This window comes from Bactrocera oleae, chromosome 4 (assembly GCF_042242935.1).
Source record: "Bactrocera oleae isolate idBacOlea1 chromosome 4, idBacOlea1, whole genome shotgun sequence".
NCBI classification, from domain to species: Eukaryota; Metazoa; Arthropoda; class Insecta; order Diptera; family Tephritidae; genus Bactrocera; species Bactrocera oleae.
In genome coordinates this window covers 39,680,873-39,752,961 of record NC_091538.1, presented here as the reverse complement: position 1 = coordinate 39,752,961, position 72,089 = coordinate 39,680,873, and the positions used below count along the sequence as shown (strand labels likewise).

Here is a 72,089-nt window from a genome sequence, read left to right as displayed (position 1 = left end):
TCACCTAACAGTCTATAAATCAACTGTTAATGAAGATAAAGAAACAAAAAAAATGCTTTAAATTGATGCCATGCTCTCGTCCAAAAATAGTCGTAATCGGACAATAACTCTTCAAGCCCCCAGATACCTAATATGTGGACCTCAGTAACTATGGCCGATTTTTTCCGTAAAGAGTGAGAAAAGAGTTCAATCTGTGCGACATATTGTTGAAATTGAGATAGAATATTTTTCCAATTGTAATGTGCCGTTGTCTCGAAAACCGGTATAGTCGGTTCTACTCTTCCCAAATCCCCCATTCATCTACATCATTATGACTTTCCAGTTTACTTTAAACCATATGTTTAATATTTTAATAAAATTAGGGGTTTTCTTAAACATATCATGACGTTTGACGTTATATTAACCAAGTGTAGACCTTGGTCTAAACCTTATAACCCTAATAAAATGCTATCCGCTCCTCCAGTTACTTTTATTTCATATACCCAATGTTTTAAATTTCAATAGAAGATATCTCTATTTATTATTTTATTTTAATTTGCAGTAACCCATTCCGTAATTAAAGTTATGGATATGGGCATGTACCTTCCCACAGCTCTAATGTCGCTCATATGTAAATATAAAGATTTGTTTTGGTTAAATTGATTTTAATATTAGGACAAGTAAAAAGTTCGTTCGGTTATTATCTAAGAGATGGCGTTATTGTCCATAGTACTACAAGTAGTGTTAGGTGTCGCATCATGTCATACTATACGGCGCTGAAAACGTGTTTATTCGCGCTAAAAGTTGGTAGTACGTTGTAAGCGCTCGTCAAAGATGAACACCAGCAAAGAGAAAATTCGCTATATTTTACAATTTTTCTTCGATCAAGGCGAAAAAGCAGCAAAGCGGCTGAAAACATTAATTTAGTTTATGGGCCCGATACTGTAAACGGACGTGTAGCACAAAAGTGATTTGCTAGGTTCCGTTCCGGTAATTTCGATGTCAAAGATGCAGCACGCGTCGGAGGCCTGTCGTCGAAAATTGTGATAAAATCATGGAAATAGTGGAAACAGACCGTCACGTGAGCACTTATTTAATTGCTGAGGAACTAAAGATTAGCCAGAAAACCGTTTGGAACCATTTGCATCACCTTGGATTCAAAAAGAAGCTCGATGTTTGGGTGCCACACGAACTAACGCAAAAAAACATGATGGACCGAATTTCCATCTGCGAATCGCTGATGAATCGCAACAAAATCGACCCGTTTCTGAAGCTGATTGTTACTGGCGATGAAAAACGGGTCACTTACGACAACATCGAGCGCAAACGGTCGTGGTCAAAGCTCGGGGAAGCGCAACGCCAGGCCACACACGTCTTTGGTGACGCGCCAGAAGCTCCGGGATCTCGGATGGGAGGTCCTAATGCACCCACCTTATAGTCCGGACCTGGCACCAAGTGATTACCATCTTTGCCTGTCCATGGCGAACGCGCTTAATGGTGAGAAGTTGGCCTCAAGAGAGGCCTGTGAAAATTGGCTCCCCGAGTTTTTTGCCAATAGGTACGCAGCCTTCTCCAAAAGGCGTATACTGAAGTTGGCATTTCGTTGACAACAAGTTTACGAACAAAACGGCGCATATTTGACTTAAATCGGACAAATGTACACAAAGTTATCTTTTGAAAATCAATTAAAAACCGAACGAACTTCTTACTCAGATATGAACCTCAGATATGAAATTATGTGATTATATGACCAAGATAAGATACAAAATATGATTTTAGTCCATTCACAGTTTCGTCGAATAACGAATGATGAATTTTTTCGCAACATTTTTATACTCTCGCAACATGTTGCACCAAATTAGAATAGTTTTCTTCACCTAACTTTTGCTTGTAACAAGTACAACTAATCGAGAGATATAGTGTTATATGTTAAAATATAAATGATCAGGATGATAAGACGAATTGATTTCTGAGTGACTGCCTGTCAGTCCGTGCAAGCGATAACTTGAGTAAAAGTTAAGATATCTTGATGAATCTTGACACATATGTATATTTCTCCACACTATTAAAAATTTGGTACTCCCACAAATTAGCTTTAATTGAAAACCTATCCATTGCTATATCAAAGCGACAAATGCAGAGGAGCATCTATGAGTGAAATCGGAGGATTACAGCGCCCATTTCCCAAATAACATATTGAAATCTACTAAAACTGAATAATACGTCAAAAAAAGTAAATTTCCCATCCAAAATGGTAAGCAAAGGCTTCATAGTAATCGGTGTACAAATTTAACAATGGGCAAGGAATCGTCCAATTTTAGGAGGAATGCTATACATCAGAAACTACTTCACTAATTTCAAATTGTCACATTATCCTGACATTCTTGGGTTACTGTTTAAAAATGACCAAAATCGGACTTCAACCACGCCTACTTCTTATATGTTACAGTTTAAAATTTCATATGAGTCTTTCACCTTATAGTAAAGATATCGTAGTAAAACTTTCTACAAGGAGTGTCTTTGGAGCGTGAAATATAAAAATTGCGGAAATCGGACCATTTCTTTTCATGCCCCCAGCTACCAAATATTACCACTTCAGTGCCTACGGCTGATTTTTTAGCAATAATATTGGCCAATGTATGATATATATAATATAATATTATTGAAATTCAGAGAGAATCTGTTCCCGTGCGCTCGAGAAAAAATTGATAAAAACGGGTCAATACTTCCACTAGCCCCCATATATCCAACATAGCGATTCTGACTTTCCAGATGACTTTGAATCGTTTATAGTATACGTATATATATTTATTCTAACCAGAACAGCAAAATTTTACAATTTACAACTGAGAGTTGCCCAGGTGATGATTTTTCATTTTTTCTTTTTGGAACCAAGTTTTTCTACTAATTACTATAAATTAGTTAATCTTGTTAAGCTCAATAATGGATATTGCGAATGAGTTGGTTGCCATTTTATTGTTCTTTTTCCATGTAAAGAATTTAAGCATTTTACAAGGTGTAATGGAGCATTTATAAAATGTTGCCATATAATAAGACAACATTTTCATCGAGAAAAGAAAACCTATTAGTAGTTGGATACTTTCGTCATTAAGCAAAGGTGAAATCCGGGTGACTGTTTGTCCATCCAATCGAGTATAAATTGGTATTGTAGATGGTCGGAATCTGACAATTGCCACGGCCACAAAACCTATGTACTTGTAGTGTTATAACTAAACCGAAATTGAGATACAAAACTATAGTTTGGCGTAAATGATCGCTGTAGACAGAAGCGATGAAAATGTTTAAAAAATGGTCACTTTTGGATGAAATGCTGTATCTGGACTTGCCCTACCAATTTTAATCAAATTTGGTATATGACATTACTTCGAAATTTTTATGTCACGTTGTGAAAATAGGTCTAATCTGACTTCATCCACAATTTTTTCATTTTACAGTTTATAAATCACGCACCAGTGAATTTATTGGAATGAAACCTTACAAAAATAGTACCTCTATAGTATGCTATCTTCCACCTTAAAAAAGTTGAAATCGGACAATAACTTTTCAAGTCACCATATACCGATAATGTTTACATTTACCTAACATAAAAATTTCAAACTTTATATTGAAATATGTTTATCTTATATATTGGTCATTGTGTGAATGTTCCTTAGCAAAATTAAGTAAATGAAATATCGAATATATTATACTTTATTTCCGAAAATGTGTGAAATCAGTTGACGAATTATCCTAGGTCAGTGTGTGAGTTATATGTATTCATAAAATTACATCAAAATATGTTCTCGAGTATAATTAAGTAATCCCAAGAGTTAATGCAAACAGTCTAAGCCATTAAATAGCCCCGACATACCCTATATAGTGGTTTTTGACTTTCTATCTGACTTTAAACCGTTAATGTTGGTCAAAATGTGTGATATTTTAGTGAAATTGGCTGAAAAGATGAGTATGAATGAAATTGGTTTTGATTAAGTTTTTTCTCATATCTCCAATAGAAAATCACATATACATTAAATTTGCATCACATATACATTAATTAGGTTAATGTTAGTATAAATATCGCAGAAAGGAAGCAAAATCTAGTAACGAAACTAAGTGAGTGTATGACCAATAAAATTAGTTGATAAGATGCCGAACATGATTGTAATCCATTACCGGTTTCGTCGAATAATGAATATATTTCAATATACCTAAGGTTTTGCCAACACCTAAAAATATTTCCCCGCTTTTGGACCGCAGAAATTGCAAGGGTTCGTTTCCACGCGAGCTCTTTCTTACTTGTTAATATAAAGTGTTTGACAAAAAACTATTGTCAGATGGTAATATCTCTTTATAAAGCAGGAACTTCAAACAGCGATGTCAACATTAAGAAAAACGATATGCCACTCTAGTCAGCTATCCACAGCTATTCGAATATTAATTAAATAATTTAATTTACTGATTGTATTGTGCCGTAATATTTCTTCAGCCTACTCCAATATTCTTAAGAGCTAACATGAAATGGTCGATTAATCTTTCAAGTCCCTCAAGAGCACCTCTATAGGTTAAATCCTCAGACCCATTCCGTGTGGGGTGAAAACTCACTTATAAGACTTTTATTATTGTTATTTTTAAAAGAAAACTTTTGTAATATTTAAGATGGAGGTTATCATATTAAGATTTATAATATACCAGCAACAAACTTTCGTTATTTCGTTTAGGGATTTGATCGGAACTTCGTCAATATAGAGCTCTTGCATGTTTATCTCCCCGTCAGTAGGAAATTTACCACACATACCTATATAAATGGGAAAGTATATTTAGTATTTACATGGATCCGACAATTTTTCCCACGTTCATATTTCTACGCATACATATGTATATATGCATATTTATGTTTAGCAAGTTTTTACTTCCACCTAAACAGCTACCAACATTGTCGGTTGTGTGTCGGATATTCAATTGCGTTATCCTTCGTTTGCATCTTCTTTTCCGATCAGCGTCAACACTTCCTTTTAATTAATGGAAGAGAAATGAAGGATTTAACGAAGATTGGTTATTAAATTGATTTGAAATGTGGGCGCCAATAATTAAAAACTTTGTATATCAATTTTTCTTATACATATATTGTGTATATTGCATATTTTGACATCTTTCCTTTGACTTTACTTTCGTGTTCTTTTTTTTCTTAATAGGAAATCCAATGTGATATAGTTGGGTTTCTACACAGAGGAGTTACAGGTGCATGATTATAATCGATCAAGCAAAACGTGGAGGTGTCCTGGTCCAGTTTCTAGCGCTATTAACAGTATAATAGAGAAGAAAGTAAATTAACAGTTAGAAAACTGAGCCTTCCCCACACGACGACTAGACTGGTCGACAAGGTCGGGTAATAAAGCATGACTCTCTGTCGCATAATCTCCAGGATGGAATTTACGTTTTCCGAATATGCCTGCGGACGAAATAGGTGGATTTCAGAGAGCCAGCTCAAATAAACTGGCTGATAGTTTTGTTTGAAGTAAATTAAAGCAAGAAAAAACGTTAGTAATACCCTTTACAGGTTAAATTTTTACAGCACAAAAGGGTATAAAAACAACTTTATCGCGTAGGTATAGCAGACTGTTACACAGAAGGATAGGCGGACGAACTGACAGACGGACACGGCTGAATCGACTTAGCTCGTCATGCTCATCTTATATTTGAAATAATATGTATGAAAAATAAATATTAAATTCGCGCAAAAAAGTAATACAAATTGGCTGGTTAATGCCCACAAAAACTCTGGATTAAATGTAGTACAAACACAAAACAATCCTCATCATGAAAATGTGGCGATAGGTATTATTATATTAACAACACAATTCGACAAAATCAATTTTTTCTTTTATCACAAAAGTTTTACCGTTTTCGAGTACTTTTTGAAATATTATACTTTTTTCGAAAAATCGACCTTACAGCGTCTGTTATATACACCTAAACGGAAAATGTTATACACCATTGAAATAGCTATTTATCTGTCATACTATATAAAAAAAAAGACAATTCATATTTTTACCCTCCCTTTTTCTATTAGTTATTTAGCATTAGAAGAATACAGAAAAAAAATTAAAAGTTAAGAATTTCAAAAATTAGCAACAGCTAAAGTGGGGGTCTCAAATTTGGCACTTGACCATACCGTGCTTGGAACTGCGAAAATAATTTTTTCACGAACGAACTGGCGACTGCTAAAAAATTATACCACTTTTTGGAGTGTTTCGAATTATTTAAACATAGTAAAAATTTAAATTTTAGGTGTGGCTATTCCCATACATAGACAAGTTTGAAAAGAAGACTCTCTAAGAGTTTCAAGTAAATCTGCCCATTAGAACCTGAGAATACCCACGTTTTAAAAAAACAGTTTCGTTTAAAGTTTCAGTTCCGGCCGACCCAGTTGGAATGCCGGGTCAGCAAAAGAATAGTCTTCTTCTAGACATATTCTTGAACAGCTAAATTTTGATAATATATAAAAAGGAAAAAATGTATGCTTTTTTATTTCTAGACTAGAGTACCTCTTTAAACGAATGTTCGAGTGGGAGCATATCGTGGGCAATGAAATTAGCGCTTTTGAGATTCCGTCATACTAACCTTGGCAAAAGCGGTTTCCGTCAATTTACGGCTTCGGCTGGAACAAGACATCATCCGGATCCAGGAACCGTGGCTGAACAATAACTGCATCTCTGGGTTGGGGTCGTGGAGTCATATCACAAGCACTTCCATTCCTCTGCATGCAAAGCTGCACTGGGGAAATCTTGTCCACTGAAAATATCGAAGGGCTCTGGTGGACCATGGAACTGTCAGAAATCAGGACATCTTGCAGGCGATTATTCAACAAGCCGCCGGAGTGGATTAACTGACGATTGGGCGTTATATATAGTCGTTCTGTCAATATACAAGTCCTAGATAGGGAAGGCCAAGAACATTTCATGGAAAAGCTTCTGCGAAAAAGTAGGGGACTGTCAAGAAACTTTTAGGTACAGGTGTATTCTCGTAAAGAACCGCATCCCTGTGGGTTATTTTAAATATGCAAATGAGTAGAGAAGATACACTTAAGACGCTTCTAGATGCTCACTTTCCGGTCAACATATACGGCATGAACAGCACTTTACTTGGGTGATCAACTCATCTAAATCATGCAAATTTCCAAGTCCAAGTGCGATCCTCATCTTGAGGAACCTTACCTAACCTAGGGCTCAATCTCATCATTGTCTTGGTTCAATATATCCACCAGTCGAGTGTTGCACAGTATAGTGAATAAATAAATTTTTTGTTACAATTTAAGGAACTCGTCAAAGCTTATAATGGATCTATAGACATTCTAATGACAAGCCTCCTTTGCTGGAGGTGTTCACGTATTTTAAATTAAATAAACATTTTCATTTTATTTATTATTATATGTTCAATAAGCCACAATTTTACACTGAGATCGGTCCATACCTACCCACAGAAATAATACGATGAATATGATAACATCTGTTTGTCAGGTTATTATCAAAGAAACTTAAAACAATCGTTGAATTCCTGTATTTTATAATAAAAAATCGTAGACGTTAGGTCTCATTTGATACACATTTAATCCTTGCGAATTGTAAGAGTGATATTCCATACTTACAATACTTTTATAATGCCTTTATTCAAACATATCGACGAAAAAACCGAAGATGCTGCATTTCTGCAGTTTTCGCGATATCGAAGCTGGTGTCTCGTTTTGCGAATCGCATTTTAACGATGATGTTGTATGTATGATTTGTAATTGAATTTTTCCTCAACTGTGCTGTGTTAAAAAATTCATCGTTAAACATTCCAGTCTCAGTATTAGTTTCCTTAAATATATACTAAAAGAATTATAATCCAAAGTGATTCTAAAATCTAAATTTAATTATTAACAGTCAAGACATTTTAAAATTAATAAAGAGTCCCATACAGTATTTATTCAAATTTGTTAAAACTACCTACACCATTATCATAAGGTTAGACATTTTTTTATCTCTCTTTTGTAGAGGAGAATACTTTTCCTCATATAAGGAGATCTAACGGTAATCAAACATAAATATTGGTTACTTTGAGGTTCAAATTTGGTCCATATTGTTTAGCATTTGACATCTTATTTTCTTAATCCGCTGATGGAGAGATGATCGAAATACTTCAACCAAAGGCATAGCAAGAGTGATTGAAATGTATTATATCCCCTTGATTAGAGTGTGGGTATCTAACCTGTTAGTGCAGCAATTAAATAATAAAATATTCGACTACAATAAGCTCAGATTCCAATTGTCATGCAATCAATATTAATTATCACTTTGTCATTGCTGCTCATACAAACATGCATCCAAACGAATATATGTATACAAGTATACGTCATAAATAATATAAACATTCATTAAACAAAGGCGATTGGAGAAGTCCTCACCTAATCTACAAAGTGTTCAGAGGCGCTATTCTTGATTGCTTGATTGCACATTCATATACATATATATTTATGTACTAAAAAGTAAATAGTTAGTTATTGCTTGTAATGCCTTAATAGGCGTCACATGAAACATGCGGCGCAGTGGTGATTAATCAAAAATACGCAACTGACTTTGGCTGCCACTACCAAGCACCGCTTTGATGCCGGTTATGTATGAACCTATGGTATGTGTGGGGCTGGTGCTACAGCAAAGGCACTGTGGCTAATAGCAGTTGCATTCCCTATAGCAAATCGCATCTGACCATATTAGTTCATTACTAGACATTTTTAGAACGCGACAAAAAGGCGGTAATTTATTCATAAATAAATGTACGAAGGAATCATTGCTAAAAAATATTAAATACCGTTGTTTTTTTATATTTGTGTAGGGACAAAAATGGCCTTCTTTTATTATTAAATCATTGACATTGTCCATAATACTTAAATATGGATATTTTCACATACTTCAGAACCTTACATGGCTTGCTTGCAAGAAATATGTTTAGAATAATTACTAAAATTAAATTTTAGTTGTTGAAATATAAATAGTACTCTCAAATAAAGATCGTTATGATATAATCATGTTTTACTCTTTAAGTCTTTTGTTCATAAGCCTTTGTCCAATTTGTAGATTTATCACGTAATGTTTTGTAGCTTATCATACAGGAAGCTTACTCACCTAATTTCACTAAGACACCCTGCTTCAAATACGTGATAACTTATTTAAAGTCATTCATCATATGGGAGCTAGAAGAGATTAAAAGTCAATTTTATCCCTTTTTGATTGTACCACTATACACAAAAGGTAAAAAATTTATGCAAAGGACAACAAATCTTAGGTTTGGTTTTTGTGAGCTAAGAGAAGAGTAGATGTAGACTAATGTAGACACCTACTTTTAAAAGCGGGTTTCGAAATATCATTTATATTTACTTACTGTTAAGAAAAGTAAGCTATTGGCGTTATATCGAAAGTAGGCGTGGCTGTGAATCAATTTTTTCGATTTTAATATTATTTCAAATCATCCAAGTAGTTTGTGGGATATGAAATGTCGCCTAAAGTTGGGTGGAGCAACACCGGTTCCCCAATTTTCGAACAGATGCATATGCAAAGCCACAATAACCATATTTTCTCCAGTGTTTACAATTTAGGCGTTATTATTAAAGAGTTATCGCATAGCACATGGTAGTTTTGAACATTCGTTAACTGGAATTTCCGATAATACCCACTTTTTTTCATTTTCATGTTATGGTATAAACTGATAAAATGTTCTTCTCACCTATTTTGGTTGATATATCAAAACTAGGTTGCGAAAATTGGAGACCTTAATTTTAATGAAACGAAATCTAACTTTTTTGGTCAATGTACCTCATATTGTAACCGAGTTAGACGAAAACCCTCTTGTCACTCTGTTCACTTTATTGTATATCTATCTCGACTATGAGCAATCAAATATGAAAATATTTCATAATCGAAGGAAAACAATTAAGGTAGAATTAACTTCAAAAAATTTAAGAATTTTGTGATTTGGTTACAGAATTTTGCAATTCATTAAAATACTGTGATTTGGTGGGGTGATAGTATTGATTTCTATTATTTATAAAAATCTTATAAGACTAATACATAACATTGTACATATTGTCCTTATAGACACTATTAAGAAATAAGGAATATTATAAAATAAATATTATACAACATAAACCATATATGTTAAATGTACATTTTAGAACGCATGAACGGATAATGATTATATTGTATGTAATGTTTGTATGTATGTATGTGCAAGAACTTCTTTGTTGGGAATATTTAGATTTTCCTGCCGGGTAAGTATCTAATCGTAGTATCGGTTTGGTGGCACGAACTGCGCTCTACAAGAATGTTGTGAAAAGTAAATCTAATTACGCGAAAACCATTTCAAATGGCCAATTTTTCAAGATACTTATCTAATTAATGGTCTCTGTCTTGTCAAGTTTCTTATTGCCAAAGCCGACACCAACTCAATGCGACCTAACAGCCAAGTGAACTCACTCATTTAATAAAGTGAGCAACAAGGGGCAATCGGGGCATTCATCGCCATTAACAGTTGGTAGTTTCGTGTTCGTTGTTAATCGTTTGCCACTTCCCGCCCGTTGATTCGCTCTCCAAGTAGTAAATGAGTTATGGGAAAAACAATGAACTGCTCATCAAAGAAAAGTCCGTGAGCATTTGGAAGCACCGAAATTTCTCGTGGCAGCCAAGGTAAGCGCGATATTCTTCTGGGCGGGGCAGCTATTAATATTTAGCTGTGCATTCAGAAAATATTTTACAAATACGAGTACGAACGATTATAAACAAAGAATTGTGTAGTGAATGCAAATGCTATGTGAAGTGATGAAAACAATAAAAACAAGTAAGGAAGGGCTAAGTTCGGATGTAACCGAACATTTTATACTCTCGCAAAGTCAAATGGTATACTCGTTTGAGATTTCTTTGTGGATTGACTGATATTTTCGGTAGAAGGTCAACTATAGGCACTGGGGTCCACATATTTAGTACTTAGGGGTTTGAACAGTTTTGGTTCGATTTAGACAATTTTTGGCCGCAAGGTGGCATACTTTAATTGCATTATTCACGCAAAGTTTTACCCCGATATAATCATTGTTACCTGATTTGCATAGTGGAAAGTGAAAAAATCAGATAGAATTGAAAATGGTGTTACATGGGAAGTAAGCGTGGTTGTAGTCCGATTTCGCCCATTTTCGCACTATGACATAAAAACATGAAAAGAACGTTACGCACCGAATTTGGTTGAAATCGGTTAAGCAGATCTCAAGATATGGGTTTTCACCTAAAAGTGGGCTGTGCCACGCCCACTGTCTAATTTTGAACGCGGTTCCTATAAAGTCATCTTATACCATCTCAGAGATAAAATTTAATGTCTCTGGCGTGTTTAGTGCTTGATTTATCGCGCTTTTAGTAGTTTTTAACAGTACCGTTATATGGGGAGTGGGCGGAGTTGCCACCCGATTTCAACTATTTTCACACCGTCAATAGAAATGCTAAAAACATTTGCTTCCAGTGAATTTTGTTATTATAGCATTAGCGGTTTAGGAGATATGCACATTAAACCTATTAGAGGCGGGACCACGCCCACTTTTAAAAAAAAAATTTTAACTGCAGATGCCCCTCCTTAATGTGATCCTGTGTACCAAATAACAGTCTTGTATCTTATTGCGGAGCTTAGTTATGGCAAGTTATTTGTTTTTGATTAATGGCGTTTTGTGGGCGTGGCAGTGGTCCGATTACGCCCATCTGCAATACCAACCGTCTCACGGTACCATGAAACATGTCTACCAAGTTTCATAAAGATATCTCAATTTTTACTCAAGTTAGAGCTTGCACGGACGGACGGACAGACGGACGGACGGACAGACAGTCACCCGGATTTCAACTCGTCTCTTCATCCTGATCATTTATATATATATAACCCTATATCTAACTCGATTAATTTTAGGTGATACAAACAACCGTTAGGTGAACAAAACTATTATACTCTGTAGCAACAGGTTGCGAGAGTATAAAAAGCAGTTTAAAAGGCTATGTATATACGATACATGTGTATGTAAGAGCATGTGTGTATATTCAGCTTAAAATGACTTGACGTATAATGAATTGGTGAAATGGCACTCATTATGCTTCCTGTCCATTTGACATTATTTGACAGTACATCAACACACGACTGCGCAATCATTAGTTGATACTCGCCCAGGTGAGTTTTGCATTTTAGCCAAAAATATTAATAATTTAGATTAGGGAATATGATATACATATGTATGTATACTGCTAGTTATTTGTCTGAAAGATCGAACATTTTGAAAAAATATATTTTTTCAATAAACGGGATAAAAGAGAAATACTTAATGCCTAAGCCATCCGAAGATCATCAAGTACCTTTCGAGTGCTTTAAAGCTACACTGTTAAGGGTATAAAAAGACGAATTGGCCTTTATTTCAATAAATTTTTTAAACTGTCCCATGACACACAATATTCGGTGATTATTGCTTATACTATAAATGTACTTACATGTGTATGTACATAGAGTTACAAAATTACTCCGATATTTGTAAGCGCGCATAGACTTATATATGTATTTACGAGTGTTTAAGCAGCACCCGCAGTAATGAACATGAGAACACAATAAAATATGGGAACTCCGAATTGGTGTTAATGATTTAATTAAAACTGTGGAGCCATGTCCTTCTTTCGTTATTTTCTTTTGAAAACCTTTGCATCTGAGGATGATGAAGAACTCAACTGCTTTCTAGTAAAAAACACACAGAGCATGTTCCACGCCCAACCAAAGATGAACAACACAATGGTTTTCACGTTTTTGTCGGACTTAATTTTAAAAACATTTCGTCTTGGTGTGCAGATTTCGCGAGCTCCGATCATACAGAGGAGGCATGAAAATATTTTGAATAATGCACTGCACCCAGTAAGTGCGAGTCACGATTTCATTCCGCCTGCCAATGCATCAGCATGCTCGCAACATGCTGCACGAATCTCACAACACTCAAAGCTCATTGTCACCATAGAGAGGTCGCGGTTACCAATTGTCGTTCTCAATCTGATTAATATGCGTAACATCAACACGGTGTCCAAAGGCAGCGGACAGAGGCGTAAAAGTGCAAAGAATCGGCCTACAGAGGAGAAGGGGAGCGGAGCATTATGAAAAACTATGCTATGTTGCTGATCTCTGCCGGTGTTGCATAGCAATATCAGTGGTCGTCATGCTGACTGCGGCAAAGTATGCCACATGCCGCCAGCGGCATTCGGCATATGGTATGCGGCATCATCACAGCAGCAGACAGTATAAAAATAACCGCAACGACTACTATTTAGCCATAGAGGAGCCACCACAAAATATCATCATGTTTATACACAACAGCAAATGCTCGGATAGGAGCAACTTTGCGTCAGGCCCAGTTCTCGGCACTTCACGGTTTTCTACCCGCTTTGAGAAGCCAGCGTTAAGCTACAAAGCGAAGGGGTTATTGGTCAGCCGGCCAGTCAGTCAACAGCCAACAACCTGCAGCCAAATGGCTAGTAAGCATGACAGTGTTTTGGTGCTCTGACATTTTCATTAAAAGCGTAGCAAAAACCAGTGGCATTTTGAATTTGACGAGATGTCGCAATCAGCGTCGCTGTCACTGAATCATAACTTAACAAGTAACCATCGCTAATGGCTCGCGAACGCGTTGACTGCGCCAACTACGTCAAGTGTGGAGAACATCTCCATCTCCGTATTATTTTAAAGCATCGTTGTGCGCGGGCATTGGCCGCGACAAAGTGGTCAAATAAACCGAATCAACCGAATCGCGCAGCCGCAGACGGCATGAAACTCGAAATTATTAAATACATTTCAATATGACGCGCATTGCTGGCATATTTGCGACTTATACTGAGTGCTGCTGTCAGCGCTGCCATTATTGCAGCTAACGTTATTGTTGCTGTTTTTCTTGTTATTGTTATTCTTACAAAAAGGAAAAATTCCCGAACCTTATCACATCATATGCTGTGATCGAAACGGAAACACACATACACATCTATATGTACATAAATACAAGATAAGAGGGTTAGCGGGGAGGTACGGTTAATTGCTGACGATTGCGAGTGCACTTCATTCGTGCCTGATCATCGACGAGCGTCAATGACTGCTTATGACAATGGAATGTGGCACAAACGCAGCAGAAACTTACGTTGCGTCTCGATTATTTCGGGCAAAAAAGCTAGTAAGAGTATGCGCTATATTTGCAGGAATGTGGTGTGATCGGCATGGTGATTCTAAATATTCTCTTCCAACCGCCGCCTACAGTAACCTGCACCCTACTGAAACGCCGGCGCATTAATATTGCGCCTTGGCAAAAACTCTTATGAAGTTATTTCAAAGTAATAAAGTTTTTAAAAGACAACAGGAGATAATTAATAATTTAAATGCGATAAAACAAAATATAAGAAACCCAAGTTCTCATTTCTATGGGAGAGGGGTTTCTCTGGGGTACAATGGTTTATTCAATATTAGCGCCGCAACATCACGCATTCTACATTTAAATGCCAACATGGGTGTGGATATTATCTTTGTTTCAATGTTCCATTCTAAAAACCTATGGTTACATCAGCGAGCTGAGACTAATAGACCTCGTTGAGCTTGAATATCTTCAAATATATGACACAAATTGTTGTAAGTCAGTGGAGATTACAAGTTCGAATGGGAAAAAATCGGACACATAGCGTTATTCTTTCAAATCTGTCATACATATGTGCATACCATATATATGTATGAGGTGTGTTCAATAAATATCGGAAATTTTCGTTTTTTGAAAAAAAAAAATGTTTATTCATTCGTCTGCATTAAAACTGTCGCCTTCAAAATAGCCGCCATTCGATATTATGCAATGCAAATCAATTTTTGGGATAGCCAATAGCTCTTTAAGCGATTTTCATTTATCTTATAAAACGACGGCCCTTTAAGGTACTCTTTGTTTATAGAAATAGGAAAAAGTCACACGTAGCCATGTCTGGCGAATATGGAGGGTGGGGCATTGTTACAGTATTGTATTTGGCCAAGATTTCATGAACAGGGACATGTACCTATATCAATATAATACAAAAGAAGTAAAGAAGGCCTAAGTTCGGCTGTAATCTAATGTTTCACACTAGTGAAACTTGTAAGGATGAATGCCGGGAAAGCAGAAATATAGGCGCTCTGAATTTCATTAATAAACCTCATAGATTGTCCAATGTGTAAGGTATAAAGTCAAGCGGAACTCCCTATATTAGGTATAAGGGGACTAAAGGAAATACTGCCCTGATTTCATCCATTTAAGGCAAGATATACAGCTATTAGAAAGAGATAATTTCTGAATTTCATTAAGATTTCTTACATACTAACCGATAGATGCAGTATAAAGTCAACCGGAAGTTCGAAAATGTTTGGATTAGGTATATGGGGGCTAAGGGAAGTTTTGATCCGTTTTTACACAAAATCGGGGCATACTCTCCTCAATTTCCTGAGATAAGCATTGGGGTCCACATATTTGGTGTCTGGGTCATTGGAAACTTATAATCTGATTTCGACAATTTTTGGACGTAAAATGAAATACACTGAGGGCACTATTTGTATAAAGTTTTATCCCGATATATTCATTGATGTTTGATTGGATTTCACTGTAAAGTGAAAGAATCAGATGGTATTTAAAATCTTGTTAGAGGGAAGTAGGCGTGGTTGTCATCCGATTTCGCCAGTGAGTTATCGCAGTTTAAGCAATTTTCAGCATAACCGTTATATGTGGAGTGGGCGAGGCTATTACCTGTGGGTGTGGTTAAAAAGTATTTTTCGCAGCAAGTTTGGTTGTTTTAGGTTTGGCGGCGTGAAAGATACATATGTACATTGAACCATTTAGATGACGGTGCTTCCTCCACTTTTAAGCAATTTTTAGCTCACAAGTGTCCCTCGCTACTGCGATCACGTGTACCCAATTACAGTTATTTTGTTACTTTATAGGTTTTCGTTCAATGGCGTTTTGTGGCGTGGCAGTGGTCCCATTACGCAAATACTACATATTTCGATTTTGGAGGCTAACTTTGGTCCAATGCCTAGAAAAAAACCGATTTTGCTGTATGATGTTATTGCTTGTTACGTATAACGAATTCGGTCAAAAAGTAGGGTGCCATGGATCCGAATTCTTTTGTAGACAAAGGCAAAATTTTAATTAAAATTCTCTGTGCAACCTTTAAGCAGACATCTCACTTAATCAGACAAAAGGCGAAGAATTTGATTATATTGAAATAAAATTTATGGTAATAAAAATTATCTATATAAGTGAATATTCATATTAATCGAAAATAAAATTTGTTCTTGTGGTGAAATGCAATCCAGCAATACTCGAGAGATAAGGAGACACAGGAAATAAAGTTGACTCGAGAATTAGCCATACTCGGCAATTCACGACTACCCGAAACTCTTATACCTTGAAAGAATTAGGATAGAAACTAGCACATAAACACGTTGCCACTCTTTAGCCCAATTTAAAAACGGATGAGTGTAATATGTACGTACATATGCATTTTGGGTAGTTTTATTCATCTGATCTTAATAACTGATAGTTTCTTATCCGGTAGTTGACTTGCTAGGTATTAAATTCCATGCATTACTTAAAAAATAATAATATACAGGCAGATAAAAGATCTAAAAGTTGTCAACTTCTCTTTTATTGCTCTAAAAAGACTATAATTTTTTCTTTTTATTTCTTAATAATTCGTCAATATAAACACGTACAATTCAATCAAAGCTTTCCACTCAGTGCAAAGCTTTAAAACACAATGGGTTTTGGCTTGGTTGTCCATGCTATACGCTTTAACTCCAGCAAAACGATAAGGTTCATTCAAAACAAATATTAATAAATAAAGTCTAAGACAACAAGCCAAAATTTATCAATTTGCTCCACATACAATATTACACCGTTATTTTAACATACATAAATTGTTGTGTAACGATCAAATCTAATTTCAATTTCTTTTGTGCTTGGGATCATATTCAACCGAAATTTGTTAAATTTTGTCTGCGCATATAAAATGGATAAATAGATTTGTGTTCGGGTGGCACAATGCCCTGGAGAAAAATTATTTTGTTGTGTTCATTTTTGAGGTATGCACGTCGTATTATTATTTTCAACACAATATGGCATTGAGATACGATCGCATTTTTTCATTATGAATACTGCACTTTATTTAGAGGAGCAATTGATCAATGCTGGAGAAGCTCTTAGGGTGTGTGCCCCTTTCCCTTAAAAGCCGACCAAACAGTCGCTATGATAACCACACTCTTAAATGTTTCCTAACGGGATACATTTACTGCTAAATCAAATTACGTTAACTCGAAGGAAATTTAGCATCAACGAGTGTGATGACAGTTTAGAAGCGACCGCATATGAATTGACAAGCGGGCTTGTCGAACAATCACACATACGTGTGTACGCATACATACATATTTATGTATAACATGTAAATAATCAAGTAAAAACATAAAAAGTTTGTAGCAAATTCGTACCGGTTCGCGAATATAAGAGCATAAAGGTATATACATATGTATGTGTGTATGCATGCTCTATCCATATATCATATATACATAAATATACATATATACACATGTATATGGACATGTCTGTTGTGCCTTTGTGTCGTATGAAATTCGCCTTAAGGGTAAAAAGATATTATTGGAGGGTTGAAATCAACAAAACCCAAATAAACTTTTCAAATTAATGTTCGTGTGTGTGCGTTGGGCAGGTACAGAATACAAAACATTTTATTGAGCGGATAAAATTATAATGACACATTGTTGACACACAATTTTGAAAGGCACAAGCAGGTGTGATTTGCTGAAGCCTCCTATGTACCCACGAGAATGTATATTTATTTAAAGCCAATTGCTAGATTTATCTTGTTCTTCTAAAACCACACCAGAATGATTTATTCGTTTTCATAAACTTATTTAAAGGGGTTTGTGTACGAAAAATAGACGTGTATTAAAGATCTCACGATAAGCAACCGCTATTAAGAAAATTCTCATAATGACATCATTTAAAAAAGTTATATTAAAGACTAACAAAAATCTGAAAACTTTTCTAGTGCAATGAAAACATAATTAGGTGTATTATAGAATCTGATAGTTGCCGGAATTAGAATTGAAACTGATAAAAATGAAGTAGGTGTCATTAATTCAGATATTATTGGTTTGACGTTCGAAACAGAAATTGATTCGGTTTTCGGTGTCACGGAAACAAATATTATCGGTTTTGTTATCAGAAATAAAGCAGGACGATAGCCGCTCACAGATTTTAAATTTAAGTTAAGAAATTAAATTATTATCTTGTTACGATTAGATTTATCCTTATCTCTATAGGCGAACATATGAGAATAAAACACAATATGTCATAATTATTGAGTTTATGGAAAAAATCCAGATATTTTTCAAGGGGATTTACAAAACGTAGTTTAACACCCGAATGTGTGTTTATTAAGTCGAAGTAGATTACTGTGATCTTTTAATTTTTTCGTTACTTTTTCTTCCAATTAAAATACAAGATAAAATAGCGGAACTCATTGTAAACTTTACTTTATTCAATATTTTAAATTTATCAAATGCTGCTAAATTTATTAATTTTCAATTTTGTGTGATTAGTAAACCACTGATTCAAATATTGGGTTTAAAAATAGGAAAATCCAATCAGATTCTATAACACTATTACTACGCTACGTAAATATGTCTTGGATTTCATAACACACCTGAATAAATATCCAAAATCAGAGTAGCGTACTTCTTCAAAACCTAACACTGAAAGCGTTTTCTTTTCATTTTACATGACAAAAGATCAAAAAAATGGCAACCAAGACATTCGCAAAACTTGTCCCCCCATCGCGCACAACAATTGAAGCTGTGCCCATCCACGTTATGGAAGATTTTGCGGAAGGATATTGGTTTGCGGGCTTGCAAAATCCAACTCGTGCAAGAATTAAAGCCGAACGACCATCAAGCGATCAACTGATTCCCACAAGAAAATTTTGTTCAGCGATGAAGCTCAAGATAATAAACAAATTGTCAGATTTGGAGTGATGATAATCCACAAGCCATTGTTAAGACGCCGTTATATTCTCAAAAAGTCACAGTTTGGTGTGCTCTATGGGCAGAGAGATTTATTGCATCACAATTCTTCAAAAATGAAGCCGGCCATAATGTTTCAGTCAATAGGGACGCTATAGAGCCATGATTAATGATTAATTTTTTTGGTGTTATGGGAAATCGCTTGTTTACGCAGATAAGATCGAGACGATTGACGCCTTATATGCTGCAAAAAAGGGTCGAAAATTGGGCCTCTTGGCTGGAATTTATTCGAGGCAGCCGCAGCAGTCACTTGTCTGAAAAAATGGCAAACCCTTATCTTTATAATAAAGCTAAATTCTTGGCTATAACATTAAGCTATATGTGTTTTATTTCTTCTTGAAATCCTCGGACCTAAAAAACACGTTCAAATACAGTTTTGAAAATTTTTCCCGCCATTGATATGAGATTGCTGGTGGGTATAACATTTTATAACTTTGAAAATTTCTATAAATTTCTTTTTAAAATTTACGTCAATTAATATGCTTAGGTAACTGTTTACCTACTACAAGTATAGTACTACAGGTGCAAATTCTAAACCCAGAGTTGTGCGTTCTTAATTAAACGTTATGTGTGTATGTACAAATGTTTATGAATGAATGTTCAATTTTTTATGAAAAATTTTATTCAATTAAAATCCGTTCATTTTTGTAAAAACTATTGTAAATGTGATTACGTGGATATTTACTACTATAAAAGTAAATGAAAAATTTATGTGTATAACAATAAAATTCTCAAAAATTTTTTGGCTGTCACCTTTTTAATTATTCAAAAAAAATTTTGAAAATAAAATGAGCCAGTTTGTTTTTCATTATTTTTTCATTTCATTATTTCTTTTTCCAAAATCCCAAAGTTTGTGAAATCTTTTTATTAAATAGTATTTAGTATTATTTAAATTTATTACCAAAAAAATTATGAAAGGTGTATTTGTTGGAATGTTGGTAAACAAAATCATCTTTGTTAGGTCAAACTGGAATAGCTACATACACACAAACAAGTTGAATTTTACCCAAATTTTAGGTCGTTTTTGGCCTGTCAAAATTCAGATCAGATCAAAAACTGGCGTGTCATTGTTTACAGAATTATATACAAAACACGCAAAAATTTGATAGTGATTAGATAATTTGTCTTCTACTAATCACACTAGCAATTCGAAAAATGCTGTTTCTAGAAAAACACGTTTATAGGTACTTAAACTCATTAAACTGATTAAATTGAGCTGTTCAATTTTAGAAGACTGTAACTCAAAAACTATTTGAGATATCGATTTCAAATTTTAGTACCTTATTTACCTATCGACATATGAAAAACACGGGATTTTAAAAATTTCACACTAAGTGTGTCCCTTAGTATCAATATGAATGGATATCTTATAAACATTCTCGGCATGAAGCTAGATTCAGTAAAAACTGTGGCTGAGGATCGTGTGATTTGTTATTTTGCTAACACATCATACACAAGTAACAAAAGGGCTGGTGAATTTTGTTTCGTATTAATTCATGCAAATAGCGTACAATTCTATAATATCATACTAATTACTCATACGTCTTACAGGCATCAATTCTCTGTGCCCTTCTAGATAAATACCCTAGAAAAATACTAAATATAAATTTATAAGTAAACAAGTAAGGAAGGGCTGAGATCGGTTATAACCGAACATTTTATACTCCAGTAATGGTTTTGACCATACAAGTAAGCTAGGGTAATTCGTGGACGGATTTCACACTTTTTCAGCATAAAATTACATCAGTCGTCTAAGATTATTTAACATTAAGCGATATACCGTTTTTTGGTAAAAGGCAGTCATAAGTATCACGGTTCACATATTCGTTATCTGGGGCGTGATAAGTTATTATCCGATTTCGACTATTTTTAGACGTGATATATCATACTATCAGGTCACTATTTTGTGCAAAGTTTTATTCTGACAACTTCATTGGTGTGATTTGTATAATATTAAGTGAAAGAATCAGAGGGATTTTAAAATTTTATTATATGGAAAATAGTAGCCATTTTTACTCCGTCTGTAGAGGCACGAAAAGAATTCGTCCTCAGAAAGTCTGGTTTATACACAACTGTGCAATAATAGCAATAACTAAATTGATTTTTGTAATACCATAGTTATCAGATTCATGGATCTCCGTATTTTATATTATTATAATGAATCAATTGGTTTTTGATGTAAAATACTCAATACTACTATATTTAATCACAGCACTTTTTTATTTATTTAAAGAAGCACTTCATGTTATATTTTCAAGAAAACATATTTTTGGCAAGCTATAATATCAATAAGATAAGTAAAATAATAATGAACTATAATAAAAATCAAATACATTTTTTTCGATTGATCCTGGTTATGTCACTGCTATTATTTCGAAAACAATTGTAGCTTTAGAGGTTTCTGCTACGCCGCCTTTTTAAATGTTTTTATCCCAAAGGTGAATCTCACTTCTACCTTGCGCTGAACCAAACTCCAGTTTTATATCTAAATTTAGAGCTTAGTTATAGTACTTTATAGGTTTTCGCTTAATGGCATTTTGTGGTTGCGAAATATCTGATTACGCCCATTTGCAATACCAACCTCCCTTGGGTATCTAGGATGGCGTGACCAGGGTTTCATGACGATATCGCAGTTCTTACTTAAGTTATCGATTGCACGAACAGACGAACGGATAGACAGACAACTAGTCTCGTCATCCTGATCTTTTATATAAATATAACTCTATATCAACCGTTAGGTGAACAAAACTACTTTACTTTGTAGCAAACGTGTTGCGAGATTATAAATATTAGTACATATGTATATTAGTTATATGGGGCTTACAAATCCTAATCAATGCATTGACTTCTGATTTTCTAGAATATCCCCACTTGGTTGAACCAAGTTTTTTTTTTGAATAATTTAACAATGCCCTTGCACTACCTGAGAAATCCAAGTCCACATACATACTTAAGCATTTTCAGTTGTCACGTTCAAAACAATTTAATGAAATTTCATTCTCGCCAAACAACACAGTAGTTATTAAATTTTAATTGGTATTTAATTGTTTTTTTTACTGAAAAATGCACAAAACGCCTGTGGCCAATATCTACGCTCAAGTGAGAATACATGTATTGTTGCGGTGCTCCAAACTGCTTACAACAGGCGCTCACGCATACTTACATACACCTACCACAAAAGTGGTCTAACCATTGACGCAATTCTATTTGCGACACAATTTCTTATTTACTAAATCACTGGGCACATGATTTGATTTGCTGTGGAATTTGATTTATTCGCGTAAGTGACACAGTTGCCGACTTCATTATCTTTTCATAGAGCATAATAAAATATTAACTTACTTATATCAAGAACATAGGTAATATTTTCTTCTTTATTGCATTACGGTTCATACGAGGAGAGGGCCAATTACAGAGTTTTGCGCCGATTGAATTCTCATTTCTTTGGGGGCAGTTTAAATTGTCATATTTACTATATCTTCTCTGAAAAGATGGTGTAAACACCTCTACGAAAATATCTTTAAGTATGAGCTCTTAATTGTAGCGGGAAGGTCCTCCGCCATACAGTTTTATATTTTTTTCTTGTTATCAGATAGAGCATTAAATTTCCTATAAAATCTATAACAATTTTAAATTCAATCAGAATTTGTACAGTATAAACATCAAGAGTCAAGGACGTTTCCGAAATAAAACTTCGAAGAATAGCCATTTAAGGAGTTCCATCTCACATCAAAAAATTGTCAAAATCGGACTATAATTTTTCAAGGCCCCAAATACCGAATATGTGGATCCCATTGCCAACATATGACAATCTGATGTATATTATGAAAATTCAGAGATAATATTTTTATGATAACAGTATGCGCTTGTGCCAAAGATGGATAGAATCCGGTCAATACTTCTCCTAGCTGCCATATACCCAACATAAATATTTTCGAACTTCCAATTGGTTTTATACCGCATATATCGGTCAATATATGAGTTATCTTAATGAAACTCAGAGAGCATCTTTTTCTGGTAATGATATGTTGTAATCCCAAAAAAAAAATAGATAAAACTGGATTAATACTACCCCGGTTGGCTTTATACCATGTATATCAATCAATATGTAGGATTTCTTAACAAAATTAAGTAAACTTATAATATTAGATATACTATAATGAATGTACAGGGACACCTTAAAAATGTCTAACCAAGTAAAGGCTTCATCGAATTAACCCTTTTAAATTATTAATTAATCAATAGTTGCTTGTGTCGAGTCAAGTTCTTAACTTGCTTCAAATAATATGGAAAAAACGCTCTTTCCCGTACTAAATGAACCTGAAGCTGTTGATTTATCTCAAATCCCGCCTCTTTAAGAATAATATTGTTTCTAAACTGCTTCGGAATATTTTCTTCTGTTTTCAAGTTGATCGGTTTATTTCTAAGATGATCACATTCTCAACCCATGAATTATGCCTTATAAACATAATATTATATAATATATCACAAAAAATCTCATTTACTATCTGAAGCATACGTAGACAAAAATGTTTCCAGAAATTATTATAATTATTATAATTGAATGATAAACTACGCGATTTATGGAATCTCAAATGTATTTATATTGTATTGTAAGTATGTACCTATAATGAGTACGTAAAAACTTATCTACATTTACACACAGATGTATTTACCACGATAGTCTGAAATATACACAGCACACACCCTGTATTTGGGTAGATAACGTACTCGTAAGTAAAGCAGTTCAAAAGAATCACGTAATACGATTATCCAAATGCTTAGCCAAGTACTCAAAAAGTCATCGTTCAGATTTAACAAGAATCATGTGTCATGTGGCATGTTGCCCGTATTTGCTCGCACATAAACACACGGTCTATGTATGCGAGTGTGTATCTCCTCGCACGCTTGCACAATAGCCGGCTGCTCTGACAAAAGAACAGTTATAATATAGACGTTGATTACGGAGGCCGCCAACTTTTTAACGCTGGCGCGCATTAAAATATCGCACACACACACACGTATCTACACGCAAACATAGACTTATGTAATTCATGTAAACGGCTGACCAACTATCACCCCCTCTCATACCTCATACCGCTAGGATTTGCAAATCACTTTTGTTCATTTTTTTGATTGGGAGTCGGTGCGCGTTATGAAGGTCTTAAATTTTTGTGTGGCAACTTAGAGAACTCATTTACTTGTGGCATGTAAACAACTAATCTGTTAACACTCTGGCAACATGATATGGGCTGATGTTCTCGTATATATTCATACATATGTGTGTATGTAATATGTACATACATACATATATGTATATACTTATGTAAGCTTGAAAAGATTGTATTTTTTCGTATACCTGTGTGTAAAGTGGAACTTTGCTTATAACTACTACCATATACATATATGTACATATATTTAGAATGTCATCGTTGTATGGGGACGCCCAACCGCTATCGCGGGTAAAACTAAACCCCCTGACCCGTCACCAACAATAAATTATGGCACAGACGTGCCATGCCACACCGCCATTGCACTAATTCGCCTGGACGTCGAAAGGAAGCCACCCGACCGATTCATTGTGCCTCAGCCACGCTGCCAGTCAGAAGGTGCCAATCTATGCAACAGTAATCATAATGCATGCTACTTAAATGGCACCACAATAAGGCATGCATATTTATACAATGTGTAGATGCTTACGAACATATGTACATACAAACACATCCCGACACAAGCATGATACTTAAAGTTTGTTGCTGCGATTGTTGGTGCCTCTGCTGCCGTTACGATGCAAAGTGTTGTTGTTAAACGAATGGTGCGACTAGGGATGGAAAAGTGGATAGACTTAAGGAATAGGCGAAAGAGTGAGATAGCAATAAAGAAACGAGTACTCGTTTCGGCGAGTGAATTTGAAAAAGCAGGAGGAAAAAAACATAATAATGAATTCAATGCTACAATGTGCACAGTCACAGACGGACAAAGTGAGATGATATTATAATACATATCGAAAGAAAAATTGTTAAATTGTTACTCTTAACAAAATTCGCCATTGATGGAAATAACTTTCAATAAAATAATAGAAACAGGTTGGTTGCATCCGATGGCTTCAAATATTTCGTACAAACCTAAGCAGTATTTATTTAATTTTTTTTAATATACATACATAAATAAGTAAAGTGCATTGTAGAAACAAAATATTTTTTTATTTTCTATTGACAAAAAATAATTAAATTTTTTACGCTTGGAATAAATGATAGAATCAAATTAAGAACTAAGAAACACAGAATTTTTTAAAATTATCTCAGTAAAATATTTTTTAAATTAATATTTAATGGTACCTTGTGTACTTTTTAAAACTGTAGAGCACCGACGAGGCTTAAAAATCATCAGATTGGTGAGGTCAATGGCGTACCATTGGGATTTTACTTTTTCCCAAAGCTTTTCATAATTTTAATTTAATCATTAATAAATTATTTTTTGGGCGTCTTACATATATTTTTAATTCAGATACGAAGAAATTGATTTTAGTTTCGTCAGACCACAGTACATTATTCCAGGTTTGACGGGCTAGTGTTACTTTGCGAAATACAGACTTTTTATGATTATTATGATTCTTAGACGTGATAGTTTACTCGCTGAGCGTGCCTTCAAAGCCTTTTCAATAAGTCGATTTCTTGTTGTTCGACTGGACACTGATGCATGCAAGGAATTATTAAGAGCCTTTGACGAAAAAAATATTTTTTTAGGTACGGATCAAAAGGCCATCGAACTTTTAAGATGTGGCTCGTTTCTTGTCCCGTTTCTTCGTTGTGTCTTAAAATGAACAGTAGAAATCACGATTTAAACAAAGTAGTGCATTAATTTCGAAATTTCTCTTATTTGTTTTCCTTCGCTCGTGGCTTGTTCCTATTTTTTCCCCCGCTTAAACACGTGGACACTCATTTGTTCGCAAAATATGGTAATATAAAATATGGTAATATGGTAAATATAAAAAGTAAAATCGACTACACAAGGATATCACAATAAATTTCTGTTATCAGTGGTTCATGTGATTCGGCATGCAATTATAGTACATAATTAACAATTTCCTGTTGGGTACAGGAATGGATGTTATATAAATATTTTCTTAGTATAACAAAAACGCGTGTTACGTATGTACATATATCAAATATCAGTGTATATATACAGTGGTTTTGAGTTGTTTATATATAATATTTTTTACAATTAAGGCAAATGTTTGATATTTTATTATTGATTAGTAATTCATTATTGTAATTAATACGTTTTCTGATTTTATGTTTTTCTATCTCCGAAACCTCTCGTGGATACGCCACTGTTCTGACGTATTGTGAACATCTGAGGTATTCTGTCCAATATATGTATTATATAGAATCTTAGTTTGAACACATTAGGTAATTATTTCAATAATATCTATATTTGACCTGTAAAAAAATTTTTTCGTTCACTGTAGAATACATTTTGAGATTCGGTCATACTTACATTAATGAATTTTACAATGCTAAGTAAATAGATCCCATCCAATCGAAGATAAATAGAAACGAAACTTTCGCATACCTACCAATATTAGATTTTTTCCAAAAGCTTCGTATTGTACCGAGCACATTGTTGTTTCATAAAGAAGTTAGGATGAAAGGTCAGTGGTAACATTTTCGCTACTTGCACCACGCACACCAACATTGAGTTTCCCATCCGCACTCTCAGCAATGCAGGCTTATATAAATATGGATTAATACATACGTACATATGTATGTATGGGTACAGTGCACTCGTTTTGTGTGTTTATGTAGTGAGAGCGAAATAGCAAGCCAGGGAACATAAGTAAGCAAGCCGCTTGCAGTTGAAAAAAATGGCGCCGGTTAGAGCGAGAGCACACTATGTCCATGAATTATGGAAACGCCTCCTAACTGTGCTGGCTGAACTTGTTTGGCTGGGCTAAGCGCATTGTTGCACTGAATTTGAGGAGAATCATCGAGGCAACGATACCTAATACCTGTTTGCTTGCCTGCTGGCTGCTGCCTCTACTGCATTGCTCGGGGTATCGATGTGTTAGCGTAACGTACGAATGAGCATACGCTACCAGTTGGTTATCTCCATTCCGTAGTATTGCTTACAATAATACTGGCATCTTGCTATTGTTGTAGTTGTTATTAGCATTGTACGCAGCCGTTGCTTCCGCCACTCTCCTCCTCTACTACCAATAGCACAACACATACAAACAACATCGTCATCGTGGTAGTCGCTGTCGGCTTGGTAGTCAGCTCAGTTACAGGCCATTATTTGATTTTGTTTGTTGACGGTTGCGACAACGACGATTCGAGTGCTGCTCCGATGCCAGCACCGCCGATACGAAACGCAAAACAAGTTTGGTGAAACGAGTCCAATAATTTACACGCAGGCGTCGCCGCAGCAGCTACGGCAGCAACGGGAACAGCTGCCGTATTGGCAGCATCGGTAGCAACACAACGGTAGCTGTGGCACCACCAGTGACAGTGGCTATCACAAACGCAGAAGCGGTGGCAGTTAATTGGCATTCGCCTACTTGCAAAGCATACCTACGCGTGGACGCGCAATAACCCCGTCGCCAAAGTAGCACCGATCCGTTCGGTGTGCTGTGAATAAACCGCGGCCGCATCAATGTTCTATCCGGTTCCGATTGCCTGCGAGATCAAATAGCTGTGGATAATTCGCAAGTCATACGCGACGTAGAAACGGTTTAGTTGATAGCTTCAGCCTACAAGCCGAACTAGAGTAGCGGTACTGTAAAATTGAGTGTGAATTCGTACAATCGAACAGCAAAAGTGTTAAATTTAAAATTATAGATACGAATTGTTATGCAAGTTCCAAGTGTGCTGTGAATTGAGTTAATTAAAGCGAGATTGTCTAAATATTCGAAATCCTCTCTAAATTCACCGCTAAAAGTGTTCATGAGCAATAAAGTGTGGGGTCCTCTCATCAACTGGAAATCGACTATAATCGATCCAATTGATTTCATATTGTGTTTAATGAACTGAATGCCAAGAATGCACATGTTTGTGTGTATTTTAAATTTAACTTCAAATCGGTGTGAGAATTACAGAGCATAAAGATTTGAAGACATTGTTATAGCTTTTGTTACTTTTACCGCCGCTAAAAATTGCAAAAAATTCGTGGCCTGGAATAGTATGCGAATTTGTTCACAGTGGATTCAACGAATAAAATGGCCGTTGGACCGACGGAGGGAAAGCAACCTCCCTCAGAGACATTCTCGCCCACACATCAGATTATAGCACCGAGTCCGATCTTGGCAGTGCCAACACTCGCCTTCTCCGCCGCACAAGTGGAAATTGTCTGCAAAACGCTGGAGGACTCGGGGGACATAGAGCGTTTGGCGCGCTTCCTCTGGAGTCTACCGGTGGCCTTGCCGAATATGCATGAAATATTGAATTGTGAAGCCGTACTCAGGGCGCGAGCGGTTGTTGCTTATCACGTCGGAAATTTCAGGTGAGAAAAATTTAAAAAATAATAAGTTCTACCTCTTAAAAAAATAAAAGTTTAATACGTCTATATTGAAATTATTATAATATTACATAGTGAGTAATGGACGAAACGAAGTTCTCAGTTTTAACTCATGCGAAAGAGAAACCTAGATGCCAGTAATCGTTGTCTGCTTTTTTTTAAATATATGATTATTCGACATATATACTTTTTAATACATAAAAAATCATATGAAATGCTTTGCGTACTAAATTTTATTATATCTCTTTAGTTTTAATGAATATAAAACGTTATTATAACCATATAGTGATCAAAATGGGGAATTATTTGAAAAATGTCGTAGAAATTTCTTGTTGTGTATGTCACAAAAAAGCAGCATCGATTTCTAATTTAGTTTCGTCTATAAGTTGATTTTTACAATGAGTTGTAATCATTACACCCTGAACAGGGTATATAAGTTTGCCACGAAGTTTGTAACAACCAGAGGGAAACATCAAAAGCATCCTACAAAATTAAATATATTAATCATCTGAGCCATGTCCTTTTCTTAGTATATATGCGAACTTGTCTCTCAGTTTCTGAGATATCAATCTAAAATTTTGCATACCTTTTTTTCTCTCCAAGAAGCTGCTCATTTGTCATAACCGGACGACTATTGCATATAGCTGCCATACAAACTGAACGATCGGAATCATGGGCTTTTGTGGAAAACTTATTAATTTGACGAGATATCTTTTAGATATTTGCATGGATTATTTTCTAAAGCAATGATTCAATCTCCGAAGAAATTGTTCAGATCGAGTCACTATAGCAAATAGCGGCCATACAAATTGATTGACCGGTCAAAATAAAGCTCTTGTAAGGAATTTTTTTGTATTTCTGAGTTATTTGAAGTTAACGTTTTTTCTTGTTTTCATCTTCTTTATTCACGCAATTTTTGTAATTTTTATTTCACAAGAAGTATTTGAAATCAAGATGGTATTTTTGCCAATCGGTAAATTCAGATGAAAAGCCGAAAGCTTTTATGAAATCAGAAAAGTAAGTGCAAATGGCAGTATAGCTTATAAAAATGTCTAGTCCCATACATCCGAGCCGCCATCTTGAAAAAAGTTTGAACATCCTTAAAATATTTCAGAGATGAAAATAATACCAGACGCTGTAACGTAGCAGTCGAAGGCGAAAGGTCTTTTGCCCTATTTGTCAGATAACGCAGAAGGCGCATGCCAGAAATTTATCATAAATATCAAGAAATTGTAACAAGAAAATATATAGTGTGTAAAGTCCGTATATCACTGATTATAAATAATAACAAATATATGGATTATATATTCTCACTAAAAAACTCAGAGACTTTGTGCAATTTTATTTGCAGTTAAAACTGTTTTAAACGCTGTTATTGTGGGAGATTTTATTCATACATATATATGTACATGTGTAAGCTGTTGTCAAATATCCGCATAGATTTCCAAGTTGGTAGTAGTCGCGATGTATTGTTTTCTAAATATCCGCCTTTTTGATCACAAACCCTGCTCAAGTGCCACAATGAAAGGAATTCGACCGTAAGTTAAGCATTTTGTGGACGGATGAGATGACACTTGATACTCGCACCAGAGGCGGAGGCAGAGGCAGATGCGGAATATGAGCCAGCAGCACAGCGCAACACTTCGCTGTCTACAAGATAAGCCCGATAAATGCAGAGCAGAGCGAAATGAACGTGTGTTCTGCTGAACTCGACAGTAATGAGAATATAATGGATTTAAATTAATAAACAATGCTATTAATTTACTAATTAAGATTCTTTAGAGAATTGCCTTGGAGAAGTGAAATCTGGAAATTCGTTTGCCATAACATTGCACAGTTTTTATTGTTGAAAATAAAGACAAACATTTCGCCACATGGCGAACAATAGCATAACCGTCGCCGACGCATTTGCGGTATGGGTAGGGATCTAATAGCTGATCATTTGTGAATACTAAACGCTTTCTGATGCAGCTTTGGAAGTTCACAATTCGCAAAACATAGAGTCACTCACTAGGCGGAAGTAGTTGGGACTCATTGTTCAACAATTAAAATAATTGAATATTGCCCCATTATAATACGACTACAAAATGATGGAAAAATTAACTTCAGGATTACTCTAATTACTTAAGCATTCCTATGAATTGCGTGTTTTTTTTTTTGCATACATATTAAATGTGTGTGTCTGTATATATACGTGTATGAATATGAAATTTTTTCAATGTAATAAGGAGCTTTTAAGCTGTTTGTGGTCCTCATTTGTTTTAAGCGCAAATCATTTTGCTTGTTAATATGTCTCAGCGGTGGATAGATTTATGATCACATTTGATTTTATGTAGTGTGTAGGTTTTTATGCCGAGCTTGGCGTTAAATGGTAATTTGACATGATTTTTGATCAAAGTCAATTCACTAAGTTCTGCAACAGTAATAGTGTTTATCAATAAAATGATATCATTATATTTGAATCGCTTTAAATAGACTTCCGAAAAAAAGCGCTATGTCACTTAGTGTTACAGCTGCAAACTGTTGCTATTGCAATCCGAATAGGAAAATTGGTGATGAAGTCTCGGAAGCATCCAAGAGTTTTCGGTTTGACTTTAAGAACATGAATTATGCTTTCTCTACATATGGTAATGAAAAATAGTTTTGAGAAGTTTGGTATGCATTAGAAAGGCTGCCTCTACCAGCAATAGTTCCCATCTATCGTAATAATTAACCTGAAAACTATTGCTGGCAATAAGCAGTAAATTTTTGGAAATTTGACAGCTAACTTTTTTCTAAAGAGGGCTACAGCATATACAAATATATATGCTTATATGTAAATAATAAATTTTTTTTTACTGCTGCTTCCTTTTTCATAAATCTAAAAGTTATTATTTTGTTCGAAAAATAAATTCCCAAGCTCAGATCTTCTATTTTCATCGAGTTCCTATCGACTACAGTTTTCATGCATGAGTTCATCATATATTGTGTTCGAAGCAAATAAGGGCAGCACATTTACAATTTAAAGTCCATTTAATCAAAAAACAATACTATTAGAAACAAAAGTTATAAAAAGGTAAAAAACCTTACGCTTCAAGTTTTATAGCAAAAAATTATAATTTTGCGATCGCTTGTGACTTCCTTAACGAACATTAAAGACTATTTGTGGCAGCCGATTTTTATCCGTCTAATCGAGAGAAATTCCAAAATATAGCTAATAATCTGTTTTAATAAGATCTGTTATGGCATTTCGCTGTACCTTCAGTGTATGGTGAGTAAATGTAGCAAAAACAATCAATAGAATTTTAACAGGTTGGTTAAATTTAAAAAAAATTCTTTTAGTACAATTTTTATTATCAATAGAATTTTAACAGGTTGGTTAAGAAAGATGCGTTATAAAGTGTTTCGTTATTGTACATCGAACTGTAAAGGCACGTTAAATAATAATGACAGTTAAATAAAATTTGATATTCAAAAAAAAAAAAATGTTCTCGAAAAAACTGCTCCTAAATATACCTTAAATTACATGGATATACCCACACCACGGTAGTTTTACGGCACCAAATAATGACAAATTTTTTAATATACATATGTACATACAATTCATTTTTATATTTGATTCGTAAGCAATTTAAAATTATAGGTGATAAAAGAAGGTGTCAACAACAGATTTATAACAACTTTCTTTGAAAGCTCATGAAAAGTACTCGTGCTAAATGCGACAATCTCCCGCAGAGTGACGCCCTAGCAGGGGGTAAGTCTGCCACATTCGCCAGAATTGTATAAGCGACAATAAATTCTTGGGAATATATACATATAAGTTATCGTAACAAAAATTATAAAGTTGCATATGTAACATAATCCAGTTGTCTAAACGAAAGACGCTGCTTCAGCAATAGCACCTGCACACGCATCCGGTTAAATACTAATTGCTGACGCCGCATCAACGAATCAGCAAAATATTTTATAAAGTAACAAGTAGAATAAGTTACCTTTTAGCTTAAGTCAAAAATGTAGTTGAGTTGTAAAATATACTTCAATAAAGAAGGTCATACTGACCTTAAAATTAAATTTTTTTGAATTTTTAATAACGAAATTCATTAATTGGCGCCCAACGTAATGGAAAAATAAGCAGCTAAGCAGACTTTTTCTACCACAATTGGCATCAAGGAGTAAACGAGTGCACCTCCGTACCAGCAGGAAAAGGGAATAAGGCACGGTCACCGGCCATGGAGTGGAACATGATTATTATGTAAGCATAGAGTTAAGATATCTAATAGAAATAATTAAATTTAAAGAAAAGCCCTTGTTAAAAGTAAAGAAGTGAAAAAAAAGATAGTAAAGATAATAAAAGAAAACAAAGATATCTAAGAAAAGAAAAATTGTTTATAGAAGTGAAAAAAGAAAAAAATAGAAATAATTAAATTTAAAGAAAAGCACTTGTTAAAAATAAAAGTGAAAAGAAGAAAGTAAAGTTAACAAACGAAAACAAATATATCTAAGAAAAGAAAATTGTTTTTAGATGTAAAAAAGAAAAGAAGTGAAGAAGAAAGATATTTAAAAACGGATAAAAGAAGTGTAGATCTAAAATAATTAATAAAATATATTCAAATAAATTATCACAATAAAATAAAGGCTTGTACAGCCAATAACAATAATAAAAAATTAAAAATTAAAAGTCGCGATTCACTACCTTTTAAGGGTGACCCTCCGGCTTTATAAAATAAAACAACTCTGCGATTCACCACCAACGGGACCCTCCAGAGATTGATAACTTGAATTAGTAATTGATTTGAAAAAGTAAAGGAAAAAAAGAATAAGTTAAATTATTAATTGATTTCATTTAAGTTAGAAAGCAATCATTAAAACAAAAATGCAGAATCAAAACGTTATTAGACCACCCGTTTTAAATACAAACGTACCCCCTCCACAAAATCCCAATACAACTCCCGAACTAGAAGCCCTTATCAGTAGAATTGTTAAGCAAGTTGTAGTTAGAGAGAACATAGCGAATAATCCAAATAGTATACTGACTAACGCAACTGACCAGACTATTGACCCAGAATACCGTGGACGCTTAGACGATCTTGACAAAATACCCGACATTATACGAAGCCTGCGAGAATTCTCTGGCAACCCTGGCGAATTTAACTCGTGGAGAAAAAGTGTAGACCGTGTGCTTAAGATCTACGAAGGAATCAGAGGTACCCCAAAATACTTCGGTATCTTAAGCGTCATTAGAAATAAAATTGTAGGCAACGCCGACGTTGTCCTAGAATCGTATAATACCCCACTTGACTGGAAAGCTATCTCACACTGCCTAACAACCCATTACGCGGACAAACGCTACATTACCACCCTCGAATGTCAATTAGCCTTTTTAGTACAGGGACGGAAAACTATCCCAGAATTTTACCAAGAAATTTACAATCACCTTTCTCTCATTCTCAATAATTTATCGAGTCTTGAAATGGGACCCGAAGCCCTTCACCTTTTAACACAAACCTATAGGAACAAAGCTTTAGATACATTCATAAAAGAACTCAATGGAGATTTTCCTAGACTCCTAGGAATTAAGGAGCCAGTAGACCTACCACAAGCCCTTCATCTCTGTTTAAAATTGGAGAATCAAGGATATAGAGCACAATACATATACAACAACCAAAACTCAAGCCGTAGAACGTATCAACCCCCAGTAGCTCCAAGGAAACCCCAGTTCCAAAAACAATCATTTTATCCACAACTAGCATACCAACCACAAATAACAACATATCACCAAATAACTCCGTATAACCAAACAAAACCATATCACCAAATGCCACAAATTACTTCAATGGACAACCTATCGACCAAAACCAATACGGTAGACCGCAATACCAACAGTATCAACAAAATTTTCAACCACCAAGACCTAACGGACCAAAACCACAGCCCAAGCCAATTCCAATGGATATAGACCATTCGCAACAAACAAGAGCAGTCAATTACATGAACAGACCGAACCATAACGCATTTGGAGGAAAGCGACTAGTTCCACCTTCAAACCAAGTGCACCAACCATTTAAACAACATAGGATTAATCACATAGAACCCGCAGACAATACTTTAAGAGACACTCAACAACAAATAAATGAAGAACATACAGGACAATCATGGGAAGTTTATTATAACCAATATCCTTCTCAGGACGGCATGATAGACAGGGAGTAAATAGAATTTTCAGATATCTATTTTATAGGCTAACGAATTCTACTTTGCCCTACTTTCAGTGCAAAGATAGTAACGGAGAAATTTTAAAATTCCTAATAGATACAGGTTCAAATAAAAATTATATCCAACCACAACTTGTCAATAACCCTATTCCCAATAATGAAATTTTTTATGCCAACTCAATAGGCGGCAATATAAAAATAACCCATCATACCTTTATCAATCTTTTTGGATTCAGAGACGAAAAACTAAAATTTTTTATCCTTCGGAGGTTAAAATCCTTCCATGGAATTCTCGATAATGATAGTTTGAAACAATTAGATACAATAATTTTTACCTCAAGAAATTACATGCTAATAAAAAACAAAATTAAAATTGCTATCAAACAACAAATAACCAAATCAGTCAACAATATCGAAATTAGAACAGACCACCTTACTTCCGAACAGACAGAAAAACTTCGCAATTTATGCAATATATTCCCAAAACTTTTTTCCGAACCAGAGGAAAAGCTAACATACACCAACGTAGTAAAAGCTGAAATAAGAACTACCACACAAGACCCAGTATATTCGAGATACTACCCATATCCCATGTCACTCAAAGATGAAGTGGAAAAACAAATAGCCAAATTACTCGATGACGGTATAATACGATCTTCTCGATCCCCGTACAATTCTTCAATCTGGATAGTGCCGAAAAAAAATGATGCATCTGGCACAAAAAAATACAGAATGGTAATTGATTATCGTAAATTAAATTCAATTACGATAGCCGATCGTTATCCTATCCCGGATATAAACGAAGTTTTTTCGCAATTAGGCAAAAACAAATTCTTTACAGTTCTTGACTTAAAAAGTGGCTTTCACCAGATTCCATTAGTTGAATCTGACGTTGCAAAGACAGCATTTTCAGTTAATAATGGTAAATACGAATTTACTAGATTACCCTTTGACTTAAAAAACGCCCCATCAATTTTCCAAAGAGCATTAGACGACATACTCAGAGAGTATATCGGAAAAATATTATTACTTTGTATACATAGGCGATATTATCATTTTCGACCAAAATGAGAAATCACACTTAGAAAATATTAATATTATTTTTCACACTTTAGAAAAAGCTAATATGAAAATCCAAATTGACAAATGTGAATTCTTAAAAACAGAAGTAGAGTTTCTAGGATTCATCATTTCTCAAAACGGAATAAAGACAAACCCTTCAAACGTGAAATCCATTTTAGAATTTCCACCACCACAAACCATAAAAGAGCTTAGATCATTCTTAGGACTTTCCAGTAAATCAGTCAGTAAATTAAAAAACTCTCTAACTTCCGCTGATGTTATGCTACAATATCCTGACTTCGAAAAAGAATTTCATTTAACTATAGACGCTTCAGACTACGCAATAGGAGCAGTACTTGAACAAGACAATAAACCGATAACATTTATCTCAAGGACATTGTCAAAGACAGAAGAAAACTATGCTACAAACGAAAAAGAACTCTAAGCCATTGTATGGGCTTTAAAAACCTTCAAAAATTATCTTTATGGTCCAAGCAGTGTAAAAATCTTCACAGACCATCAACCTTTGACTTATGCACTTAGCAATAGGAATACCAATAGTAAATTAAAGAGATGGAAATCAATATTAGAAGAATATAACTACGAAATTAAGTATAAACCTGGTAGCAAAAATGTGGTAGCAGATGCATTATCTAGACCACCACAACAAATAAATTCTATGACAGCAACACAGCATAGCGATGAAAGTTCTGCGCAAACATTAATACCTTACACCGACGCACCAATTAACGCTTTTAAGAACCAAATTTTAATTTCCTTAGGAGAAACTTCAACATATCAATTCCAAATAATTTTTCCTACCTATCATAGACATACAATAGTCGAACCAGATTTTACAGAAGAAAGTCTTACCCTTCTTTTAAAAAGATATCTCAATCCATCCGTAACAAATTGTATAAAAACTGAAGACAGCATTTTAGGAAAAATCCAAACCATCTATCAAGTTCATTTTAGTAATTACAGAGTACGTTATACCCGAAAATTCATAAAGGACATTTTAAATGAGTCTCACCAAGAAACCGAAATTATTAACGAACATAATAGAGCTCATCGTAATTCTACAGAAAATAAAACACAACTCTTGGAAAGATGTTATTTCCCGCAAATGAATGCCAAAATAAAAAAATTACTTAACAATGCAAAGTCTGTAAAGAAAATAAATACGATCGTCATCCTAATAAACCTCATTTACTTGAAACCCCTATTCCACAATATCCTGGTGAAATAGTTCATATAGATATATATAGTACCGAGAAAAATCTTGTACTCACCGCAGTAGATAAATTTTCGAAATACGCCCAAGTTAGATTAATAGGATCAAAAGCAATAGAGGATATCAGAGAACCTTTGCGACAAATACTTTTTGCTTTCAGTGTACCGAAAACCATAGTTATAGATAATGAAAAATCTCTTAATTCAGCTTCAATACAATTTATGATTGAAGACCAACTTGGTATTAATATTTTTAAAACACCTCCATATGCTAGCAAAGTGAATGGACAAGTCGAAAGATTTCACTCCACACTTTCTGAAATTATGCGTTGCCTTGAAACCGAACGCACCCACCGCTCATTTCAAGAACTTCTAGACCGTTGCACATACCAATATAATTACTCAATACATTCTACAACCGGAAAACGACCAATAGAAACATTTTTTGGAAGACGTGTTTCAATAGACCCACAGCAATATGAAGACTCAAGACGAGAAAATGTCGAGTTATTAAAAAAAAGACAGATAAAAGACTTAGAAATTCACAATAAAAGTAGAAATCCAATAAAAACTTACGCCCCAGGAGAAGTAATATATGTTAAAATAAATAAACGAACAGGCTCGAAATTAATAGGAAAGAAATTGTAAAAGAAGACAAATCCAGTGTTATAATCACAGAAAAAGGACGAACAGTACACAAAAGCAACATCAAAAACTAGCAGAATTTTTTTTCTTTTTCTTCATTTTAGGATAATTCTTTGGGCAACTCCAAGCTTATCAGAAATCCAACTTTTTGACTATACCTCATCCCACATGATTACCATTAGAGACAAACAGACAAAGATACAGGACGGCACATTTAAAATAATTCACCTAATAGACCTTAACCAATACGACACACTCCTACACAACGCTCAAATCAACGTGGACAGAAACATACCAGAAACTAACATCTTTTACCCATTTTTAAATCACGAAATACGTAAAGCCTTAGAAATCCTTCAAGATGTAAAGCCAATGCGAAACTCTCGAAGCGAAAGGGCAATTAATTTGATCGGGACGGCATGGAAATATATTGCCGGTAGTCCAGATCATGAGGACATTGAAATCATAAATAACAATATAAATGAATTAAATAACAACAACAATAAACAAATTGTCATTAACAAATCATTCAATAAAAATATTAATAATTTAATAAATATTACGAACGAAATATCTAACAAGAAAAAACGTTAACTTCGGTTGCGCCGAAGCTATAATACCCTTCACAAAAACAAAGGCCCTTACAAGAACTTGATTCCGAACGTTCAATTTGTATGGCAGCTATATGATATAGTGATCTGATCTGACCAATTTCTGTGGAGAATAATTTGTTGCCTTAAGCAATAACTCGTGCCTAATTTCGTGAAGATACCTCGTCAAATAAAAAAATGTTCCATGCAAGCACTTTACTCCGATCGTTCAGTTAATATGGCAGCTATATGCTATACTCATCCGATCCATACAATTTCTTCGGAGATTAGATTAATGCTTTAAATAATAATACATGCCAAATTTCGTGAAGATACCTCGTCAAATGAAAGAGTTTTCCATACAAGAACTTCATTCCGATTGTTCAGTTTGTATGGCAGCTATATGCTATAGTCATCCGATCTGAATAATGTCTTTGGAGATTACATTGTTGCCTTAACTAATAATCCGTGCCAAATTTCGTGAAGATACCTCGTCAAATGAAAGAGTTTCCCATACAAACACTTGATTCCGATTGTTCAGTTTGTATGGCAGCTATATGCTATAGTGGTCCGATATCGGCCGTTCCGACAAATGAGCAGCTTCTTGGGGAGAAAAAGAAGCGTTCAAAATTTCAGATCGATATCTCAAAAACTGAGGGACTAGTTCGCGTATATACAGACGGACAGACGGACGGACGGACAGACAGACGGACATGGTTAAATCAACTCAGCTCGTCACGGTGATCATTTATATATATACTTTATATGGTCTCCGACGTTTCCTTTTGGGTGTTACAAACTTCGTGGCAAAATTAATATACCCTGTTCAGGGTATAATTATATTAAGACAGATAATAGTATAGAAAATGAATTAGCCTTAAGTATTGGAAGTAGAATAAGAATAATTAAAGAAAAATTGATTAGTATTAAGTATGCCATTCATTGGGCAAAACATAAAATTATTAATTCAATGTTGCTAAGTAAAAACGAAATAAAAAATGCAGTTATAAAACTCCAAGAAGAAAACATGCCGTTCGTCATCGTAGAAGAAGCATTAGAATATGCCAATGTGAACATTTTAACTAACGCAACCACGTTGCTATGTATCATTAAAATTCCATTCACACAAAAAGAAATTTACAACAATGTTATTATAAAACCTGCAAAAAGAATAAATAAAACTTTACATTTAAAATTTAATCAAATTTTGACAAATGGGACGAAAATCTTTGGCATTAAAGACAAATGTACTGAATATAGTTTTACCAAAATATGTAAGAGAAATCAAATAGTAGACATAAGTAATGATAATTGTATCGTGTGCCATGAGCAGCGGTCACCACATACCAACGATAGAAGAACTAGAACCAGGCCTTATTCTCTTAAATGATTTCAACGGAACAGTAGAGACCACTGCAGAAGACCACAAAATTGTTGGTACTTTTCTTATAAAGTTCCACAATACAACACTTAAAATAAACAATCAATATTTTCGCGACATTGAATCACCGTCACCCAGATTAGCAGCAGTTCCATCAGTGATGCAGCCATCCCCATCTGAGAGTGAACGAATAAACATATTGTCGTTGGAAGCTCTAAACGAGTTGCACATCAACAATACAAAAAGCATCGAATATCTAAAAACCGACAACATAGTGCATAAATTTTCGTTACTTAGACTAGGCATATTTTTGATACCATTCATAATCTTTTGGAATTTTTGGAACAAAACTACAAAAAAAGTTGTCGTTCACGAAATACCGCCTACAACAGAAAAAGCAGCGGTTAGCATTAAGTGTTTGACAACAAGCACAATCGAAAGAGAAAATCAGCATCCAGAAAACGTTAGAACCATCGACTCACTTCGTTTCTAATCGATCGAGGACGATCGAACTTAAGAAGGGAGGAGTTATCGTAACAAAAATTATAAAGTTGCATATGTAACAAAAACCATAAAGTTGCATATGTAAGATAATCCAGTTGACTAAACGAAAGACGCTGCTTCAGCAATAGCACCTGCACACGCATCCGGTTAAATACTAATTGCTGACGCCGAGTAGAATAAGTTACCTTTTAGCTTAAGTCAAAAATGTAGTGGAGTTGTAAAATATACTATAAAGAAGGTCATACTGACCTTAAAATTAAATTTTTTTGAATTCTTAATAACGAAATTCAATAATTTATATATTAGGATATGTATACAAATATTCGTACTCATGTATATTGTATATATTATATTTATAAAATTCAAATCCTCTTAGTTCATAGGTGGCAACACTTCAAGCTCTTAAGCTGCAATTTTTTTAGCTGTGTGCATTTGTGTTTTTATTTTAAAAAATTCTCGAAGTTTAACTGATTTTTATTACCGTGTTAATACAAATTTTTAGTGATTAAACTCTCAGTTTCATGATAAGTATTTTATGTTCTGTTTTGTGCGGTATTAAAAAGTTTAAACTTTCCAATTTTTGGTGCCGAGTCAGCCTTTCTTTCATTTTGTTTTATTTTATTCTATTTTCTCACTTTGTTTATCTTATCTACTTCTTTATTCACAGCTGTGTTGCGTTTAGCTTTTTATTTGTTACAGTGCTTCTAAAACTGCTCGCTATATTGCTTCTTCAAATTGTCTTGGTTTTAAACTTTGATAAAAAAAAATTGTTCTTAATTGAATTTATTATTATTAATATTTTATTAACACACTAATTTATTATTAATCTATTAAATTTTGTTCTACCTACTCTTTTATTTGATCTTCATTCTTGTGGTTTATTATGTCTTGTAACTTCCCCAATTGTAACATTAAAGGCGAGTCAGATCGCTACGTTTCATGCTGGCTTTGTGATGGGCTTGCCCATATTAAATGTGCTGGACTGACTGGTAGAATCTTAGATTCTATTATCGACTGTAAGGGATTGCGTTGGTCCTGTTTAAATTGTAGATCTATTGAAATCGATCTATTTAAAGTTTATAGGGAGACACGCAATGGCTTTAACGAAATCGGTCGTGATCTTGTAAACCTCACTGAAAAATTTAAGCACTATGAAAAATTTTTCAAATCTTTTAAGTGCCTGAATGATTCTCACGAATCCTCTAAACCTGCTCCTAAGCGTAAACGTCGTTCCGATGAAGTAACACTTAGTTCTTCTGTTCAGAAAAGAACGTCTCCTCCCAATGACCTAATAAATCTCTCTTCTCCTTGCCCTCAAGGTGATAAGCCGTCAACTTCCAAAGAGCTCAATTCCCCAAAAGCTCTATCTAATAGTAATAAGTGTCTCACAATTCCAGAGGCTCCCCCTATTAACTTAGTAGCATCAGTTAATAACTTGATAGTTATTCCACCTAAAAAGTCTATATTTATTTCGAGACTTGCCAAAGATCCCTTGGTGGAGGACATTAAATCTTACATTTCGTCACGTTTAAAAATCGATGATATCAATATACGTAAATTTTACTTCAATTATGATAGAAGTATATCATCGTTTAAAATAGACGTATCTCTTGAAACATTCAAAAAGATCTTAGATAGTTCATTCTGGCCACCTGGGACTTTTGTACGCGAATTTAAACCTAAACTTAGTAGTCAAACTGAGGAAAACAGTGTTAAATTACCAAAAGCAACCACCGATATAAAAAACTGATTGGTAGAAATTCGCTAAGCATTTATTATCAAAATGTTAGAGGTCTTAATACAAAATTAACTGACTTGTATTTGAACAGTTCCAATTTTAATTTCCATACAGAAACTTGGTTAAAACCTCACATTTTTGATAATGAGATTTTAAACAGCGAATTTCAAATTTTTAGATGTGATCGACTGAACAGAATCGGTGGAGGTGTTCTATTTGCCGTGCATTCCTCTATCCCATCTGAAAATATTCTTGTACCAGGGACCGACTCATTTGAATTTAAATGTATTAGAGTATACGTTAATAGTTGCTTTATTTATTTAACCCTATCTTATATACCACCCCATTCCCACTTATCTGTTTACATGCAGCATGCTTCTTTAATAAATAGTGCTACCTCGATGGCAAATAATGCAGATTCAATAATTGTATTAGGTGATTTCAATTTACCGTGTGCTTCGTGGAAACCATTCGGTGACTATATCGTGCCGATTTGCAATCGGTCATGTTTTAATGAGTTTTTCGAAAAAATGTCCGAGTTGGGTCTGAACCAAATTAATTTGATTCCGAATAAATTTGGTAAATGCTTAGATTTAGTATACGTTGATACCTCTGCAAAGTGTTCCGTTATTCAGAGTAATCCTCTTGTTCTACCAGAGGACTCATATCATCCTGCTTTGGAAATATCTGTCGAAATCTCAGGCATTGTACGGGATAATAATCATCAAACTTCGTGCTTCTGTACTCGGTTTAACTTTGCAAAAGCTAATTTAAAAAAATTAAATATAGAACTTTCTACAATAACATGGCCTAATTATAATGGTGACATTGAATTGAGTGTCTCTCATTTTAATAATATTATTATGAAATTATTTGAAAAGTATGTTCCAATAGTAATTGTTAACAAAAACAAAAGTATAAGTCCGTGGTTTTCGAAAGAGTTATATAAATTGAAAAACAGAAAAACTCGAGCCTTTAAACATTTTAAAAAAACCGGTTCACTTGTCGACTATTTTAAATATTCGCTATTGCGTCGACAATATTTTGACCTAAACAAAAAATGTTATAATAATTACTTAAATAAAGTTAAAAAAAATATTGTAAGTAATCCAAAATCGTTTTATGATTTCGTCAACTCCAAACGCAGGATTTCCAAATTTCCGTCCGCAATGAAATACAAATCTATCATTTCAAGTGACAATGATATTATATCCAATATGTTTGCAGAATTTTTCAAGTCAAACTACTGTAATAATTCTTCCAAAACTTTTTCTTATCAGCAAGTGCTGTGTTCGAATACTTTAATTAACGCTCCAGTTATTTCTGAAGAAGACGTCCTTTTTAATTTAAATAAGTTAAAACCATCTTTTAGTTATGGCCCAGACATGATACCCTCATGCTTCCTAAAAAATAGTGCCAAATATATTTACTTGCCTTTGACAAGGATATTTAATTCCTCTCTTAAACACGGTATATTTCCTTCAATATGGAAACAGTCATTTATAATCCCTTTGCATAAAAGTGGATTTAGATCCAACATTGAAAACTATAGAGGTATCGCAAAACTATCAGTTATACCTAAACTTTTTGAAGCTATCATCACTGACCATATAACCTTTTCGATTTCTCCGTTAATTTCCCCATCTCAGCATGGATTTCGTAAAGGGAACTCGACTATATCAAACTTACTTGAATTTGTAAACCATGTATCATTAGGTTTTAGGGAACATAAGCATACGGATGTTATATACACAGACTTTAGCAAAGCTTTCGATAAAGTAAATATCTCGATTCTCATACATAAACTTGATCTGCTGGGCTTTCAGCCAAGATTCCTTCAATGGGTATCTTCCTATCTTTATAATAGAACACAACGAGTGATATTTGAGGATACACCTTCAGATACAATTAATGTTTCTTCTGGTGTTCCGCAAGGTAGTCATCTTGGCCCGATTCTGTTTTTGTTGTTTATTAACGATATCTCTTCAGTAATAGAATTCTCAAAAATTTTATTATACGCTGACGATGTAAAGCTTTTTAAATCATACACTTCAACTGAGGAAAGGTGTCTGTTGCAAACAGACTTAATCAATTTGGTTGCATGGTGTGATAGAAATGATTTGCCATTGAATCTCAATAAATGTAAGACGAGGTGCTTTTCCCGTAGATCTGTGCACCCCTCTTCTTACGTAATAAAACACCATATTCTAGAGCAAGTTTTAAACTATGTTGATTTGGGAGTTAATATGGACCCTAAGCTTAATTTCAGTCTTCATATTGATACCATGGTCTTGAAAGCAAAAGCTGTCCTCAGTTTTGTTAAACGTTGGTCTAAAGAATTTAGAGATCCGTATATTACTAAAACACTTTATACAACTTTGGTTAGACCTATATTGGAATATGGCTCTGTGGTATGGAACCCTAGCTACCAAATCCATTCTGACAAGTTAGAGTCGGTTCAAAAACAATTTTTACTTTTCGCCTTAGCGCATTTCCGATGGGATGCTAGGGTAAGTCTACCTCCATACACAAGTCGTTTAAAACTTATTAATCTACCTACACTTTCTAGTCGTAGGGAAATGCTTGGCATAATATTCTTAGTGAAACTTTTGAATGGAACTGTTTGCAGTTCTTTTCTCCTGTCTGAAATTAAATTTAATATCCCGGTTCGCCTTTCGAGGCAGTTTAGACCTTTACTGCTAAAATCCTGTAGATCAAATTTTGAACTAAACGAGCCATTCCGCCGTATATGTCATGATTTTAATTCTCATTGCAGCACATTTGACTTATCTGACTCACTTTTCAAAATTAAAAAGACTTTATTGTTTTCTCTTAATAAATGAGAATTTAACAATTTATTATATTGTAACTTTAGATCTTAGCTGTTGAAATTTTTGTTTCTGTAGCTGAGCAGTTTTAGATCTCAACACTTAAAAAACTCTCTTGCCTTTTCTGACTCGGCTAATTCCGCACGTATGCGGATTGCGCCCCTCGCGTCGGTTGGGCGGGAGGAGGGTAATCGTTGGGTTTATTATTTATTATTATTAAGTATGTGTATATATAAATAAAGAATTAACACAAAACATCCATCATACGATAGCCTTGATATTATATATGGCAACTCGCTTCCAGAAATAAATCAAATCATTCAGTTTTCTATAGTAACGAACAGTTTATAATTTTTTTTCAATCGGGCATTTGGGATTACAGATTTAAGAATTATTTTTAATAATGATTTTCGGGATTATAAAATAACATGGTTCTGACAGTGTATATAGTCACTTTTCTTGAAACTGAGCCAAAAGAACTGATGAAATACAAAATATTTTTATATCAGAAATTATGTATTCCTCAATTTTGTAATATCCATTTGAGTTAGTTTAAAGAAGCAGTTTTTGAAATATAAACTGTAACCTAAAATCAGCTTTGCATATTTTAAACCAATTAACCTCTTAACAAATTTAAGCGTTTAACTCGGAAAGAATAGCGCCAAAAAATTCTGGTTAAGATCAAATGTAATGCCCGGGTCCACAAGGTCAAAAAGTCTCAGAATTATAGCGCGATTAAAATCCTGACATGGAGTCTGTTATACTTGTAGTCTGTATAGGTCTGTTGACGGCGGCGTTAACTGCGCACTTAATCAGATCCAAATTTATAAGTGGCAGATAGCAGCAATCCGAGTTAGTGAACAGCTGATTGTCTTATTAAAATATTTTCAATTTATGGAAAACAAGCATTGCTATTGTTAACCGCGGAGTTAGTACAAAACCACAATTTGTTAAACAAAAATATAATTTCATTATTTTTAAAACTGCTTCAAAACATTAAATTGATGAAAGAAGTGCAAAATACTGGAAACGAGTACCAGAGTAACGTCTTCAGAAGTAAGTCAAATTTTTCACTTTGCAGTGAAGCTCCTCCGCGGTGTATCTGCCGCACATATCTTGTGAAATATCATTGTATTTATACAAGTATGTATATGGGTATTTCTTTTTGCTTTGCGAAGGTCGTGGAAACGCGCCCACCACTTCTCAAGCAGCTCTATTTCATCGTGGAGTGTAGATTCTGAGCGCTTTTTTCTTGGTACTATCTCAAACTGAAACAAAGATAATTGTTTTGATTTAAAAGTAATATGTATACTAAATACTAAAGTTACTAACTTTTTATTTCTGTTCATCTTTTCTAGTTTGTAATTGCAATTATTTTTGGAAAACAAGTGTCAGTTTGGTTATTTTTCATTCACAATCAATATTCCACATAAATAATATTTTTCTTTCTTTGCAGGGAGCTTTATGCAATAATAGAAAATCATAAATTTACAAAAGCGTCTTATGGCAAATTACAAGCAATGTGGCTCGAAGCCCACTACATTGAAGCGGAAAAATTGCGTGGCCGATCACTAGGTACGTAGCTTTAATTATATGAATTGTATATTAATGGATCATGTGTCAATGTGGGTTCTGAATGAGCTAAAATGAAGAAGACATCAAGTTGGTGTGGTAACTAGAAAGTATTGTAAATACAGTTACTATCTCATATAGTGTGACATATCAACTGTTTCAGCTCTTTTAGTTATTGCATTTGTGAACGTAAGTTGTAGGTATGGACTCATGACACGTTCGAGGATTAACGCGGATTTTTTAGCTTTAAAAACAGAAACAAAAGCGATCACTCTCGTTTCGTGTTTGGCCAAAAAGTCAGTCACAATCGTGCTAGAATGTGACGGCGTTTTATCATCGAACGAATTTAAGGCGAACCACAGATAATTCGTAATTAACAGTGATGGATGGACTTGGTTTTTGACGTCTACGCAAGGAAGAGTGCGTATTCAGCTAGTCAAAAATGGCTCACAAGGTAGAGACGCTAAGTAAAACAACAGCTTACTAAAATACTGCGCAGCGTCTTTAAGAATGGTAGTAATTACGCAAACCGTAGTCATTCTCAATTAGATCCTCAATATACCAAAAACTGCAAAGCAAGGTTGGTTGTCTGTGATTGTTTAGGGCTACTATACATTGCTAGGTATCAGTCCGCTTATAAAATTCTATGGAAAAAGTTAAAAGAAATGTATGAGGATGTGGTATGGAACATCATCTCCAATACCAAATTGTCCACAAAATTCCGAAAGTTCATTCTACACAACAATATAAATGTGTTAAAATACTTGTAGGACTTTAATTTTATCACAATAAAAATAAGAATATCAAAGAAATAATTTTAATATTAATATATTTAAGATAAATTATTTGCTTTTATAGTTCATGATGACAAGTTTATACAGTTAAGGGGGGTTCATAAATTACGTGAGATGATTTTTTAAATTTTCTGTCCCCCCTCCCCTTTGGTGAGATGTCGTGAGGTTTTATTCAACCCCCTCCCCCGTCCCCCAATCTTACGTGAGATTTTTTAGACTTACGCAAATGCGTTGGATTGATATTGTAAAAAGTAAAACAAATTGGAACGTCCTTTTATTTACGACTAGTAATCAATATTGCTGAGAGTTATAAATGTAATAAAAATTTATAAATAGAATACTAAAATCATGACTACTGTGTGTAAAAAAAAATAATATCTTCTCTAATTCAGTCAAAAGAGACTAATGGAACTAAAGGAAATAACCGCGCTAATATTTTATAGTTATGGTTTTAGAATATTTTATCAAGAATTTCAGCGTTTCAGTTTTTTTGTGCTATTAATCGTAACAATAAAGTTTATATAAAAAAAATATTATCTTGAGAAAATATATTTAACCTACCTTTTGAAAGAATGCTAAAGTAGACCGAACTTTTCTCTCAGTGGCTTCTCTGAGAAGCCGTTCAATCTGTGATGTGTTAACTCTTCTTTCTTCGAGAATTTTTGCTTCGCTGTATTCATAATTCTATCACATCGTCCTGGCAGGACTTCTTCGTTTTATAGACGTATCTTTTGATGTATGCATTACAAAAATCTTGATAACTCATTTTAAAATAATAAGAGCATGCACTGAGTAGAGTAAAACAATTACAAAAATAAACAAAGCAGGTTAGAACCTGTCCGTGTGTTGCTGCCACTCAGCTCGTACGCTCTCGTTCATCGGGTCGCAAGTTCGGCTGACAGTGGAAACAAAGGACGGGCTACACTGTACCGTAAATTCATACTAAAGTGAGCTATTTGGTGAAAAATAAATATGGTGGTATGAAATTCAGTAGATGTATAACGTCGAAGTATGAATAAAATTATTTTCTTTCGAACGAATTAGTAAATAATTTTAATCGTATTACGACGACGCTTAAGATTGTCGATCTCCAAGAGGATCTGCGAAAAAAAAAAAATTATCTCAATTCCAAAACCCAAAAATATACAATACAAGTATTTATTATAACTATAGATGATTTGATTTTTGGCAAAATGGCGGGTTCGAAAAAATATTTTTTGTTTGTGAAAAAATGAATATTTCAGAGTGACTTCTAATCTAAACTCTTATTTCTTCTATCGTTACCTAATATATACATACATATATCTAAAGTCGTGTGCAAATTTCAATGCGATCAGTCCAGCCGTTTCGCAGAAATTTTCTCTGAAACACCGATTTGAGAAAAACGCGTTTGAATTTTTGAGATTACAATAAGTTACAAAAAATCTTACAAATACGCACACATCTCCGAAACTGTTTGCCGGATCAACTTGAAATTTTGGAAGAATATTTTCAAATATATGTACTTGTATATTTGATACAAATGCAAAAAATATCGATACTTTGAATTTCACAAGTGAATTACCTTAAATACCAGCGATCTCATTTACAGTAATCACATTTTTTTAATGAAGGGACCTAGTTATATGTCCACAAGTCCCATTTAAGGTTTATAATAAATTCGAAGTAAACAAAACCAGCAGGTGCAGTTATGAACTTAGTAGTAGAAGAAGAACATATTTTCCATCTAAATGTCAAATATAATCGCTCTATAACACCTAGCTTTCTTATGTGAGAACGTATAGGCAATGTTTGAACAGTATTAAAAGTTGAAACAATTTTTCACTTAAGCTCTTTCGAATTAAAATAAATAAGAAAATTTCATTTTTGGTTCCTTTATAAAAATGCATCACTCCCATATGTAATTATTTTTGCTTATAAATTACTACTATTCAAGGTCCCGTGGACAAATACCGAGTGCGAAAGAAGTTCCCCCTACCACCCACGATCTGGGATGGTGAACAAAAGACACATTGCTTTAAGGAGCGAACGAGAAGTTTGCTGCGTGAGTGGTACCTTCAGGATCCGTATCCGAATCCGACAAAAAAGCGCGAATTAGCGAAAGCAACTGGCCTCAATCCAACTCAAGTGGGGAACTGGTTTAAAAATCGGAGGCAGAGGGATCGAGCAGCTGCTGCCAAAAATAGGTGAGTCCAATATAATTTGTTATAAGCCATTGGTGCATTATCTTCATGCACAGATAAATACATCTTTGTAGTTGTTGTAGAATGGGGAATATTAAAACTCATTAGCGGAAAGTGTAGCATTTCACTGAAAACCACTAAACAGATGACAGCTGGTTACAAATAAATCAATGTGGCCTGTGTCAATTTGCACGTGTGCGAAACGATCCACACAGGCGGTTGCCTGATCGAATGTGGAGTAACGGCTCAGAAGTATGCTTAGGCGAAGCAAGTCAAGCGCAAGCTGTGTACGGTGAAAGGAAATCTGATACTATCCCATGAAGTATCCATACACATATACTCGCACACATACCCGTAAGTATGTAAACTTAATGGGTTCCTATGAGCATAGGCGAGTAATCACTTTTCGTACTTACTGTACATTGCAAACCCCTTTTCTTAATAAACTTACCATCGCTGGGAACTTACATGTAATAATATTCGAACGATCTTCGATTGATCTCTACCGAACACACGGCTGACCCCGGCCGCACGCATGCTTCTCAATTTCTTATTTGCGGTTAAGAGTTTTTCATACTTATTACCACATCAAATTGACCGCCGATAAGAGCGGCACTTTGTAAATAAATAAAATAAATAAAATAAAAAATACACAAAAATACGCATACTAATGCATTGGTATTTACCTATTCATACATAATTCATACGAGTATATACGCACATACCCTTAAAGATCATAGTAATGAAATTCTTGTGTTTAATGCACGCCTGTCCATTAAGCGTGCTCCTGTTAAACCAAGTCCGAGACATTTTTGCCGAAAAAATGTCTTTAATTTCCCTGCTTGGTCTCTGAATTCTTAAATTGAAGTTGCCAGCACAAAAGCTGGCGACATATTCATATGTTACTGGTAGTGGAAAAGCTTTGTTTGCATGAGAACCACTGTTTTTTAAATAAGCGCTGGCGCAAATCAAATATTTAATTCTTCCGTAGTTAAACAGATTTTGCGCTTAAATTTGGTATTTTGTTATTTGTAGAAATTCATATTATATTATGTTTTAAAAAACTATTTTTCTAACAAGATAAATACTGAACACCTGCTCTGGATTATTTCATTTAATGGTTGATAAATCAAACATCAACAAATATCGGAATGAAACTTAGCGTAAATATTACTACCAAAGTGTGCCACGTCTCAGCTAAAAATCATCGAAATCTGACAATAATTTGTCAAGTCCCGTGATACAGAATATGAGCACCTGAATGCCTCTAACTGATTTGAATTTTCATTCTTAATCAAGTTAAGGGGACATATTTTCCTAATAGGTTAATAACACAGCTCTACAAACAAAAAAATAGTTTTTCTGGTTGTTATGGATATCTTAGCAAATTTTGATATTTTCAAGTGTCCAGATTACGAATATTATTATGTAATGAAAGTATTGAATATGCTTTTATTTATATGATTATTACACATCTAATATTTTGGTAAATTATCGGCTTGTTAGTAACAAAATTTGTTTTTCCACTTATGATTAGGGTTCTGCGCACTTTTTCTCAAAATAAAACATGGAGATATCTAGACTGACAGTCTACTTATACAAAATGTCCTGTTTTACTCAATAAAAATTTCCTTTTGGTTTTTAAAGGTCACTGATATACTCTCAGAAACAATGATTTCGCCTAATTAGAAATCGGTATGTTCTACCGGTGGCAGTGAATCGGAGGGTGAGACATCTATACCAAAGACATTGGCTGACTTCGAAAACGTCAATTGCAATGTATAAGAACAAAGTATATTATCCTGTAATGCCTTCGAAATTTTTTTGACATTGCATCATGTTTTGAAATGCATTAAACCGGCAGTCGATCCGCAGTGACAGAGAAAATCACTCATCACAAATAAAGTTGATGCTTTTTGACATTTTCATATGCAAGGATGGTGGAATGAGATTGTAAAGTTGTTTTATTAATTTATACTAAATTTGCATTAAATTCACAGATTATGGCAAGAATATAATGTATTTTTCTATATATTTTGTTGATGTTGTGCTTGTATTTTCGATGAAAAGTTAGCAATTATTTATAATAAAACTTTTTGGTTTATATTTTAACATATTCTATATTTAAAAACCAACAGTTTGTAAAGTAAACGTTGCAGTAAAAGTGTTCTATAACGGTAAATTATGCAACGCATTATTTTGCAAGTTTGTTTGACGTTGCATATTAACGATGTATAAATACTGTAGTCATACTGTATCGATACTTTGCAGTAGTACGTTTTCGAAGGCAACCATTTTCTCAAAATGTAATAGAATATTGTTTCAGTTACATTTGTAAAAAATTTCAGAAGCTTAGTAAGGAAAAGTTGAAAGGAAGAATATTTAATGTACGGCAATTAATGAAAGATAAAGCTTTTATTAGGGTTATGACTGTTCCGCAAATTGAAGCTTGAAAAAGTTTTGTGAGGATATAAAAACAAAGTTTTTCAAAACAAAACTGACATTTTATACATATCAGCTAGTTTCATGTTTTCTGTTTTTGTTAAATCTAAAATAAAGATTAGAAAATAAACGAGAGCAAATCCTACAAAATTTTTGATAATTTCATGAACTGTGAGCACAAATATATTCAAAATCGATGTTATAGCTAGGTCAACAAAACCACTGTAGACCAGTGTACTGTGACCTGGTACTGCAATTTACTAAACAGTTCAGATCAATACTTTCTCTTTATCCAGAATATAATATCAATGCGTGAGTTATCTTAATAAAATTAGGTGGAAATATTTTCTTGATCATACTTGAAGTGTACAAAATTCAAAGGTGTCCAAAATAGATGAAATCTATTCAGAACGTTGCTTAGTCCCACTATACCAGTATACCTAATATAAGCGACTTTAAGCGATTGTTGGCCGTTATGTTAACGAACGAACGATATATTTTATACCGAATATTAATGGATTATAGTAAAAAGTAAAATTTATTAATGAACACAATTTTTCTTTTAATTTCGACTAGTATTAGACACTGGCAGTTTGTAAGTTTCTTTTAAATTAATATTTTACTACTATTAGTAATGATCAATGATATTTCGTAGCCTTGTTGTGGAGCAGTTGTTAAGCATTACTGATGAGTCATGCTGGTGCTACTAAATAAAAACAAAGTACATCTTGAGCCTTACTTATATTACCACTTTTTGTATATTTTTATGTTTTCTATGTTCTTACCTTTACCATAAATCTTTGTATAATTGAATACGTATGTAGTGCTAGTCTGTTCATATTGAGAAAGGCTAACACGGCAATAACATCGTACTTAACCACTCCTCTTGTATCGCAGAATATTCAGATCTTCTGAACTACCATATTACGTTAACATCAACATCGTAGGCGAACGGTCATAGAAAGCTAAAAGAAACTCTTTAAGAAATACATACAAATATTTGGAGAAAAGGAGAATAATCAGGTCGAAAAACAATTTTTTACTATTTCGCAACTTTATGACCGGAGCTTGATTTAGATCGGTCAGTTTGCATGGCAGCTATAAGCTACAGTAGTTCGATCTGAACAATTTCCTAGCACATTATACCGTTACCTTTGATAATAATTCGCGTCAAATTTCGTGAAGATATCTAGTCAAATAAAAAATTTTCCCATACACAGACATGTATTTGATCGTTCAGATTGTACGACAGCTATATGGTGTAGTGTCCGATATCGGCGGGTCCGTCAAATGAGCAACTCAAAAACTGAGGCACTAGTTCGGGTATATACAGACAGATGGAGAAAAGAAGAAACAAGACATTTTTTTTACTACAGAAGCCTAGTAGTTAAAATTATGTCTGTGAATTTATAATTAAAAACTCGTAATTCTCCCTCGACCATATTTAGTTTCAATTCTAGTTGTCCGCGCCGCTGTTTTTCCATGGTTTTTGTAAAGTTTGTAGTGTGTGCTGGTTTTCTTGGCCTGTTTTTTTGAAGCTCATAACTATACAAATGTATATTTTGCAATTTCATGCGATTATTGCAAAGCAAAGCAACTGAACGCTCTTCTATTAGCCTTAACGTGGCCATTGGCGGGCTAGCAAAACGCCATAGCATGTGCATACATGCATATACCTATACACACACTTAGGTACTATTTGCTTGCTCACTTACACAGGTAACACTTGTTTTATGCCCCGTCAGCACACTTAACTTGTTCACGTTTTGTTTGCACCTTCTATGCTTGCTGTCTCCTTAGCTTCTTCAACAGCGCAATGAAGGCGCCTATGTATTTAGTGAGTGAAGTCGGTTCTTCCTTCTTCAGTACTTCCATGGGAGCGCAATTCCCTTCTGTTTTCTGTTTGTCGTCCATACCTGAAGCAGCGAACTCCGCTGCATTATCGTTGACCTCAAAAACATTTTAAGAAAATGCGTAGTTGTTTTATATTGCAAAATTTATTGCATGTCAGCAAATTGGATATTTAAACGGCCCTTTGTGTATACGTAATTTTGTTCATCACTAAATAACTACATAATACGAATATGTCTGTTTCTACCGTCATGCACACATACATATGGATTTATTTAATCAATACTTAAAGCTGTACTAACATACGCTCGTCAGTCTACTCGTATATGTACATATATATACCTTAGAAGTAGAATTTGGAAGTACACTATGTAGATATATTAGGGGTCATAATTCCTTAACCACTAAGAGTTTGTACGTTCGATTTTGATAAATTTAAATTTTCTCAATTAGTACCAAAACGAAATAATTGGCCACTACTTTTATTCACTTTTGCTTGTGCTCTTGCTCTTTAGAATTGATATCTTAGATCTCACTTCGAAACTGCGCCACAGGAGCAGAACAATTTTTTTGACAGGTGAGCGGCACCTTTTCTTTTTTAGACCTTGAGCCTTGAGAGAATAACGCCGAGGTATTTATATATGATAATATCTACTTTCACTTTTTGTTTTTCCATAGCAAGTGCGAGACCTTTTTCTTCCTCCTTCTACGAAAAATAATATTGACTGAGCCATAGGCGAAATCAAAACTAACCCTATCAAAAAAGCAGAGGACTGCCGTCATCTGAAGATTTCATAATACCACTCTCATAGAAACTCTTATCGCTATTGACAAAACACTGGGAAAGTCGATTTTCACAAACTTCTCTTGAGAAGGATTTTTAAACTGCTTAAACAATACTGAGTTAAACAATTACAAAATTGTATGAGAAGTTTTTTTTAGTACGTGATTTTATATTATATTTCTAACGCGATATAGAGGAACCAGTAGACACCAGTAAACAGAAAATATGCCACATTTTACGGGTTTTTATTCGATAAAGATGAAGAGGAAAGTCTGACAGGTGACTATGTGTATATTGCTTTTGGTGCTGGTACTGTAATAGTCAAGCTCACTTTTATTTTTGCCGATTCCCTTCCGTTAATTTTAATGTCAAACAACTCTGGAAAGTCAAATTTAAAAAAAATTGTTAAAATACTGAAAATCGTTGAGGCCGACCGAGGTGTAAGTAACATACTGTTTTTCGATTGCGAAGCACTGCTAAATCGCAATAAAATCGATCCAATTCTCAACCGAATGGTTACTGGTGATCAAAAGTAAGTCACTTACGACAACCATAAGCAAAATGGGTCGTGGTCGTATCGCGGTGATTAAAATATCTATGAAATTCGATTATATTAATATAATGCTTTTTCAAAGTTCGTTTATTCTTAAAATCTTTGTACGACGCAGCCAAATCTTTCATCTTAGAATGCATCTAACCTTTCAAAGCAGGCAGGTTTGCTCTATAACTAACGACCGAATCCGTCCGAATACTACTGAAATCAAATATTTTCTTGAATTCGACGATGGTTTTCGTTTATGTGATAATACTCGACAAATATTATTTGATGGAGCTTTCTTGAATTTTTTTATAACCTCAATTATCTACTCCATATTAAGTTTACCACGATGTTTGTAACCACCAAAAGGAAACGTCAGCAACCGTATAAAGTATAAATATAAATGATCAGCGTGACGAGCTAAGTCGATTTAGCTATGTACGTCTGTCCGTATATATGGTAACTAGTCCCTCAGTTTTTGAGATATCGATTTGAAATTTGGCACCATCCTATTCTCACCAAGAAGCTGCTCATTTGTCGGAACGGCTGATATCGGTCAACTATAGCGTATATGTATAATATGTAGCTGCTATACAAACTGAACGATCGAAATCTAGTGCGTATGGAAAACTTTTTCATCACAAATCAAAATCAAGTTCTTGTAAGGATGCTTTTGTATTTGTGAAGGGTTTATCGCCTCGGTGCAACAGAAATTAAAGTTTTTTCTTGTTTTTTTATTAATAGTTACTGAGTGGGGAAATAAAAAAGTCTGAATTTATGTAATTTTGGCTATCAAAATACAAGGTACAATTCAAAAGTTCCAGGACTTTTTAAACATCGCGGCTTCTAGTGGCGCCATCTGTCCGAAATTGTTATCCCTCAATTGTGTATTCTTCAGTGTTGTCGTATAAAATTTATATAACAGCTGAGATATCGCGCTACAGGTGATATTAAATTTGTAGTGTCGGTCGGAAAATGAGCATCGAACAAAGAGCAAAACTCATCAAATTATGCAACAAGTTTATAGCGATGATTGTCTATCTCGTAGCCGTATTCACGAGTGGTTTAAACGTTTTCAAGAGAGACGGGAGGACTTGGAAGACGACGAATGTTCGGGCCGTCCAAAAGATGTTGTGAACAAAAAAAAAACACGGAAACTGTGCGTGAATTCATTAAAAAAGAGCCTAAATCATCGCTTAAATATATGGAATCGGAATTATCAATATCCGCAGCGTCGATTTATCGTATTTTGACAGAAAATTTCAGCCACAGAAAGGTTTGTGCTCGATTTGTCCCGCACACTTGGAAACAACACGAAAAAGACCTCAGAATTCAACATTCAAGAGACAAAAATCGCATTCATATCATCAACCATTCACCCTATTCGCCTGATATGGCACCCTGCGATTTTTATTTGTTCGGAAAACTACATTTGGCCATGAAAGGAAACCGCTATGCTGACGTTGATGCCATCCAAAAGCCGACGACCGCCATCCTCAACGCTATACCGACAAATGACCTAAAAAAGTCATTCGATAACCTTCTTGAACGTGCAAAACGTTGTATTCAGGCGGAAGGAGACTATTTTGAAGGCGACCAATAAATTTTTCAAAAAAAAACAAAGAATATTCGTTTTTAATAAAAGTCCTGAAACTTTTGAATTGCTATAGTATGTACGCTCATAAACTTAGGTGCTTGTAGAAATCTAATGCATAAATTTATTCCTTGTGTAGAGTATTAGTATTTCCTCAAACTGTTAAGCAAATAATCACAATATACTTTTACTAATTTACAAAAACAGCTGTTATTTGCTAAATTAATTGAAATGACTTACGATTTCTCGCGACGCTTCACGTCGTTAGACGACCCTTTAAGAGTACATGCAAGTTTATTTGCCTTAAATTTAAAATGCTGCTCTCTAAAATATTATAAATCAGTGATAATTGTTCAATCGAAAGATATAAATTATGTATGTAAATGATGAGGCGCAATAAGCTCTTTACAGTCTAACAAACGCATTACTCCTAAGGCCGATAATTCGACACTTGTGCATTGTAATAGAGTTGTTGTGACATTTTGCCGGCGGAACAGTGTCGCCCAAAAGTCGATCTGTTGACATAAAGGCTTTCCGATGTATGTATGTATATACATATGTCAATACGTACTCACACACTACCAAATGAAACGGAAATTTGAACTTAAACTTCGACAAGGACAAGTGTAAATTGAATGAACCAACCACCACCCACCCTCATCTGCATATCAAAGCAAAAAATTCCCTAAGTACCAACTCTGTTTGTCTAAATTTGTGTCAAATTCAGCAGGAACCTGCCTTTGACAAACAGTTTACATAACTTTTCTTTACAATTGAGCTCAAACATTTTGAATATTTATAATATTATTTTTTATACAAATTTTCTATGGCGTGAATTGCAACACCTTTATTCCAGATTGCTTTTGTAGTAAAAAGCGGAAAGAGCAAGTACATACGAGCGAATATACATATATATATATGAACGTTCCTTTTCATGCTCAATCAATTTCTATTTGGTCTCTCTTTTTCAAATTTTGAAGATACACACTTGCTTTCCGAATTTTCCAAGACAAGCTACTTCCGTTTTACCACTGTTACACAAATTACGAATCTTATTGATTTGTAATTATGCTTGCTTTTGTTAGTTCCCAGCCTCCGTTACAGTAGTTGGCAAGCGTCAATGAATACCGAGTCTTTTCTACAAAATCTGCCGTCAGCGTTGATCGAGTGTTATTCCGTAGCTTTTGCACAATCACTCATACATACATATGTATGTACATATGTCAGTATGTACGCACATATTTGCTTTCTCAGTGCGCTTTCTTCGCACTGCTGCCATCGCCGTAGCTGAGTCGATTGAGTTGACGTCAAGGGTTTCAAGACTATTGGTATCTATATTTATTCGTTTCGTGTTCTACAAGACGCACTTGAGTCTCAACGAGTTTTCTTACCATGTAAGTACAATACATTAAGGTGTCTAAAAAAAAATGTGGCTCTCTCAACGAAAACTAAATGCTTTTATTCAGAGAAAATTACCTCCAAATATGAAGTTCTTTGTATAGAAAGTAGTTATTTGAAAATCCCCTGATTATAATCGCAGTTTAGGTAATCAGGGTTGCGAATAAAAATTTTTTTTTAATATTTAATCCAAAAATCGGAATTAAAAATTCATTATGGACTAAAAATATCCGGTTTTTAGGATTACAATTTTTTATTTTGATCCGGTATTTGGGATTAAGAATTTAAAAGTTATTTTTAATTAAGATTTTCTTGATTACAAACCTAAAAAAATTTAGTTCAAATGTTAATTCAGTTATTTTTTATGCATTATTTGCAATCCCGATTGTATTATATAATTATTTATCATATAAAATGTTTGGTCATTTACCATTATTATAACCTGAACAGGATATTCTAAGTTTGCCACGAAGTTTGTAACACCCAGAAAGAAACGTCAGAGACCCTACAATACATATACATACATATATACGTATTTATACATATAAATATGTTATAAATGATCAGCATGACGAGTAGAGTCCATTTAGTCATGATCGTCTGTCTGTCTGTATATCGGACCACTAAAACATATAGCCGCCATACAAACTGAACGATCGAAATGGGACACTTTTTTATTTGACGAGATACCTTCACAAAATTTGGCATGGATTATTGTCTAAGATAACAGTTTCGAAAATAAATTTCAGATCGCATTACTATAGCATATAGTTACCATATAATCTAGTTCTTTTGTGGAAACTCTTTTATTTGTGAAGGGTATTATAGTTTTGGTTCAGCCGATGTTAACGTTTTTTCTTATTTTTCATTATAAATAAAAAACTTCTAGAGGAGCCTTTAAGATATTTTTCAAGATCCTACCTGTCAGCCAGAAAGAGGAGTTTCAAAAGCTCGAATTACTAATGAAAAAACATTATATATGTATTATATATTTTCTTTATTGAATAGTTCTGGAGCTTAGGGGGAGCTCTTTGGCACAAATAATTTGGTATCAGAAAAAATCGGTCGTCCTTTTCAAGCCCGCGTTATTCAGATACGTTTTTTGGGGATTGGTCATATATTATAATTTTTATACTCTCGCAACATGTTGCTAGAGAGTATAATAGTTTTGTTCACCTAAAGGTTGTTTGTATCACCTAAAACTAATCGAGTTAGATATAGGTTAATGTATATATAAATGATCAGGAGGAAGAGACGAGTTGAAATCCGGGGGACTGTCTGTCCGTCCGTCCATCTGTGCAAGCTGTAACTTGAGTAAAAATTGAGATATCTTTATGAAACTTAGTACACATGTTTCTTGGTACCGCAAAACGGTTGGTATTAAAGATGGGCATAATTGGACCACTGCCACGCCCACAGAACACCATTAATCTAAAATCAATTTTTTAAAAAGTGGCCGCGGTTCCACCCCCTAATAGATTTAATGTGCATATCTCCTTAGACGCAAAAGCTATAATAACAAAAGTCACTGAAAACTGAAATTGTGAGATTATAAAATGTTCGGTTGCACCCTAACTTAGAACTGCCTTGCTTGTTGTTATGGTGGTTTACATATTTAGCAGAAGCTTCGATATCTTATCCAAAGCGACTCAATACAAAAATTTAGAACACTTATGGCTGTGGAAACTTGATTCTTGCTTTAGTTGTGATTTTTGATTTTATATAAAAATTGTTTAATCTCGCCCGCTCCCATTTGTTGAAGGAAAACTCAAAAATACAAAGCGACTCGGGCGAGGGCTCCGAGTTGAGACTGCATATCGTATGCTGGTAAAACTTGATCCTGCATTTGTTTGAGAAATAATTATGTTGTAAATACTAGATTCAAATCAAATGAATTAATGCTGTTTTAAAGATGATTGCGATAACTCTGTTTTACATACATACATAACTCAAATCATTTCTGTTTTCATAGGAAGTGCTCCAAGACGTTTGTCCAGTTTTGGCAAGCAATTCGTATATAATCGTACTCCCATGTGCTTTTGTGTACAAATTGAATTATTTCTTTATAAATAACATATTCTTTTCCAGCATATTTGTTTGCAATGCCCACACTTACCTATCTAATTTCTCAGCGTTACTGTGATAGATTTTCTTATTTCTGAGTGTTTTGATTCATCACCCACATAGACACCCATACATCCCAAACCCAAATAAGTAATTGTTGTGGTTGTTGTTGTTGTCATTACTGTTATTACGCCGCATTTGTTGGATAATATTTATTTCAAACATCATCGCTTTGCGTCGGCCAACGCCACTCGTGTGGAGTGTATGTTATTAACGTTGTTTTTATATGTTTATATTCAATTTACTTGATAAATACAAAATGTTTTGAATTGCAATTCATTGGTTCAAACACGCACATTCATCAACGAAAATTATATACATATGGTATGTTTGTGTTTACATGTTTATGTGTGTGTAATCATAACGGTGGCAGTATGAACAACTAACACCCACGTTCACTTCCAATGGGCGAATTGGATGGTAAGCGATTCGACCTGTCATGTGGTCGGTCGCAGCGGTCGATCTGCTCGCCACAAATGCTAATAATGCATTACACTTACCAGCTTGGCGCGTGTAGGTAATTCCTCTTCGGGAGACGAATTACACATGCGCACATGCTATACATTCACACATTCCTATTAATTTATTTACTGGCAAATGAATTCGCAAGAGTGGGGAATAAAACACGAAATAAAGTAATCACATCTTCTGTTTTCACGCTGCTTGACATCGCTCATTGAAGTGTCAAAAGCAGGTATTGAATTAGATTCATTTGGGAATATATAAACTGGCACTTAAAACTTATTACATTTCATTATTAGTTGACATTACTTAGATTACTCAGTAGTTTGAAGTCATTGCTAGTGCCCAGGAGGAATATGTACAAGCAAACCATATATGATTTTATCTTTAAAACAAGAAAAATTGTTAACTTCGGTTGCACCGAAGCTAGAATACTCTATCTATGCGAAATTTCCGAAGATTTTTTTGTCGAATAAAAAAGTTTCCCATACAAGAACTCAATTTTGATCGTTCAGTTTGTATGGCAGCTATACACTAAAGTACATACGCATACATATACAGACATACGGACATTGCTAAATCGACTCAGCTCGTCAATCATGCCTCTGACGTTTCCTTCTGTTACAAACTTCGTGGCATATTTAATTAAAACACCAGTAAAACTTAATTCAACTTGGTTATATTTTTAAACTTACAGAAACAGTCTCGAATTCAAATTAACGAAGGTTTAATTAACCGTACTTGAATTCCTGGAAAGGTCATTTGAAACACAAATGTATGCTGTCAGCGCTATTCCACCACAAAATTATTATTCCCTGTTTTAGCTCAATCACATCATGATCATGGAAATAGAGCATTTTCTTTCTAAATAACAATTTTTTCCGATGTTCGAGATAGTGAAAATAGAAACTTGATAGGAAATCTCAATCCACTCATAGTTCAAATAAATGATTAATTAGTTGTGGTTATCTATCGCTCATGCTGCTGTTAAAAATTTATTTACATTTATATTAATTCAATTAACGTTTTCAATGTTTAATGTCCATAACTGTACATATATCAAATTATTGAGATATTCTTTTTGAATTTCCTGCGTCGGTCATTAAGTAACAAATCTAGTTCGACTGTGTGCATAAAAGTATATGTTATTAATTCAATTAACGTTTTCGATGTTCAATGTCCATAACTGTACATATATCAGATTATTGATATATTCTTTTTGAATTTCCTGCGTCGGTCATTAAGTAACAAATCTAGTTCGACTGTGTGCATAAAAGTATATGCCAAAAACTCTCGGCATCAAAAATATACACTCATCCTCTTTCTAACGCTCCTAACTTCATGTGAATCGAATGACAGACGACTTAAAAATGGTCATGAGAATTCAAGTGACAAGCAAAGACCAGGTCGCCCAGAAGTTTGAGTCTAATGGAACCAATTTTGAATAAATAATAACTTCATAAAAATAATAACTTAAAGTTGATATAATGTTGTTGCTATATCTAAAAAATACGGTTATTTTTAGGACACACCTTGTACATCATATCATTATTAACGGATTCATCGACAATTCCTACTGAAATTGGTATTGCAGGACAGAGTAACATCAGGAAATGGCAAATAAGTTTTACATGAGTTTTCTAACCTTGGCACACATATAAAGTAACTACCGGACACATTCTTCTTTTGATTTCCGAGCATCCAAAGCAGGCATTCATTTTCCATCAATGTGAACAGTCACAGGCTCTGAGATATCATTTTGAAACCCAATTTTAATGTATTTCGCACTCGTTTTGCATTTTTCGGGGAGAATTCTTTAAATTGAGGACTTACTTATTGGATATTCACCAGTATTATATCGAAGCGCTCGACTTGAGTTGATCAACCTTATTAGAAAGAGATTTATTATGTTATGCCTGCGTTCGAATCAGATGAGTCTTCTTGTAAAGGATCTTCTGATGATGTCGATAGGGTTGACTTTGCGATATATTTAGATCGCTATTTTTCTTCTTTAATAATTTACTTCTTCAAACGGCATCTAATATTATATTCTAATTTTACTAAACCGGTGCTCAACCTACCCTTCCTAGTATTTTAACTTTGCGACATAACAACATACAAGTATATAATATTTAGTGCACAAAACAGTCTGTGATGAATTGTAGAATAATGGTCTTACTCAATACATATTTTTACGCTTAACCCGCACCTTTGCATACGCATCATTGCTCTTATTGTAATCTGTTGTAATCAGCGGCTCCCGTAGGCTAACACGATTATGACTGTGATCAGTTAAGTTTTAGCAACGGCTGCGTTAACCGTTTAACATCTTTCACACATCGTTAGTCGGTACTCTTTAAAAGTGTAATAAAATAATAGCCATGGTGGCACTTATACATTCCCATACACATACATATGTGTGCAAATCAGACCTTCTGACTATCCTCCCAACTGGGAACACGGCACGACACTTAATAATCAATACACGCCGCCACCACAGACAACTCACTTACTTACTCATCAATTGGCGACTAGTACTCAGCACAAAGCTCCAATCGTCCAGCAGCCTGTAGCGCATTGGCTACAGATTACTACTCTATTAACGAAGCTACGCCGAGGCGGCATCCAAAAGATGAACAATAAATTTGAGACTCTCTCAGCACACGAATCCAATCAGTCATCAGCCGACACATCGACACTCTTAAAGCAAAACAACGACGAATGTGTGTGTTGTCACTGCTTTGTTCTAATGTGATAGGAAGAAATACGAGCTAACCAAAAACACTGCGAGCTGGTCTTGTTGGTCGCTTGGTAAGTTGTTAGGTGAACAATTGACGAACGGTTTGGTGGAGGGCAAATAGGTCCTAATGTTGGAAATTCATCATAGAAATCATGCTGACTCCTGCTCTGTCATAATTATCGGTTGAGCTTCCTACACTGGAAAGCCTTCTCCACTTCGCATTCCATTGACCCAACTTAACATTAATAATCAGTGCTGTCGCAGTTTCTTGCTGCCCCGCTATCTCACCTTCGCATCGCAACATTAGCGAGCCATGGGCGGTGAGTTGTGAGTTGTAAGTGGTGGTCAGCGAGTAGTGAGCAGTGAGTGCATGAGTTTGCGCGGCGGTAACTGCTCGTGTTGAGTGATTAATGACAATAACATTACTCACACTGTTGACCGAAATCTGCTTGGTGTAGGGGGGTAAGTGAAGATCGGTCGACTATACAGTGCTTCATAAATTCTAGTTGTGCAACTTCACCTTCTCAACTCGTTTGGAAGCATTTATTTAGTCGTCGCGGTATGAAAGTCATTTGGCATCATATCTAAACGACGTTCGATTGCCATCGTTATGTGGCAGCTACTGACACGTCGCACCTTCAACTTTCCGATGTCTCACACATCTGATTTACGTCTGACGCAAATGAAGTTTTAAATTGTTTAATTCACAACACGACCTCTTCTCTTCCGTTCTTTTGCCGTGCCGTGTGCGGCGCTTCTGGCCTAATTGTTGTGTTGTCAGTTGATAGGGTACATTTTTCATCGCACTTCTTAGGAGTAGGATCTGATCTGCGTAATACCACCTATAAACGTACGATGAATGCTCAAAACACAATCGTATAATTGAGTCATAATGTTCTAAAAATACCCATATATGCTTACAACCTGTGTTAACCATTAAAATCAGATATAAATAGCCCAGTAATGCTGTGCTGCTCAATGTGATATTGTTGTTAAAACCATTTGTTCTACCGTAATAAGTGGCATCTGAGAACGATAGATAATATAAGTATATAATATTATAGATGTTTTTAATCAAACTCAAAAGCCAGCATATCAGAAGAAACGTGATATATTGCTTGTTTGGTAATCGTTGGATTTAACCGGGAGACATTCTATTTGTATCAGAGATAGTAGTCGGGATAGTTCAAGAAAAAAACTTAGTTAAACTCTCAGCTTAACTTAAGTTACTACATTAACTTAAGGAAGCTTTATTTTTTAATATTATTGAATCGATTAATTATACTTTGATGGAGGGCAATTGTTGTTAGTATTCCCTCCAAGTAGAAGTCGTCAAATCCTTTGGCAAATCATATTGCTTTTGTGTGTCTTTTGAGTTCGTTGAAAGAAAGAGTGGAAAGAATGCATAAAAGAATCAGTGAAGATACTGAGACCTGTTTTAAACTACGGTTCGATTAAATGTGTATCTGAAATAAATAGATGTTCTTGATTTTATAATCGATACATTTTTCGTAGTTTTAAAGTTACTGGGAATTTATTTGTATATCCTGAGCCGGGTATATTAAATTTGCCACAGCCAAAAGAAAACGTTGGACCCTATTAAATATATATATACAGCTGCACAAGTCGACTTACAGTTAATTTCAAGTCATTCGTTCGTTTGACATAGCACTACAATGTTTTTAGGTTAGATGCATTGCCTTTCAAGCATCAAAACAGAGTATGTACTGTTTGCTTTGTTGAGAGTACCGAACAAGTGATGTTTGTTTGTGTCTTTTGCTTTGGTTGCTATTCAAGCTCACAACTTACATTGTAAATGATATCAAACAATGTTAATGCAATATTTTAGGTCACTCGTTGCTTCGGTGTTATCAAGTACACTTGTGCAGCTGTCTAATTCGAACTAGTCCCTCAGCTCTTGAGATATCGGTCTGTAATTTTGCAAACCTTTTTATTTGACGAGATATCTTCACTGAATTTGGGATGGATTATTGTTTAGAGCAACTCTACAATATCTGAAGAAATTTTCTAGATCGGACTGCTATTGCATATACATATGTAGCTGCCATACAAACTGAACGATCAGAATCAAGTTCTTGTACGGAAACTAATTTTTAGCTAACGAGATATATTCAAGAAATTTAGCATGATTCTTATTCAAAACAATGCTAAAATTTCGGAAGAAATTTTCCAGATTGGACCAGTATATAGATGTCATACAAACTGAACGATAAACATCAAGTTCTTGAATGAAAACTTCTTTATTTATGAAGGGTATTCTAGCTTCGGTGCAACCGAAGTTAACGTTTTTTTCTGTTTTTCACTCAAATCGAAAAGCAGGACAGACGTTATAGAATAGATTGATTTCTGCGAGACCGTTTTTATTTGAATTTGCATTCTTTAGACTTCAAAATGTAATTGAAAATAGTTTTTCGAAGATTTTCTTGCTATTATAAAACTATAAAATGGAACACCATTAAATCTGCTTCCGACTATAAATCTTTCAAACACCAATGTACCATTCATATTATCTATATATGTATTATCATCAATATCTTCATTTATCTTATTTCCACATTGTTTATTTTTACTTGAAAGAGGTCGTTTCTAAATTTCTAAAACCTCTTCATTATCAATTTTACTAAATAATGTTCAATAACTCTTCCTTAAACTGTGCTCAAGCTGGATGTGGTCAAAAATTTCTATAAAGTCTGAAAACAATGAATCTTGTGAAATTTTAAATAATTAATTAAGGTTATGTCAATACATTTTTCTTATGAGCAAGGGTCATCCTATATGTTAAGATATTTCAAAATTTTCCATTGGTTGTGATATCGCTCTTTTGAATTTATTTTTTGCTTGCGAGTACTTTGCAGTAAACTCATTCGGCTTGATGTCTTGTGTCTTGACTACCTGTCCTCTCAGCTTAACTTAAGTAACTGCCGCACTTTGGGCACGAGATCGGCGTAATCTTGGCATTGTACGTGACAAAAGAAGCTGTTTTCAAGGTTACTTGGCCGTAATTAATACTAACTTCTGATTAAAATTAAGACGTTGTGCACCGTCAGTATATAATATACCAGAGCGACTGTAAACTTCACCGCATAAAAACAGTATTTTCCACACAATTGATTAAACATACAAGTAGTTCCATATACGAGTATCATCAGTATAAGGATTTTGTGAAATGTGATATACTGGCACCTACCAAAGCGACACATCATTATTACGATTCCATTGGTTGGCCAACTCGATTGGCACTCGGGCGGAAGTCAAGTTGACTTTTTTGTGCGCTGCTTAACCGTGTAGCTGGCCCAGCACAGACCTAGTCTGGCTAGCTAACTGGCTAAATGGTGAACTGATGTCTTGTGTTTCGAAATACTGAAATTCAAAACTTGGAAAAACTTAATCGGCTCATGTCAAGCATTCTTATAGTATTCATTGAAGTGAAGCGGCCGAATTGGTAATATGATCACCTCAAAAAGTCTCGCAAACGACAAAGCAACAATCAGTGTTTTGAGCTCTTCCCTCCCCACTATACTTCTTGTATACATACTTCTGTAAATCACTGCATATTTATTCTGAGTTCAGTTGTACCCCTGCTCTCTGGTTCTGTTACCTATTTGCTTTGACCTTCAATAAATGACAACGAAACGGAATCAAATTAAAGCCGAGCAAACGAATGCGCAGAGGAACAATACTCGTATTAAGATGTTGAAATTCTTTGAGCACAACATGGCGCAGACTGTGTTAATCACTTAATAACAGTAGTTTTTTCTTAAGACGAAATTTTGATAAGTACTCAACCAAATATTCCCAAGATCGCCGAAATCACGTGCGAACCTGAAACGCTAAGCATTTGTGATTGCATGGTGAGAATAAAATTCTGGCATCGTAAAAAGCTTCTCATCCAAATTACGTGTTATTAAAGCCGTGAAAACGCCCAGGTTGTACACAATTTCTTCCCACTTTAAATTGGAAATTGTATTAAATAGATTAAAAGTGATACTCACAAAGATACACATACTTATACACATATATATAAGTGTTAATGGTTACACCATTTGCTATTTAGAAATCTTATAACTTTAGCTTTATTTGGCTCCCGTGGCGAAGGTCTTTAGTTCGTCTATGGGAATTTTTTAAACGGAAATGAAACAGTACTTTATTTAACTATACAACCAATTGGAGTAATCCGAGTATTCAGGTGTTTGTTGCTTTGTTAAATTATGGAATATTTAACGGAATTATTTTGGCCACACTCGTAGAAGTTACCTCTGATTCGCTACAGTAGAACACCACATATACACCGTAGAATTTAATGAAACTTAGATCTGTAGAGACGAAAACTTTGGATACGCGAAAGATAGAAGTATGAAGAGCAGACAAAGGTTGTTTTATTGGCTTAAGAAGATACCCCGATGGATGGATCAAACATGATTGTGAATAATTATTGACAATATATGGTTTTAAAATTTACATTTCTCCTCGTTCATCGTCTTTTACGACTTGGTTAACTTTTGAAATGAAAATATTATTTTTTTAAAAATATTAACATTGTTTAGCTCTTTTTGTCTTTTTTATATTTAATTGCTTTAATTTATTATGTTTCAGTTAGAAATATATACATCTTTCCCTTTTTATCCATTTTCATTTGGCTTTTAAATTGAAAAAAGTTTTGTTTTTGCTGCCTCTATTCTTACATTAAAAAATATTTTTTGAAAGTTTTTAGTTCCAAACATGTTAAATTTCAATTTTCAATTTTTATTATTAAATTAAAAATAAAATTTTTATTCCCAAATTGACAATAAATTAACAATAAATTTTCAATCTCATCTAATTTTTCAAATTTTAATCCCAAAATCGGAATACAAAATTAGAAATCTAAATCTAAATCTTTTTTTGGAAATCTAATTTTTTATCAAAATTTGTTTAACTAAAAAACTCGCAAAACTAGTTATGAACATAATTAGCTGTATCAAAAACGTTACGTTTTACTTTTTTTTGATCCTTTGGTTATAAATCAGATGTACCGATCGATACAAACTGACTGTTACTCACAAAAAAAATTAGTATAATTTAGTCGAACTTAGTCCAAAATTGTTGGTTATCTTCGTGTTTTATATAGATATGTTTGTACATGTATATGTACATATATGTTTGTACATTGTATATATATATATATGTACAAGTGCAAGCTCAAGATTTTAATAACCAATATGTCTTTATTCATTTCAGAATACAACATAATCAAAATAATTCTGGACTCATTTGCCGGAGCCGCCGGCCGGAAGGAGCACCATCCCCGATAGCATCAGATACATCGGATTCAGATATTTCACTGGGCACCCATTCACCTGTTCCTAGTAGTATTCAGCTACAACATAGTCCCGGCTCTACATCGAACGGTGCCAACGATCGCGAAGAGAGTCTCAGTGTCGATGATGACAAACCACGCGACTTGGTCACCTCCATTGCGGCGAGTAATTTGGTAGCAGCATCCACATACGCCTCAGCAACACCACTATCCACCTGCTTGCCACCTTTCAAATTGGATACAGCGACCAGCCTCTTCAATGCCGGTTGTTATTTACAAAGTTTTAGTAACCTCAAAGAGATGTCCCAGCAATTCCCCATTCAACCGATCGTCATTAGACCACAACCACAATTGCCGGCGCAGGCGCATGGCTTAAATGGCAGTCACCTGCACGCCGCCATAAGCTATCCGCCACCAGGCTATGCGGTGGATTGCACACCGCCGAAAATACGTGTCAATTCCCCAGAAAAGCTCAATTCGACAGCCAACAGCATAGCGGCTACTTTAAGTACGGTTGCAGCGTTACAGGACACCTCTGCATATCAGCACCATCATCACAGCGCCCAGCTGTTGCATCGACCATTCTCCACGTCACCGGATTTGCCGCACAACAATCACAATGCCGCACCGCCAGAAATCACATGATACACCAGCCGTAGGCACCCATACAAGCACTAACACCAGTCACAACTTTAATTAGTTGATCTCTCGCTCTCTCTCTCAACAGACTCACACAAGTTGGCAGAATCCAAATGAGGGTGTGGGTGCGCGTATGTTGAATGAATCTGGCACTTTAGCCAGTCAAAAATTCCACAATGAATTATAGTTTGCGGCGGGCGAACGGTTTACGCCTCTTTCATACATCATGCATAAAATCTATTATTGTTCAATTCAAAAACTCGTTTTCGATTCCTCCAATATTTGGAATATTTTAGACATTGTAAGGATATAGAAAGCAGAATGTAATAATCTCGTTTATATATGTATGGTATGTTTATAGGCTCACAGATTTTCCCTTCTCTCTAAGGTTTTATCACTTTTAATTCGGTGTCAGTTGGCTAGCGGTTTTATATACAGAAGGGTGGAATTCAGATGGTCAGTTTATTTAATATTATTTATAACTATCAGTTTAATGTATCGATAATAGCGATATTTTGCATACCCCGGCTAGCTTAGTGACATGGAACAAGAGGAGGAAGTAATTGGATAGAATATAGTTTCTTTAAAGCTTGAAATAAAAAAAACATGAATCATGAAAAACATTTGTTAGTTTGTTAGTGTTTCTAATATGTATAACTTCTAGTTCTTAAACTAACTGAGTTGTGGGGAAATCTCTTTATGCGCTCTACGACCAGGTGCGTAGAGTTCGATTTATTTATCATATTTTGTGCAAAATTTTCAACAAAGGCTTTGTGAGACCCAAGGTTATACATCAGAAGTATCTGTATCAAACTGTATTCTGTGTTACGTCTAACACAATCTTTCCTCGAACCTTCATGTCACTAATTGGGTTTACAATGATGTTTTCATAATGATACGTGTAATTATTTCAAGAATTTATGTGTATTCTTACTTTTTTACCCGTGTTGTCAGAATCGAAGAATATTAAAAGTTACTTTTTCATATCAATTTAGTTTCATACCCGCTGAAATACAAATACATATTATCTAATAGGCAGAACTTTAAGTATAACGATATCATGTTCGCTAGATCTTTATTTAGCCAACCCCTATCCGCGCTATTATCTATTTCACCTAGGGATAAAAGAGACAGTCTAAGTCGGCAGTGTATTTGATGCAAGGAATTTCAGAAAGAAACGCAAGCAACGGAAGAATTAGTTAAATTTTAAAAGTTGAACCAACTAACGTTGTTAGTAACTCAGCAGCGGGTAGTGACCTAATACCCATAGAAGAATAGAGCAATTTACGCAAAATTTGTGTACCTTCCCGGGTGCAAATACAACAACAGCAAGACAACAATCCAAATGAATAAAAAACTACGCGTTTTCCACTCCGCGTTTATTGCTCTGAGTATACGCCATCATACATACTTGTACATACCTTATATACATTAGAGGTTAGTTCACCGTATGCAAAGTTACCATTCACTGTACAGCATTATTTCGTTATTTCTTAAAATATTGGTAAGTATATCTGTATGTATGTGCGTGGCAGTATTGAAGCCTGTGGATTTTTGCACAGTTCCGTTTACAATGTATGTAAATAAATATGTAAATGACGAAGCTGGCATTTCGTGATCTAATGATTCTAAACTATGTAATCAAATTAACCAATTCATATCCCCAGTCACATGCATGCATCCTACACACACACATAAACATACAAATAATTTTTAAGTTTATGCTGATGCGATTTCAATGAATTGTTAATAGTTTTGCATCGCCTTTACCGAAAATAAATGAAATTACCATTATTTAATCTACTTATACATATATTCGCATAGTATAGCATTAACATTTCAATTATTCCTAGTTATTCATAATTTGAAGGTATTAAAGATAATGTCTATTGAAATTATTTTATGCTTTGCTCACCTGTAGCTCTTTCGTAAGAAAAGTAAGCAAAATTTCGAAAGTTGAAATAAAAATGTATTCGAAAATATCTACATAAGTTAATTGCATGTTAATTTTGAGTGAGTCAATGTAAATAGATTATAAGGTCCAAAAATAAACTATACATATAGCTTATCATTAGAATGCAATAAAGATAAATGAATTAAGATAATATGAAATATAAAATGGAAATCAAATGAAACTTTTCTTGGGGGTGCGAACTTCAAAAATGTTGTGCTGTTGAAATAATAATAAAGGAGAAACAATATTTGTTGTGAATTAATCGTATATACATATAGAGGTGTTTAGGTATGAAATCATGCTTAGGAGTTCTGAGACTCACAACGGACAGGCCTCTGTAGCTGTCCCAGTGGGATATTCGTGGCCCTATGTATATCAGCCTGCTCACTAACCCTGACTTGACTTGAAAAGTATTGTAAGTATTTGACTCTTTAGGCGGGTTATTTTACCTAAAGAAACTGGTTTCGTCCGAAACTAATTTCGATTTTAGGCCATATTATTTTTTTTCTTCTCAAAGTCGTTTCTCTATAAAAGCGTCTTCTTTTCTCACAAAAATTTTGCATGTATTCTGTCCTATACTTCTGCTGTCGAAATTGCGTGTTTTTTACTTAACATTTTTTCAGGTTCGTTTATTTTTTTCTTAGAAATTGCCTTCTAACTAAAAAAAGTGCATAACTTTCTACCCTTCTCAAAACCTGCCCGATATATATTCATTTATCGTTCTTGTCGAAAATCTCGAGGTTCGATATGTTGAGCAAGTTGTAAATAATGTTCAACATAGAACAAGGCGGCAAGATCCACAAATTCGCTCTGAAGAGCAAATAAGAAATACACGGGGTCATAGATCTCGG

At 34.5% G+C, this 72,089-nt stretch overlaps 1 protein-coding gene across 1 annotated transcript; it reads left to right on the top strand.

Moving 5' to 3' along the window:
• The first annotated feature begins 27,269 nt into the window (after positions 1–27,269).
• On the top strand, positions 27,270–69,886 carry Optix (optix). Its single transcript, XM_014238354.3, has 4 exons — positions 27,270–28,659; positions 46,303–46,421; positions 49,149–49,398; positions 68,567–69,886. Exons 1-4 carry the CDS (start codon positions 28,376–28,378, stop codon positions 69,288–69,290), a joined length of 1,377 nt encoding a protein of 458 aa, XP_014093829.1. The 5' UTR covers positions 27,270–28,375; the 3' UTR covers positions 69,291–69,886.
• The last annotated feature ends 2,203 nt before the right edge of the window (positions 69,887–72,089 follow it).

Bases quoted from the DNA above. Each gene is read 5' to 3' on its own strand.
- Optix (XM_014238354.3), top strand. From the start codon at position 28,376: ATGGCCGTTGGACCGACGGAGGGAAAGCAACCTCCCTCAGAGACATTC. The intron at 28,660-46,302 runs GTGAGAAAAATT...CTTTCTTTGCAG, and splicing joins TATCACGTCGGAAATTTCAG to GGAGCTTTATGCAATAATAG. The intron at 46,422-49,148 runs GTACGTAGCTTT...CTACTATTCAAG, and splicing joins ATTGCGTGGCCGATCACTAG to GTCCCGTGGACAAATACCGA.